We start from the raw sequence: 67,933 nt of genomic DNA, 5'->3' as shown, positions 1-67,933 counted from the left end.
TTTGTGTGCCGCCAAATTTTAAAAGTGTGCCGCCAAATTTTGCAAATATTTCAAATTTTTGTCATAAACTATTTATGCAGTGTGTTGTAGTGAGTAAATAATTTTTATCTTCTTCTTTGTGTGCCGCCAAATTTTTAAATCGTAAAATATATGCCGCTACAAAAAAAAAAAAGTTGATTATCACTGCCATAGAGGTACAATTGTATTACAACGTGCTCGGGTAACATATAAAAATATACCAATCAAAACAAAAAAAAAACATAAAAATTAAAATATGTAGAAAATTTATAAAAAGTAAAGTAAATAATATAGCAAACACAGTTATTAGATAAAAAACAAGAGAACATTATTTTTTGTTCCTGTCTTGGTGTACGGACAAGCAATACTTTTGAATGGGACCGTTCAGACACTGGGACAAGGTGTTGAGGATTCATTCTTTGAATTCCGAATGTGAGCCCAGAAATTTGTTAATCTATACCGTTAGCGCAGGCGGTGTTACCATTCCATTATCATCCATTAAAAAACCATCACTTAGTATATATACATACCCATCCATTTCCAAAATATGAATTCAATGTTTATTATGCGTAAAAAGTTATTCACATAATTTCATATAAAATATTCAAATAAAGTAGTTTTTTTTTATGTCCACGATACTCTTCATGTGTACCAATTTCCATCAGGTTGGCCGTCAGCTTGTTTGTGACTGTAAATTGGTTAAATAAAAATATATATAGCTAATAGAATAAAATCGAGCTCATACAACACGGTAGCGGGTTACTTTCAAATGCCAAGTGGAATCACATGATCGGCCTCACAACACGACTGCTTATTACCTAACGCTGGCTGGTTGCAGCAATAATTTTGTGTTCTTTGAATTGCAAATTACAACACATCAGTCTAAGCTCGCCGTTCGTTCATTACATTTTATAATTTATATTAGATATAGATAGAGCGTCGAGTCTCAAGAACGGGTCAAATTTTCGTCATCTAATTTAACAATTAGGTCCCCTCTATAGACTGCTATAAGGAACAGTCATGAGCCACCTTCATCCGCTGGCTTCATAACATTAATTTAGATAAATATTACACCCTTACATTATGTAGATAGAGCATCGAGTCTCAAAAACGTGTCAACTTTTTGTCAGCCAATTGTCAAATTAGCTGACTCGTTTTTTTATCAGTATTTTATATACTTACGCACACAATGTATCTTGACGTATCTATGTTTAATTATTTAATAAATAAAATGAGCTTTTATACATTACAAAAATGCAAAAATTATAAAATAAATATAAAAATTATAAAGAAAACACTCATAGCTATTAATCATGCAAAATTGTATGAAAAACTTGACCCGCTTTTTTCGAATTTTTTCACAAAAGTGACTTAAATTTTAATGAAAACGACGCTTAACGCTCTTCTAACTGACTTACTGAGAGAGGAATTTAAAGAAGCAAATATCCTCACCGTAGCTTCACAATACATATACGCTGTTTCTGTTGTATGTGTGCTGTTATGTATGTGTATGTTATGTATATATTTAATTGTATATATATTATATATGTATGTGTATATATGTATGTATGTATATATGTATGTATGTATATATGTTTGAATATTATAATATTTATATAATAGTGCGCCACCTACTCTTTGTCTTTTTCTCAATGTCCCAAAGGTTGTCTAGAAGAGATTGCTTAGCGATAACGTCGCCTTTTGTATCACTTCTCATTAATATTTACTGTATTTGTTATTTTTCTTTTTACTTGGTGCAATAAAGTGTAAATAAATAAATTAAATAAATAAATACGCAAACATTCTGTATATACGCAGGAATCTTCAACAGTTTCCTAAAAACAGCGACCTGAATAATCTTAATACTAGACACAAATACAAGCTTGCTGTACCGAAGTATCGTTTAGAAAAAGTTAATAGGTCGTTTATGGGAACGAGCATTCATATGTTATAATAAGATACCGAAGGATATTTTGGATCTGCCTTTTAATAAGTTTAAAACTGTTATTAAAAAACACTTATTGAACAAAGCCTATTAAATTATAAAGGCGTGTTGCCGGATTGTTTTAAACCTATATGTGTTTGTTTTGGCCTTAGTATCAGCTTTGGCCGAAACCGAAACCGAAACTTACTGAAACATATTTAAAATTTCTCTTCTATACTGAAATCTAGTGTATTTTTTACACAATTATTTACATAAACACACAGATAGTTAAAGGATAATAATAAACGCTAATTAAAGTATGTAACAAATATGTCATATATATTTATATGTAAAAACATGTTAAAATTAGGACTTACTCTTGGAAGTAAATTTGAAAAGAAAAACAACTTTCAATTAGACACACACACACACACAATACAAACACACACACAAAGTTTCGGCGCGGCCGAAAGTTTTTTTTTTATACAATTTAGAATTGCAAACAAGCTGACGGCCCACCTGATGGAAAGTGGTAACCGTCGCCTATAGACATGAGCAGTACCATAGATATAACAGAGTATACTGTTTCGCCCGTGATACCCCGCATGCGTTGCCATTCCTGAGGACTCAGGTGTTATTCCTCTGTACCCTGTAAATTCACGCCATATCCCACCCTTCAAACCGAAACATAGCCATGCAAACACAACTGCTTCACGGTTGAAATATGAATGGGACAGAGGTACCCAAGCAATCGACTTTTGTATAAAGTCTCCCTCTGATAAATGGTAATTTCGGCTAATTTTTGGCCGAAACCGAAACTAAGGCCGAAAGCAGAATTTCTGGCCGAAACTAGCCGAAACCGAAACCGAAAGTTCGGTCGGACACTAGTAAAAACATATATGTAATGTACGTATGTCTAATAAAATGGCTAACATTAATTGTAATTTGCTATTTTACAAATTAATACTTTGGATTTTTCAAGTCATCTAAATACTTCGTAGTAAAGTGCTTAACGAGAATATCTAAGAACAAGGAAGGACAACTGTGAAAAGATTTATTAATGCACTTTCCTGGTTTAGCAGGTTTTTTAAATATGGGTAAGTTTTTTTTTTTTGATAGGTGAAAATGGTACGGTAACCCCGCTCGCGGTAACGGGATACGCTGGCGGAGCACCAGTGAAGGGTGATAGATGAGAATGAAAACAGGCCAGTTAGCCCATCATGATGAATTCATCAGGAATTCACCATGATAGTTTCCAGGGAGAAAGGAGTCGCGAGGAGGTCGACCTGGTTGGGTATATTGCTAGCAATGGGATTCTCAGTCTCCATTACTAACAATCCCTTTCCTCCCTGGGTAAGTATTTGAAGTGCTAATAAAACTGACGGTCCACATGATGGAAAGTGGTAACCGTTAGAAATGGACATGAGTAAAGTGGATACGAGCAGAATTAATTTTGTTGCGCATAGCACCTATCATACGTTGGGGCTTATGGGTGATAATGGAGTGGTAGCCCCGCCTGCGGTATTGGTATACGTTAGCGGGGCACCAGCGAGGGATGATAGGTGAGGATGAAGTTAGGTTAGTTGGCCTATAGTGAAGAATTCATAAAGAATAAACCAAGATGATTTCCAGGGGGAACCATGTGGAGGTCGACCTGATAGGATGTATCGATAGCTGCGGCTGTTTGATCTACAATACTAACAATTTCTTTCCCCTACGTTGAAATTTACGGGATTGTTAGTAAAGAAAAATAATGGTCCAATTGCTAACAATGGTAACTCCGTCTGTGCTATCGGTATACACTTCCGGGGCACCAGTGAGGGTTGAGAGGTAAGGACGAAGTCAGGTCGGTTGACCTATAGTGACGTATTCAACAAGAATTAATCACGATGGCTTCCAGGAGGAACCGTGTGGAGGTCGACTTGATATTGCTAGGGCATATTGCTAGCAATGGATCTGCTAGATTTCCCCCCAACAGTGGACAGTTAACGGCTGATATAATGATGATAATATGGCAATTCAATTGTTGGAAACAGAGGCACAGTATAGTCATCAGGTAATGTATGAGGAGTACGTACCACCTAAATGTGGCAGTAAATCTAATTGAACTGTCAAATCTTAAAATCATTAGACTAAATCTCTAACGCAAGTAGTATATTCATTTATTTTAACATTTATTATATAAGTAGGTAGGTATTATATGTATTTATAGTGTATGTATTTATGTAATATTTTATTATATATTTTAATATTTTATTTAACTGTATATTTATTTATGTATTAATAGTCGTAGCACTTCAGCTGCCCGCTAACGAAATGCTTTCTCACTGTACTGGGTTGACTGGAAGAGATCTCTGTCAGAGATAAGTCCACCCTTGCTCACAATATTTATAAATACATTATTTTATATGTAACTTACAAGTGTTTCAAATATATATATATATATATATATATATATATATATATATAATAAACAAATATATATTTTTATTTCAGAAATTAATTCCTTAAATTGAGATTTTCTTAAACTCTACATTCTGTGATATCTTTGATACTGTGCATTGTCTATAGATGATATTTATCAATTTCCATTTAGGGTGGAAATCGGTTTTCACATGTTAAGGCATTAAAACTAAAGAAGTTACTACTTGATCCTCTAAATTAATTTAACAGAAGGAGACTTTGTACAAAAATCGTTTACTTGTTCACCTCTGTCCCATTCGTGTTTCTACCGTGAAGCAGTTGTGTTTTCATGGCTGTGTTTCGGTTTGAAGGGTGGGATATGGCAATGAATTTACAGGGTACAGAGAAGTAACACCTTAGTCCTCAGGAATGGAAAAGCATGGGAGGTATCATGGGCGAAACAGTATACTCTGTTATATCCATGGTACTGCTCATGTCTATAGGCGACGGTTACCACTTTCCATCAGGTGGGCCGTCAGCTTGTTTGCCATTCTAAGTTGTATAAAAAAAAAACTTGATCCTCTAAATTAATTTACCAGAAGGAGACTTTGTACAAAAATCGTTTACTTGTGCACCTCTGTCCTATTCGTGTTTCTACCGTGAATCAGTTGTGTTTTCATGGCTGTGTTTCGGTTTGAAGATTGGGATATGACAGTGAATTTACAGGGTACAGAGAAGTAACACCTTAGTCCTCAGGATGGCAACGCATGGGGGGTATCATGGGCGAAACAGTATACTCTGTTATGTACATGGTACTGCTCATGTCTATAGGCGACGGTTACACTTTCCGCCAGGTGGGCCGTCAGCTTGTTTGCCGTTCTAAGGTGCTTAAAAAAATGTATGGTAAAATATGGAGCCGTAATTATAACTAATATGTAGCATCTGTAATATTCACATTTGAGTAAATAAACTATTATTATTTTATACATATGTATTATTTCTCAGCTTATAGCTGGTTTTGTAGAGACAAGGACGGGATTGTTACCAAGTCACTTGTTCTCATATTTTATTTTATTCAGTAGGAATGTTAGGAATTGGACTATTTAAAAATTTTCTAACTATGGAGCATGTATCTAATACTGTAGATTTCTGGAGTTCAATGAAGAATGTCTTATTAAGGTGCAGTTTATTTAATGAGTTGTGTAGAGATTTTTGGATTATTATTATTATTATTATTATAAAAAAATCACATTTGTTTATATAGATTTGTTTTTTTTTCTTTTGTTACTAAAAAACCTTTCCGGTCGTTCAACTCAACGAAGCCTGAATTTTTTTTTATTTACAATTATACTTAGTTCAATATAATATATATATTATCTTCAATTTTCATACACAACTTTCGTCTGAGAACCTGCTTTTGGGGTTCCGTGGTTAATTAATAAAAACGCGACAGTCCATTGCAGATTGGATAAAGTCATTTTTTAATCGGTGACGATTTTTTTTTTATACAACTTAGAATGGCAAACAAGCTGACGGCCCACCTGATGGAAAGTGGTAACCGTCGCTTATAGACATGAACAGTACCATAGACTTAACAGAGTATACTATTTCGCCCATGACACCCCCCATGCGTTGCCATTCCTGAGGACTCAGATGTTATTCTTCTGTACCCTGTAAATTCACGCCATATCCCACCCTTCAAATCTAAACACAGCCATGCAAACACAACTGCTTCATGGTAGAAACACGATTGGGACAGAGGTACCCAAGCAATCGACTTTTGTACAAAGTTTCCCTCTGATAAAATGACGATGGAGTGATAGCTCCATCCAGTATACGGTGGTGAAATGATAAATGAGAATGAAGTCAGGCCAGTTAGTCTATTGTGAAGTATTAACCAGGAATAAGTAATAATAATGGGGAAGAAAGATTCTTCAGTGGCGACCACGTACGGGTAAACGCAGTGCAGGACGACCCCCCCCCCCCCCGCCCCGCACTAGATGGAGTGGCGACCTGAAATGCATTGCAGGGAGTCAGCGATGCAGGTGGCTCAGGACCGTTCTTTATGGTAATCTATGGGGGAGGCTTATGTCCAGCAGTGGACGGATAATGGCTGGAATGATGATGATGATAATAGTAAAAGAGTATCGTGCCTCCAGTCAAATTGTTTATAATTACTCCTCTCTATCCAAAGGTTGCCTGGACGAGATCGTTTTTAGCGATAAGGCCATTGTTTTCGCAGAGTAATATTTTCTTGTAATTGTTTGCATTTATAATAAGTTTACTATTGTAATCTTATGGAGTCTATCTATATATCTAATAGTAACAAATCGAAATGTTCAATTAAATAGATTTTTAACTACTACTACTCGGGGGGGAAAGGGATTGCTAGTAATGGAGATTGAGAATCCCATTGCTAGCAATATACCCAACCAGGTTGACCTCCTCGCGGTTCCCCCTGGAAACTATCATGATTAATTCCTGATGAATTCATCATGATGGGCTAACTGGCCTGTTTTCATTCTCATCGATCACCCTTCACTGGTGCCCCGCCAGCGTATCCCGTTAGAGCAGGTGGGGTTACTATTCCATTTTCTACAAATAAAAAAAAAAACTACAACTCTACTGAACGTCAGAAAGCTGTCATAAAACTGACTATAAGGTCGAGTCAATAATTGGTTTAATTTACATTTTCATTACTATCTAAACAAACTATACCTATATATATATATATATATATATATATATATATATATATATATATATATATATATATAAACTCCTCTATACCTACCCCATAACATTATTAAAGACGAATCCACGGTTAGAAATCGTACGGAACACATTCCGCGAATTCAATTCACAATTGTCCCACATTCGACACCGGGCATTCAAGTTTTTGCTATGTTGCTACACGTCAGTGCGTCTCGAACCACCGCGCGAACGCATACAAAATAACTAAGTAAATTATTGCTTAATTTTAATATAATGTGTGTATTATATGTAAATATATATGTAAAATAATGTGTGATAACTGAAATGTGTTCTGTGATACATACATAATTAATATATGTTTAGTTTAATTATAATAAATTAAATAATTATCATCGAAATACGGGATTCGTGTTTCGCTCGTCAGCTGTTTAGTATTGGTTCGTATCGTGACGAGATTTAGACATTTGGTAAGTTATTTTGTTGGATATCTTATTAAGTTTATTTTTGTTTTTAAACAGACTTCGAAAAAAAATTATTGAGTATACTTTATTTGCATTATACAATATAGGAAAGGAACAATTATTCTTAATTCAACGCTCTCTTTCACGTGTATTCTTTATTAACTATGAACCAATTTTGATAGGTTTTTTTTTTTTATTAAAAAAGTTTACTCCCATGTTGATCATATGTCTAATAATTTCAAAATTTAAGTCTGTTAAAGGAAAACAAAAGAATTAATTTAAAAGTTCTTTTCGATTCAAGTACATTTTTGTGTACATTATTTGTGATATATTGGCCAATTCGGAATCGATTCACATGATTCTTTTTGTAGTTGATCGTTTTGGAGTTGTAGTTATCACCAGAGGGAGACTTTGTACAAAAGTCGTTCGCTTGGGTACCTCTGTCCTAATCGTGTTTCAACCGTAAAACAGTTGTGTTTGCATGGCTGTGTTTCGGTTTGAAGGGTAGGATATGGCGTGAATTTACAGGGTACAGAGGAATAACACCTGAGTCCTCAGGAATGACAACGCATGGGTGGTATCATGGGCAAAACATTATACTCTGTTATGTCCATGGTACTGCTCATGTCTATGGACGACGGTTACCACTTTCCATCAGGTGGGCCGTCAGCTTGTTTGCCATTCTAAGTTGTATAAAAAGAAAGAAGCGACTAAGGAAACTTACGGTGGAGGGATAGGTAACAGCGTCACTCTTAAAACACTTGTAAAAGCCTAACTGCGATTGCAAACCCGCTTGCCAAGCGTGGCAACTACTAACAAAACTCTCCTTGTGGGGAAGGCTTAAAAATTTACATAATAGTCTATTATTTGTGCAGTAAATTTCATTCGAACCCGTACAGTTGTTTAAACATGATTGAATATTAAGCGTGTTTACAAATTTTCTTACAAAATCTTACAAAATTAATGAATTTTAGAGTTCACGTTTTCTAAAAGATCTGCTTGTCTTTTTTGAAAAATAAATGATATTATCATAAAGGAAGAAAGGTAAATACAGAGTAGGAAGGTGATGATGATGATGATGATGATGATGATGATGATCATACCCTTGTCCCAATTATTATTTGTGGACGGCGTAATATGTTTTTATCCATATTACAAAAGGATTTGGCTTTTAATTTTACGACCGGCCGCCTGCCTGACATCAACTCTCTTTGGAAGGGGAAAAGAGATTGTTAGTAATGGAGACTGAGAATCCCATTGCTAGCAATATATCCAACCAGGTCGACCTCCTCGCGGTTCTCCCTGGAAACTATCATGGTTAATTTCTGATGAATTCATCATGATGGGCTAACTGGCCTGTTTTCATTCTCATCTATCACCCTTCACTGGTGCTGCGCCAGCGTATCCCGTTAGCGCAGGTGGGGTTACCGTACCATTTTCACCCATAAAAAAAAAACCTCTTTGGAATTAAAAAAATGCTATGATAACAATATATATATATATATATTTTTTTTATTAAATTACTTTACTGACCTAAAGAAAATATGGTACAAAAGACGGATTTAATGCTGGTAGCATTGTTTGCTAGTCAACCTTTTGGAGATATATCCATGGACCTTAGATTATATAGATAGAGCATAGAGCTACAAAAATGGGTCAACTTTTTGGCAGCTGATTGTCAAATTAGCTGACTCGTTTTTATGTCAGTTTTATTTACCTATAATTAATTATTTAACAAATAAAATGCGTTTTTACGCATCAAGATGCAGAATTTATAAAACAAATTAAATATAGAAGTTATAAAGGAATCACTCGTAACTATTTATCACGCAAAATTGTATGAAAAAGTTGATCCGCTGTTCTCGAAGCATTTGTATGGTGACACTCTATTTATATAATTTAAGACCTGAAGATGATCCTAATCGACACCACTACACTTTCACACAAGTAATAAACACTGGCCATTTATTTATTTATTTATTTATACTTTATTGTACACAAAGACTACATAGTTATAATTTGTTTTGAATGAAGACGTACCAACAGGCGAGCTTAACTTTTGAAGCTTGAAGTGTGCCAACGTCGCATATGTAAATTTTCAAAAACAATTGAAATTTTTTTAAAATTTTTGATTAATTATTTAAAAAATGCTCCGCTTTCGAACTAAAACGGTAATCACAGAATAAGTCGTACCTAAATCTGCAATTGCTACGTTGGCGTGTGGTCCCGACGTAGAATAGGCCACCCCTCCCTTTCCCGTAGGTGTCGTAAGAGACGATTAAGGTAGGTCGACAAATGGGCAGCAGCGTTCCTCTTGAAACATCTCTAAAGCTGTTGCCTATCTCTAAAGTTGTGCGTGGCAACTACTGGCGAAACCCCCCAAGGGGGAGGCTTCTGTTCAACAGTGGACACTTAAAGGCTGATATGACGATGAAATCTGCGACTAAAACAATAAAAAAGAGGAAAGAGTATTATTAGGGTTTTATAGCGAGGAGAAAGTGGCCGAGTTTTAACGTATTTGAATAACAAATACACAAACTTTCGCATATGTTACGGGTGCAAACCCCTTCCAAACCGTACTACAACATACCAATACATGTTGCACAATAGCTGTTCCCACACACAAATTCCCAGAAAGAATGAAGACATAATTTACAAAGGAAATTGATAAAAGGGATTACCACAGGGCAGTGAGAGGCCAGTATGTTTTAAGTCGCGAACGTACGGTGTAAATTTTAAGAATCAATCACGATTCTATCATCAAATGTTATATAATTACTAATTTTAAATAAAGACTCTGTGTTAAATTATATTGTTGTTAAATATTGTTTTTCTGTGTGTAATTATATAGTTGTGTTGGGTGGGATATGGCGTGAATTTACTGGGTACAGAGGAATAACACCTGAGTCCTCAAGAATGGCAACGCATGGGGGGTATCATGGGCGAAACAGTCTATGGTACTGCTCATGTCTATAGGCGACGGTTACCACTTTCCATCAGGTGGGCCGTCAGCTTGTTTGCCATTCTAAGTTGCATAAAAAAAAAAAAAAGGTATAAAAACCCCGGACGAGCGCTGTACTCATATTACAATGCCATTCGAAGCGGTCGTGGTCTGTTCCGGATATTCCTAGACTAATTAATTTGTAAGCGGACAAGAAGTTGCTATTTAATTTATTTACCCTTGACGGGCTTTACTTCCATTCGAGCAATTTTTTAATTGATGACAATGAGATGGTAACCATGCTTGCACTATCTGTATATACTAAGTTTCATTCCAATCATCTGGACGAGTGGCGGTCTTCCACCGTGCGTTTTCAAGGCACTTTCTTCCACGCACAACCATTCTTTGGAATCAACTTCCAGCAGCAGTATTTCCGAACCGATACGACAACATAACCTTCAAGAAAATAGTATATTCCTTTTTAAAAAGCCGGCAGCACACCTGCAATGCCGCTGGTGTTGTGGGTGATCATGGGCGGCGATAGTCACTTACCATCTGGTAAATGCCCTCATACTCGTTCGCCCCCTGTGTTGTAAAAAAAATACATAGCACAGAGGGGAGAAGGATTGTTAGTAATGGAGTTTGACAGCCCCATTGCTAGCAATATGCCCTATTAGGTCAATCACCACATGGTTCCCCCTGGAAACCATTGTAAACAATTCTTGTTGAATTCGTCTCGACCTACGGCTAACTGACCTGCTTCATCCTCACCTATCATCCTTCACTGGTGCCCCGCCAGTGTATACCGTTAGTGCAGGCGGGGTTACCATTCCATTATCATCCATTAAAAAAAAACTACCGCTCATTAATAGTAACAATCATGTAACCATTCTTGTTTTATTGCACATTGATCGCAAAATAGGTAATTGGGGGTCGGTGGACGACTTGGTCGTTGCTCGGGGCGGGATGACGGCGGCCGAATGCTGAATGGAATGCTAATGAGACACGAATTGCCCTAAATGAAGCCACCAAAGCGGCTGTTGAAAATCATTTTAAGTATATGGACTGTTTTTGCATTTCTTTTATTGGCGTGAGAGTCCTCTTTGGTATGAAGGAGAGAGGTCTTTAACCTCAAACTTGCGTGTATTAGAAAAAAATGTTTTGGAAATTGACCACATGTACATATAGACTCTAAACGTAGTCAACCGACTTCGATTTTTCTTTTTTATACAACTTAGAATGGCAATTAATACCCGCCCACTATGTACTATTTATTATAACACATTTGTGATTTGTCAATCCTTGTCGGGTGTCCACGATACAGGTTCGCCTAGTGTGGGGCCCATTGTATCTTATGTTACAAACACAAGATACAATGGGCCAAAGTTACAAACTTTGTGTTTTTGTTAAATAAAATAATAAATAAATAAATAAATTCCTTTCCTAGTCGTTTGATATCCTTTTATAAACGAGTATGTTCGATATGACACTGGAACTACGACCTCGCTATGTAAGTATATATCTACATAGGCATTGTATATACATAATGGGAGAGTCATGGTCTGGTTGTAATAGTCGTTATTAAGTATCGTTTAGTGGGTATATTGACCATATTGGCTCACCTGATGGTCGCGAGTTCAATCTCAGTACGATACAAACATTTGTTTTTTTTTATACCACTGAGGTGGCAAACAAGCATACGGCACACCTGATGGTAAGCGATTACCGTAGCCTATGAACGCCTGCAATACCAGAGGTATTACGCGCGTATTGCCGACCCTGAAGAAACCTCTAGTATAGAGGGAAGAAGGGATTGTTAGTAATGGGGATTAGTAGCCCCATTGCTAGCAATATACCCTGTCAGGTCGACCTTCTCGTGGTTCCCCCTGGAAACCATCGTGATTGATTTATTGTTAGATTCATCACGATGGGCTAACTGACCTGCTTTCATTGTCACCTATCATCCCTCACTGGTGCCCCGCCGGTGTATACCGATAGCACAGGCGTGGTTACCATTCCATAATCATCTATTAAAAATAAATTCTCTTGTATAAGTTAGAAATACATACACACATATTTATTACACCTGTCTTCCATTAAGGTAGACAAAAACAATGGAACGCCAAATGCATCGATTCAAACACGCCTCCTCTTTCGTTTTCTACACAGAAAATTTCATAAAAATCGGTCAAGCAGTTTTTATATGGTTTCATATAGTTCAAAGTTACTTTCTTTTGTTTCAGATGAATGCTTTAAGATAGAATTTTCTTAGTAATATATTGTACAAAGGGTGTACAATTAAATATGGATAAGTAGATAGCAATTTAAAAAATAAACTAATCACAATGACCGACGCCGTGTTATACAAAAAGCAACGGGTGCCACCGTTTATGAGACAGGTAAGACGTATTTTTTTTTAATATTTTTAAGGGCTTTTACCTTCTTCAGGTATATCAGCCCTATCATATCCTGAACTGATTTCTCGAATAAAGCTTTATCTACTTTCCCCTAGACGCGGAAAGAGAAGAATTAATGGGCATCAATAATTTAAAGAGATGTTCAAACATTTCTGGTTTAAGTTCAGCTAACATAGATTGAATAAGACCAACATTAAATTTATTTAAGTTAAAGTGGCGCATGAATCGTTCTCTTTCCTTCGTGTTAATACGACACTCTAATAGAATATGATGCACATCATCGATGGTATTACAAGTTTGACAATATGGTAACGAGGACTTTCCCATTATATGTGCAATTTTTTTGATGGATAATGACCAAATTAAAGTCGAAAAGCAAATTTAATATTATATCTATTGATTTTAATTCCACAAAACCAAAGAATATGTGGTTCAAGCTGTATAAGGTAAGAAATTAAATGTTAAAATGTCTATGGTATTTTTTTTAATGGGTGATAATGGAATGGTAACCCCACCTGCGCTATCGGTATACGCTGGCGAGGTACCAGTGAGGGATGATAGGTGAGAATGAAAAGGCAGGTCAGTTAGTCCATCGTGATAGATTCACTTCACAGACAAATTCAGCACGATGGTTTTCAGGAGGAACCACGTGGAGGTCGACCTGACAGGGTGTATTGCTAGCAATAGGGCTACTACTCCCCATTACTAACAATTCCATATTGCCATACCATATTGCTAGTAATAGGATTCTCAATCTTCATTACTAACAATCCCTTTCCCACAGTCAGATGGATGTTAGAAATGAAATAAAACACATCCAGATTTTTTTTAATTTTTTATTTTTCTCTTTGTCCGTTTGTACGGGCTAATCTCCGAAGCTGTTGTTATATATAATATTAAACAGGTAGAGTCACTGTCATTATGTACGTATTCCAAATATTCCATATACATAAAAAAATAAAAAAAAAGTTGCGTTCAGTATTTGTGTTCTTAAACCTCATCTCAGCACGACAAATATTTATTTATTTATTTAAATATTTATTACACCAGAAACATAAAAATAAACAATGACATTAAATTCAAGTGAAATACAGTAGCATAAAGTACAAATTAAAATATACACATAAAGGTACAAAAGGCGGTCTTATCGCTAGGGCAATCTCTTACAGACAACCTTTGATTAAAGGAGAACAGATAGAAGTGGGTAGGTGGCGCAAGAGTGAATTAATAATTTTTACGTATATAAAGTACAAAAACCTTGAATAAATAATTAGTATTTCTTCTACTACTATTACTAGTGTCGCCCTCTGGTGTTACGAGTTTCTTTGTATACGGAGCCAAACTAGTACAGCGAGATGAAGTGACGGAGAAATGGCTTTATCGGAACTTGCTAAATAAAAGCATAACATGGCCTCCAAAGCGTGAAGCGTGAACAACTATCATTTTTAAATGATCTTATTTGAATTTTCAACAGAAATTGTGTTGTTTCCAGCTGCTAGCAGTAAGTGGAGTGGTATTGTACATGATTGGAACAGGTGCTAACATCGCGTACCCTGGAGTACTGCTGGAGCAGTTACGACAGCCTGAATCCACACTGAAGATCACTTCGGAACATGAGTCGTGGATAGGTGAATTTCCTAAACTTTTTTTTAAATTAACATTTGAAGCTGGTTTCTCTCGTATGAATCATATTTCTCAATTAATGTCATACACATTAATCGAGAAACATGATCTTAACTTTTTATCATTATGAGTTTATAAGTATTTAGTCGCCTTAGTTCTTAGGAATGAGAACACATAGGAGGTAATATAGATATCAAAATATATTCTATGGTGTCCCTGATGTTGTTAATATCCATAGATGTACCATTTGTAATAGATAAACTCAACTCAGTTAATGTCACACACATTAATTGAGAAACATGGTCTAAAAACTTTTTAACATTATAAGTTGTATTTAGGCGCCTTAGTTCTTAAGAATGGGAACACACAAGCAGTATTATAGGTATCAAAGTTGATCCCTGATGTTGTTAGTATCATTTTTTTTTTTATATAACTTAGAATAGCAAACAAACTGACGGCCCACCTGATGGAAAGTGGTAACCGTCGACTATAGACATAAGAAATACTATGGACATAACAGAGTGTACTGTTTCGCCCATGATACCCCCCATGCGTTGCCATTCCTGAGGACTCAAATGTTATTCCTCTGTACCCTGTAAATTCACGCCATATCCCACCATTCAAACCGAAACACAGCCATGCAAACACCACTGCTTCACAGTAGAAACACGAACGGGACAGAGGTACCCAAGCAAACGACTTTTATATAAAGTCTCTCAGTGGTAAGATATACCATTAGAAATGGATAAACTCAAATTAACTCGATTATTATATTAAACATCTTGCCAAGTAACTATCCGACAATAGTCAACCCTTTATAAAAATTTAATTAATCCTCGAGACGGCAGTGATTACCTGTTCCTTACTTGTATGTTGGTCATCGATATGTCTGCCGAAATATGAGGAAATCTAAGCTACTTAAAACATGGACCCACATCGTGGGCCAACCTTGAAATAATGTTACGATAAGCTTTAAAACTAAATAAATATTAAATTCATGTAACTTCATGTATTTTTTTTTATATCAATGTTTTATTCATCCTCACCTATCATCCCTCACTGGTGCCCCGCCAGTGTATACCGATAGCGCTGGCGGGGTTACCGTTCCATCATCATCTATTAAAAAAACTTCACATCCCTAACTAGTACTCCACCAGCATATATCCATGGCTCAGATGGGATTACCATTCCATATTAATCCTATAAAAAAAAACTTTCAGCATCAATCCTGGGCCTGGCGTTGATTACTGGCATCGTAGTTGCTCCGTTCAGTTTGCAGCATCTTGGCAGACGTGTCACCAACCAGCTGAGCACCCTGCCCTCTATGGGAGGCTGGGCTCTGATGGTGACCGCTAAGGGGCCCACTGCGTTGCTGATTGGCAGAAGTTTACAGGTAATGATAAATTTTACTAGTCTTTCAATCATTTAGAATGGATAGTCGACAGGCGATTGAAAATATTATTTAAGAGAGACTAGTTGATACCGTGACTTCGTTTAAGTTATTGAGACATTAGATGGGATAAAAAGTGGTAGGATATATCTTTTTTATGCTAATTACTAGTCTTTCTGCCCTGGAACAGCTGTGTTTTAGTGTTAAGGGAAAAGCGGCAGTGAAATTACAAGGTACGAAGACCGCAGTCCTCAGAAATGGCAACGCATGAGGTGTATTACGGGCGACACAGTATATACTGTGTTGTCCATGATGCTGTTTATTAATTTACTTCTAGAAAGATTAACGACTTAATATAACATATTGTTAAACATATTACAATGATACAATGTCGATTAATAAATTCCACCCATAGGCTTATACACAATTTTGGAAACAATAGGGTTTTATTATCAAAAAAGGAAATTATGTAAGTACACTACACTTATATATTTATTAAACTTTAATACGATATAGTGACGACCTCAGCTGCATTGCAGGGAGTCAGTGGATGCAGGTGGCTCAGGACCGTTCTTTATGGCAGTCTATGGGGGAGGCTTATGTCCAGCAGTGGACGGACAATGGCTGGAATGATGATGATGATGAAACTTAAGTACACCTAGATACTGTGAATGGCAGATTTAACACCATATGGCGTTATGTACCAGTCGATCGTAAAATATATAATTACAACGATACAATGAGATTTTTTTTTTATACAACTTAGAATGGCAAACGGGCTGGTGGTCCACCTGATGGAAAGTGGTAATCGTCGCCTATAGACATAAGCAGTACCATGGACATAACAGAGTATACTGTTTCGCCCATGATACCCCCCATGCGTTGCCATTCCTGAGGACTCAGGTGTTATTCCTCTGCACCCAGTAAATTCACGCCATATCCCACCCTTCAAACCGAAACACAGCCATGCAAACACAACTGCTTCATGGTTGAAACACGAATAGAACAGAGGTACCCAAGCAATCGACTTTTGTACAAAGTCTCCCTCTGGTATGAGAAAATGAGAGGTATGAGAAAATAAATAAGAAACAAAAATACTACTATAATAAATCAGTAATTTAAAGAAAATACCAGCATCAAACAATGCAAAACGTCAAAAACATATTACGATTTTACGATAATACTCGTTGACTTACCACTTTTTACGTTCGAAACTCAACTTTCCAAATGGGAAAGTCGGGTAAACCCGTAGTAAATTCTAAATATGACTTGCCACCATTTAAAAACTAAAATGTAGAGCAAGCAAAGAGTTTTTAAAAGTTTTTAAAGTCTGCTCATTAAATTCACTCAAACAATATGGCTGCTTCAACTGTTACACCCATGAGACCCACTTTAAACTACATCTTTAGATTATTGTGACGTTACGTTCAATCAAGTACATTCGCATCATATGACTTGTTAATGATCAACGTACCCTATTCGCTCGCATCTTCGACGAGTAATTTAACCAATTGACAGCTACACATGTGTATATAAACACCACTTTATCTTAATTCTCCAATTTTACCATCTATGTATTGTTATTCTTCAGCAGCTATGACACGACACTACAAATTTAGCTTGAAAAAGGTGAAACAGCCACTTTTCTTTACATTGCGTATAAAATTTTGATCACATCTGATATTAATATTCTTTCCCTTTCACTCTCTTTTCATTTAAGAGTTGTTCTTGTCGGTGCAACTAATTTTTGTATTTTCTTCCAGACAACTCTATTCCAGGCTACATCTTTGACCTTACTTTTGTGTTTGCATGGCTGTGTTTCGGTTTGAAGGGTGGGATATAGCGTGAATTTACTGGGTACAGAGGAATAACATCTGAGTCCTCAGGAATGACAACGCATGGGGGGTATCATGGGCGAAACAGTATACTCTGTTATGTCCATGGTACTGCTCATGTCTATAGGCGACGGTTACCACTTTCCATCAGGTGGGCCGTCAGCTTGTTTGCCATTCTAAGTTGTATAAAAAAAAATACGACGTGACGCCTAGTGTTTCCTTCATCTGTCCCATGTAGTTATTCCTAATTATTATTATTCTAAATATTTATATTATAAAATTCATCCTCACACGCTTAAACCTAAATAGTCACGTACAGTGCGGTTTCAAAGGAATTATCTGCCGTGAGCGCTCAAGCTGTGCAATGAGCTCCCTGCTGAGGTTTTCCCTAGAGACTATAGTATCGCGATTTTTAAAAAGGGTATATTAAGGTTTCTTCGTTACAGTAACCGTTTACCATCAGACGGGATATATGCTTGTTGGCCACCTTTGTGATATAAAAAAGAAATGCGTTGCAGATTAAATTAACCCTTTTTAAAATTTTACAGGGCTTCGGAATGGGTGTACAGGCTGCGTCCGCCCCAGTCTCCATCGCCGAATACTCGGCTCCCAAACACAGAGGCGCTTTTCTTGCCACTATAGCGTTTTCCTTCGCAACGGGCATGCTTGTGGCGCATATCTTCGGTACTCTACTATACTGGCGAACCGCTGGAGTAGCCTGTGGAAGCTTCTACGCCGTCTCCTTAATTCTGATATCCCTTAGTCCAGAAACACCCCCGTATCTTGCGTCAAAAGGACTATACACTGAATGCAGGAAATCCTTCAGATGGTTTCGAGGGTACGACCACGTTTCGGAAAAAGAATTGAACATTCTTCTCAACAGTCAAAAGAGAGAGATTAGTGTAACTACTGGGCCTAGATGGAGACACTACATAGATATAGCAAAGAGGCAAGAATTTTATAAGCCAACTGTAATTATGATGTTTATGTTCATTCTCTTCCAGATATCTGGTATGACAGTTGTCCCATCATATACTGTTCCAATGATGAAAGAAGTAACCGGTGGGGCGATAGAATCTTACACTAGTATGCTCATGGTCGACGTCCTTAGATTCGCAACGGCTATCCTAGCTTGCATCGTGGTAAATAAACTAAACAGACGCACTGTCTTATTCCTAGGCGTTACCATAAGTGTAGCGTCTTTATTCCTGACTTCAATACTGTTGTATTTAAGAGACTTTGGTTACATACCAGACGAATACAAATGGGTTCCTATTATACCGACCATGTTTTATATTTTCGGGAAAACATTGGGTATTTTGCCGATACCTTGGGCGATTGCTGGCGAAATATTTCCTCTGGCTTACAGAAGTTTAGGTAGCGGTATCTCGGGGATGTTTCTGTCGATTATGTTCTTCGTTGTGGTCAAAACTGCTCCGGCTTCGTTTAGAGACATCGGCGTGAGCGGTACCTTCTGCGTGTACGCATTCTGTATATCACTATGTGGTATTTTTCTATATTTTTTACTGCCGGAAACTAAAGGGAAGACATTGTATGAAATCGAATGCCATTTCAAAAATACAAATGCAAATATAAAAGATTCGTCAGAAAATGATAGGATGTTGGAATTGGAAAAAATTGAGACAGGAAGAGACGAGGGAGAATGAACGGAACGATGAAGAATTTAGGGACGATCTTATGGGTACTTCGGGGGCCCAGGCTAAAGGAGCGATAAACGATATGAGATTAAAGTTATAATCAGTACTTAATATAAAGTTTTGTATTACAAATAATTGTATTTTCATATTCTAAATAAAACATACAGAAGATTTTAAATATTTTATTTTTTTATCTCAATTTAATATAACATTAGCAGTAAGACAAAATCCAGGCTAAATGGCGTGTAGTCTAATTATAAAAAAGTATTTTTGAACCTTTTTCACAAATATTAATATCCAATTTACGGGTATATTTATTCGTAAAAATCTTTTATACTTAACCGAGCACGTGAATGTCGAATTTGTATGAAAGCTTTATTTTTTTCTTAATTTGACTACGTTCCTTGCAAGCAAGTAGCTAGTTGAACTATTAGTTACAAATAACACTTGTTTGACAGTGCATTTTTATATTCTCTTTAAGGATCTCTTAGTATACTGATTTATTTTTAAATATCTCTATTTTGTCTATAAACCTTAAAATAATTAACACTAAGCAGATAACAAATTTTGTTACCTTTTATGTCTTGACTCTTGTAAAACGACAGACATTTGTTATTTTTAAACGTTCTAACCTCTATCCGTGGGTCTTTGTCTAGACTTTACACAAACATTGATAATATCATTTACATTTCAAAGACTACTTAAATATTATTTTATTCCAACATTAGATTCGATTTAATTAATAAATTATATGGGAACTACATCTGCGCATTCCATTTCTCCCATCTTTGTTTAGTGGCTCTGTGTATTTATGGTCGCTAGGCCCAATGCCCCGTAAACTATCTTCTATCTCTTGTAACGTCCTATCCTTCGTTTCCGGTAATGTGAAGTAAAGATATAGCAAACAAATAAACACCATAGCACCGTAAAAGTAATACGTCAATGGTAGACCTAGAGCATTTGTAAGAAGTGGAAAACATTTGACCGCCACGAAGAAATTTAGCGATAAGGATATAACACTTAATCCTCCAGCCACACCACGATACTCCAAGGGGAATATTTCCCCCGATATCGCAAATGGCACTGAGGAAAGACCAATAGTTATAGAGAACATGTAGACAGCTATCAACGTGATTGGAAGCCATTGATTCTCGAATGGCAGAAGGTTATGTTGTTTCGCATAAACGTAAGTCCCTTTGCTGATGTATGATAAGACACATATACTGCCGCTTGTAAACAATACGGTTCGTCTGTTGAAAGTCCTCATAACAAACACTGCTATCACATTGCAAGCCAATCTTTCTATATCTAGCGCTATCATTAGGAGCTTAACGTTGGCATCGGGACCCACCACTTCCTTTATAATGTCCATGGCGTAAGAACTAATCACATTTAGACCGGCCAATTGGAACATCGAGTACATGACCATCATTATAAATATGGGCTTGTAAAACTCAGGCTTTCTAAAACACCTTCTCAGATAAACGAAGTAATATTTAACTTTCGTCTTAAGAGGCAAGTTCTCCTCAGCATAACTGGCTTTCCTTGCCATTTTTTGAGCGATTATCATATTTTCTAGCTCGTACTCCTGCTGGTCTCCTCGACCGCGCATCCAGTAGAATACCTCGGTGGCTTCCGTGTAACGGCCTTTTGATATTAGCCAAGGTGGTGATTCAGGAGTATAAATAATCATAACCAAGCCAATGAATGTAATAAACGAACACATCACAGCGCACTGCTGCCAAGTATAAAAGGTGCCTAAGACATGGCAGAAAAGGACCCCTACTGATAAAGACAGGGACACACATGTTAAGAAACCGCCACGGTTTTTGGGGTCTGTCATTTCTGCTATAATAATAGAGCCTAGTGGCCCCAGGATGCCCATAGAAATACCCTGAAGAAGCCTAGCAAGGATCAGGCCATTCACGCTGCTGACAAGAACTATGAGAAACCAGCCCGCAAGTAGAGGAAATGTGCTCAGCAAATGTGATTTCTTTCTTCCAATTATTCCCGTTATTCCAGTTATAATGATGTTGCCAAATATGAGGGCGAAGCCAATCACGGAGGCTAAAATAAAAAAAGTTTTTGTTTATATCTTATAGGCAGATAGGACTCTTTACATCTAAGATTAACAAATGGGTGATTTCAAAAGAAAGATTTAGAATGAAAACAGTCTAACATCGACTAAAGTATCCCATCTTTGCCCCATTCGTGTTTCTGCCATCAAGAACCTGAGCTTATATAACATTGTACTTCGGCAGTATTTTGGTTTGCAGGGCAGGAGACCTTTGCCATATCAAACCGAAACACAGCCATGCAAACACAACTGCTTCTGTTTGTATTCAAGCAAACGACTTTTGCACAAAGCCTCCCTCATCATCATCATTCATTATCAGTTATCTACATTGTCCAAGTAACGTTTAAAGTTATCCAAGTTACATATAAAATAAATTATTACAAAAAGTTGATTAAACATTGTATTGTATTGTATTGTAAAATCTTTATTATATATAATTCAGATTTCTTTTTATACAACTTAGAATGGCAAACAGACGGCCCACCTGATGAAAAGTGGTAACCGTCGCCTATAGTCATGAGCAGTACCATGGACATAACAGAGTATACTGTTTCGCCTATGATACCCCCATGCGTTGCCATTCCTGAGGACTCAGGTGTTATTCCTATGTACCTTGTAAATTCACGCCATATCCCACCCTTCAAACCGAAACACAGTCATGCAAACACAACTGCTTCACGGTTGAAACATGAATGGCACAGAGATACCCAAGCAAACGACTTTTGTACAAAGTCTCCCTCTGATATAATTGATTATATAAGTGATTGAACACTGATAAATGATTTAATATACAATGGCGGACTTATCCCATAAAGGGATCTCTTACAGTCACCATAATATGGTTATAATTACAAACTCACCTATCCAAGACTCCTGTGATGGTGTGGCATGAATGTACGAGTCTGGTTTCCTTAGACTAGGTATTAAAATAGCAGAAAAACCAATGACGCAACCGTGACCCATTATGTTGATACAAACGCTGGCCGTTAAGAAGCACTGGAAGAAACAAAGAAACAAATATTCAAGATGATCTGATGATGAAAAGTGGTAACTGTCACATAAAGATCACAATGGACAATATGAAATTATGTTTTAACAACATTCTTGGCCTTTGTCACATTAGTCCAAGCTAGGGCTGCCATCCGTCCGGAATTCCCCGGATTTGTCGTAGTTTGAAGAGCGTCCAGGGCCGTCCAGTAGGGGAAATTTATTTTTTTATAGGTAGGCGATCAGTTGAAATAAATCTTAGTTACAAATTTATCCACAATAATCCGTATTCGAGAAGGATCAGCAAAATAGTGTCCGGGGAAAAACATATTTTTTTTTTTTTTTTTTTTTTTTTTTTTTTTTTTTTTTTTTTTTTTTTTTTTTTTTGTGGGTAGCTGTGTAGCACTAACTATCAAAAATTGTTGCTCTGGACTATTATTTTATTTAAATTCAAAATAATACTTATTATTGTTATATTTTATGTTTAAAGTATAAATTTAGTAGTTGTCTACCTGCAGTGGTGATATCTCCGTCTATTTTTAATCCTAAGATACCAATATTTTTATTTTAAATGGAGTCTGTACAACAGTCCTTGGAACAAATGATGGTGAACTTTAACACTAGGATGGCAGCATTTCAAGACAAATTAGATAAGGCCAGTGCTGCTCCCGTCACTATAGGTTCATTATCTACGGATTTTGCACAATTTAAGTCTCTTATGGCAGAGTCATTGAACAATCTTCAACAGCAGGTACATATCATCGCACAACAACAGGATCGTTTGGAGATGCATAGTCGTCGCAAAATCCTATTGCTGCATGGGGTTCGTGAGAATAGTGAATGTGGCTTATCCATGCTAGTCTCCAGCCTTCTCACTAAGAAACTTAAGATGCCAATTTCGCCAGAAGATATAAGCAGGATCCATCGTATTAGTCGTTTGTCACAAGGGAAACTCCGGCCTATTTTAGTCAAATTTCGTTGTGCTGATGTGAGAGACAAGATTTGGTCTGCAAAAACCGAACTTAAAAATAGCGGAATTACATTGTCCGAGTTTCTTACAAAAGCAAGACACGACGCTTTTATGAAGGCACGGAAACACTTTGGTATCACGAAATGCTGGACACGAAATGGCATCGTGGTTATCATTGGTTCGGATGGTAAGAGGCATCGTGTTAGTTCCATTGCTGAAGTTGACCAACTTATTAACCTGTCGCCAATTGCTGTTGAAGACGTTGTATCCGTGTCAGCGGACTCCTTGGCCGTCTCGAAGACCATGGATTTGGCTGGTACGGGTTCCTCGCGTTCCAAGCGTGTCATGAAGAAGTGAGCTGTTGTGCAGATTATTGTGATGGTTTTGGTGGCAATATTCTTGTTGTGGGTATATTATAATTTCTTTTTTTTTTTTTTTTACAAACTTATATAAGGTAAACTGTTCATCAATTATTGTAATCTTTACGGGGTATGTTAAAAAATTTTATAAAAACTCTCATTATATTATGACATTTATAACTTTCAAAATTATGTTTTGGTTTGTTTTCTTTGACAACTCATTCAGAATAACAGATATGATAGATTAGATTGACAGTTCCTCAACATAGATAGAATACATGTATTTTTATTTATTTATTTTTTTTTTAATTAGATGGGTAACAATATAATCATACTACTGTTGGGGGCTCGAATGTAGCAAGTTTATATCTATTCAGCTATCTAAATAAGTTTGGCTGTCCTTACGCTGTATTCTTCTGTATCTACACGTATTATTATATTTGCTAATTTAATGTTGCCGCCAATGCCAAAACAAAAACAATTTACTGTTTTACTTTTTTTATATTAATACTGTTTTTTTTTTTATTGTGGATTTTATCCAAATATTTTTTTTTTCCCTTTTTTTAGTCAATTTCGTAGTCCACTACTGGCAGGTAGATGAATTGAAGTTTTTCTATTTGTATAAAGAATTTTTTTTTTGTGTTTATATATTTATATATATATATTAGTATTGTCTTATACACATACATGGTTTCAGAATCCGATTCTGATGATACATTTCTATCCGTTTCTTCTTCTAGCAATGTAAGTTTTCATAGTTTGCCTACTCCTTTAGAAGAAATCTTAAAAACTAATTTTTCTTCTCATCCTAAAAACTTTAACACCGTTCACATAAATGCCCAAAGTATTCCTGCACATTATTCGGACTTGCTATCTACATTTAATGTAAATAACCTCCATGGCATATTTATCTCGGAGTCATGGTTGAAGCCCTGCCTTCCATCTACTTCCTATTCCTTACCCGGTTTTAATTTAATTCGTTGTGATCGCACCGGAAGGGTTGGTGGTGGTGTTGCTGTATACCTTCGTTCTGATATCCCTTACGCTATTATTAACTCTTCTTTAACGACAAATTCTTCCTGCAATTTTGAACACCTTTTCCTTGAAATAACTCTCTGTCATACCAAGGTTCTACTAGGAGTTTTCTATAGTCCATCTTCCACTACTGATTATTTTTCCTCTTTTGAAAGCCTCTTAGAGAACCTAATCCCGTCCTATAATCACACTATTATTATGGGGGACTTTAATACTTGCCTTCTTAAAAATGACCTGCGTGCGAATCGTCTTAAGTCTCTGGCCCATGCTTGCAATCTAGAGATCCTGCCCCTCCAAGCCACCCATTTCTTTCCTAACTGTAATCCTTCCTTACTTGATTTGATTTTAGTCTCCTCTCCTGACCATGTTGCGAAACATGGCCAATATCCTGCAGATGCATTTTCCTTCCATAACCTCATTTATCTGTCTTATAAAATACGTCCTCCCAAAGTTAAACGGAAAATCCTTATGCAGCGCAATTTTGGTGCTATTGATATTGACCGTTTACGTCACGATGCTGCGGATTGTGATTGGTCGAGTATCGGTACAGCAGCAAATATTAATGATCAGGTAGAATTATTTAATAAATTAATTTTAGATCTGTACGATAAACATGCTCCCATCCGCCCGGTCAGGGTTAAGCATTTACCTGCACCTTGGCTTACAGACAAGATCAAGTCCATAATCCACAAAAAAAATATTGCTAAAACTAAATATAAGTCGGATCCGGACAGACATCGTAATGAGTACATCAATACTAGAAATCTCTGCAACAGGGTGTGTAGGGAGGCTCAACGACGCCACATTCATAAATCCGTAGAAAATGGTGATGCAGCAAAAGTTTGGAAATTTCTTAAGTCATTAGGGGTTGGTAAGAGTCATAACGATAATCCTGGTAATCTTGATGTTGAGTGTCTTAATAATCATTTTTGTACTTCTACTGTCATGGACAGCAATGTAAAATCTAAGACATTGCACTATCTTTCATCCACTATCGCCCCTAATTGTACTCCTTTTATTTTTGATCAGTTGACCGATTGTGATGTTGAAAAGAGTTTACGGTCTATATCGTCAAACGCCATTGGCACCGATAGCATTAGTCGTAATATGATTTTACCTATCCTTGATATCCTTTTACCCACCATTACCTTACTTTTCAACAATTCCCTGTCCTCCGGTTTCTTTCCTTCAGCTTGGAAAGCAGCTTTCATAATCCCTCTACCAAAAAAGAAACTTCCTTCCTCGTTCTCAGATTACCGTCCAATTTCTATACTCCCTTTTCTATCCAAAGCCTTAGAACGCCTTGTCCAACAAAAACTTAACTTTTACCTATCAAGAAACAATCTCTTAAATCCTCTTCAATCTGGATTCCGTCCTGGTCATAGTACGACTACTGCTCTTATTAAAATTTCTGACGATATCCGTTTTGGCATGGAGAATTCTCAATTAACGGTCTTAACATTATTGGACTTTAGCAATGCCTTTAATACTGTTGATTTTGATATTTTGTTAGGATTGCTAACCTCTCTCAACATATCTCCAACGGCAATTGACTGGTTTCGTAGTTACCTGTTTGGACGTCGGCAACGTATTCGCATTGATGACGTTTTATCTTCTTGGTGCCATACGTCAGCTGGCGTGCCGCAGGGTGGCGTCTTATCTCCTCTTCTATTTGCCTTATTTATTAGCACTATCACTTCGAAACTTCAATCTTCCTACCACCTTTATGCAGATGATTTACAGATTTACTCTTTAGCCCCTCTGGTTGATATCTCTTTAGCAATATCTACTGTTAACGCCGATCTGGAATGTATATCTGCCTGGAGTAAATCTCATGGTCTTGTTATAAACCCCTTGAAGACACAAGCAATTATTATTGGGAGTCCCATACTTATTTCCAAAATTTCCTCGACCAGTCTTCCGCCTGTGGTTTTTGATGGGGTTATGATAGATTACCAGAAAAAAGTAAAAAATCTTGGCATTATTTTTGATAACACTTTGTCATGGTCTCCACAAATCTCGGAGGTCAGTAAAAAAATGTTTGCTGCAACTTTTGCCTTAAATAGACTACGTAATTTCCTCCCAGTTAACACCAAAATTGCGCTCGCACACACCTTACTCCTACCCATTCTTGATTATGCCGACTCATGTTATTTAGACCTCACCGAAGAGCAATTAAACAAGCTTGAGCGTCTCCAAAATTTATGTATCCGCTTCATATTTGGTCTTCGCAAATATGATCACATTTCTCAATTTCGTACTCAACTCAAGTGGCTCTCTATCCGTTTTCGTCGTAATCTGCATATCCTGTCTCTTCTTTACACAATCCTTTTTAATCCTGCTGCTCCTGATTATCTAAAAGACCGATTCTTGTTTCTCAGTGAGGCTAATGATCATACTTTACGCAGTGTCAATAACCTCCGACTTAAATTTCCCACTCATTCTTCTTCCTTTTATTCTAGATCCTTTACTGTTCAGGCAGTTCGTCTATGGAACTCACTACCTACCTCTATTCGGTGCGCTCAAACTCTTACTAGCTTCAAAACCTCTGTTAAATCTTACTACCTCTCACTTTAGTACTATTTTCCTGTGTTCTCTCTTCGTTTTCCTTCATCATTTTTTTCTGTTGTATGTATGCTGTTAAGTATGTGTATGTTATGTATATATTTAATTGTGTATATATTATATATGTATGTGTATGTATGTATGTATGTTATGTATATATTTAATTGTGTATATATTATATATGTATGTGTATATATGTATGTATGTATTTATATATGTTTGTATATGATAATATTTATATAATAGTGCGCCACCTACTCTTTGTCTTTTTCTCAATGTCCTCTACCCAAAGGTTGTCTGGAAGAGATTGCTTAGCGATAAGGCCGCCTTTTGTATCACTTCTCATTAATATTTACTGTATTTGTTATTTCTCTTTTTACTTGGTGCAATAAAGTGTAAATAAATAAATAAATAAATATTTCGCCCAAATGTCCGGGATTTTTGCCGTGTTTATCCAGTGTTGGCAATTTAGGTGATGGCCGTCCTAGTCCAAACGATTTTTTAAATGATGATCGGTGATCGGTGAAGATGAAATCAGTTGGCTTTTTTTACGGCTAAATTTGGGAGCGTTTGACCACAGATCATACTCATCTGATGTGAAGTGACGACGTAGTCTATGGTGGAGGTCGTAAATCCAATTTTTTTTATACCACAGGTGGCAAACAAGCATACGGCTCACCTGATGGTAAGTGGTTACCGTAGCCTATGAACGCCTGCAATACCAGAGGTATTACGCGCGCGTTGCCGACCCTGAAGAAACCTCTTTACCCCCCTTTTGAAGAACCCCATGCTGTAGTCTCTTGGGAAAACCAGGGAGCTCATTACACAACCTGAGTGTTAAATTAATGTCTATTCAGTAATGCCTATTTGTTTCCAAGGCGAATCGCCTGTATATCAACCTGACAGAGTATGTTAATAGCAATGGGGACACTAGTCCCCGTTATTAAAAATCCATTTTTTCCCCCATCAATAGGAAATAATCCCGTCATCACTAGAGAGAAGGGATTGTTAATAATGCGGACTATCAGTACCATAACTAGCAATATACCCTGTCAGAACGACACGTACGTGGTCTCTCCAGGAAGCCATCGTGCTGAACTCCAGGTGTATTCATCACAATAGGCTAACTGACCTGCCTTTTCATTCTCCCTTGTCGTCCCTCACTGGTGCCCCGCCAGCGTATACCGATAGCACAAGCGAGGTTACCATTCCTTTATCAGCCATTAAAAAAAAAAGGGGGTTTCATAATTCGTCTAGGACACGGTCTAATTACATTTTTTATACGTAAAGTAAACTACAATAAAATGCGAACATTCATTGATTTAATTTGATTTGGACAAATTTATCAATTGATCGTAGTTTGATATGATAAAGAAATCCATTACAGAAACCAATAATTTGATGGCGAAGATAGTAAATAGTGCGGAAGTGTACGTAATATGTATTTATCTAAAAAACTTTAGCAAAAGAAAAACATATTTTTGCGAACACAGATATATTTATTTATAAGGAAAACTGTGTATTATTACGCAGAGCATTGCGAAGTTGGCGAAGCCATGTTTTTTTTCATGGCTGTAAATGAAATGGTAACCTCACTTTTGCTATCGGTATATACCGGCGGGGCACCAGTGAAGAATGATAGGTGAGGATGAAGTAGGTCAGTTAGCCCATCGTGACGAATTCAACAAGAATTATTCACGATGGTTTCCAGGGGGAACCACGCGGAGGTCGACCTAATAAGGTATATTGCTAGCAATGGGGCTGTCAAACTCCATTGCTAACAATCCTTTTCCCTCTTCCTGTCTCTATTGCTTCATGCAATGCACGCACGTATTCAGCATGACGGAGCAAATGTGGAACAAGCAAAGAGACCGAAAAAGTAGTCTTTAGTAAAAGCAGAGTTACCAGTACTAACAAATTTCGGTTTTTCATGTAAATTTTTTTATGATTTTGTGGTGAAAAATCGAAAAATATTAGATGCTGCACGAGAACAAAATAAATATAAATTTACAAATTAATTAATGATACCCTATTCTCTCTAAGGTCCTTGAATCAGTAGTTCATCATCAATTACATCAGTATCTCACTGCCAATCACCTGTTATGCCCTTTCCAATCAGGTTTCCGTCCATCCCATAGCACTACTGGAGCACTACTTAATATTACTGAGGACATTCGGCGTGCCATGGATGACACTAATCTCACAGCTATTGTTCTTCTTGACTTTACTAACGCTTTTAACTCAGTAGATTTTGACATTTTGCTTGCCATGCTCCGTGTAGTAAACGTATCCTCTCCTGCTATTGAATGGTTTTCTTCCTATCTTTTCGGTCGTCAGCAGTGTGTCAGAGCCAATGATGCTTCATCGGATTGGTCTCCACTCACTGCCGGTGTACCTCAAGGTGGCGTGCTGTCTCCTTTACTCTTTTCAATTTTTATAAACAATATTTCTCGGATCATTAATTCTCCCTACCATCTGTATGCGGATGATCTACAACTTTACAGACACTTTGCACTGTCCGAAGTGTCTGATGCCATTGCTGTCTTAAATACGGATTTATCTGCAATACAATCGTGGGCTAACACATTTGGTCTTCTCGTAAATCCTGCTAAATCACAAGCTATCATTATTGGCAGCAGCAGGATGCGATGCAGGTTGAATTGGACCGGGATACCGCCACTTTACTACGATGGAGTTCCAGTGGCATATAGCGAGAAGGTTAAGAACCTTGGTCTCATAATGGACGGCACTCTATCTTGGACATGTCATATAAATGAGCTCAGTAGACGCATGCACTTTACATTTCACTCTCTCAAGCGACTTCAATACTTTCTCCCAGTAAATACTAAAATCATGCTCGCACAATCTCTACTACTCCCAATACTTGACTATGCCGACGTCTGTTTTTTGGATGTGACTGAGGAGCTTCTAAACAAGCTGGAACGATTACAAAATCTGGCCATTAGGTTCATCTTTGGTCTTCGTAAATATGATCACGTTTCTGCCTTTCGCAACCAGTTAAAGTGGCTTCCTATCCGACTTCGACGTGATATGCACATCCTTTCTTTCCTTTATAACATACTTAATAACCCCAATTCTCCTTCGTACCTCCGCTCTCGATTTAAATTATTACCACCACCAATCCGTCCTAAACGCTCCTGTCAAGTTCAGTCCAGGATTCTCGACCTACCTTTGTGTAGAACACATTTTATGGGCAACTCTTTCTCGTATCGAGCTGCTCAATTATGGAACAAACTCCCTTCCCACATACAAGAGAGCCCTTCAATTACCTCTTTCAAGAAAAGGTTGAAGTTACATTTTCTTTCCTTTGAGTCATAATTTATTTATTTTTATAATTGAACTGTCAAACTTTGAAATCATTGAACTAAATTTCTATTCTAGGTAGTATATTCATTTATTTTAACATCCACTGTATAAGTAAGTAGATATTATATTTATTTATAGTATATGTATTTATGTAATATTTTATTATGTATCTTAATATTTTATTTAACTGTATATTTGTTTATGTATACTAAATATTAATAGTTGTAGCACTTCAGCTGCCCGCTAGCAACATGTTTTCTAACTGCATTGGGTTGACTGGAAGAGATCTCTGTCAGAGATAAGTCCACCCTTGCTCACAATATTTATAAATGCATTAACATTGTAATTTACAAGTGCAATAAAGAATATATAATAATGATTTTCTTTTAATTCATTTTCAACTCGACAAAATTCTAAAACATAAAATTCTTTCGGTTTGATCCTTTAGAGTTGGCAACTCCAGTAAGTTCCTCCTAAAAACTATACGGATTAATCCTTGTAGAATACGTCACGATGGTCCAACTGACCTGGTAGTTTACCATGAAATGAAAATCCGAATTTTCGCGCTCAATTTCGTGCTTTTGTTCGTACCAAAATCGACCCAGTAAATGGAGCTTAACATTTCGTTCATCATAAATCCTATCCTAATAGTCCAGAGGAATGATATTTTAACATTTTTAATAATTTTAAACGGCATGTATTATGTAACTTTACAATAAATTTCTGTTTCGTTCGTGCCCGAAATTTCGGAAAATATTTCATGGTAGGCCCTCTGCTTTCATCCTCACCTACTCATTACCTACTCTGTCACTAATATCATAGAAAAAAAAAGGCTGCACAATACTGTAACGCGTCAAAGACAAGCTGTGAGAATCGAAAGTCGAAGATCTCATGCTCACAGGCGGTATCGAGCCCTTAAATCTAAAGCGAGACTACCTCCCTATGAGTTCTACCGCTTGTATAAGGCAACTGTGTTCTGAGGAACTGTTTGAAATAATGCCTACAGCCATCTTTTTTATTTTATTTTTTAATTATTTAAAAGTTCATTGGCATTAAACAGTCTTAAAATTATTACAAAAGCCACGTGTTACTATTTTGGCACGTGTTTAATTGCCTTAAAACGATGTAGGCAAGCAGACACCTTTTATAATAATATTGTAGAATGCATTAAATAAAATGAATTCAATTTTATCACCGCACCGCTCGCCATCGACAGGGAGTTCATCCTCAAACGCTTGAACCTAAATGGTCACGTACAGTGCGGTTTCGAAGGAATTATCTGCCGAGGTTTTTCCTAGAGACTACAGTATGGGGTTTTAGAAAAAAAGGTTTATTAAGGTTTTTTTTAATGGGTGATAATGTTGGGGGGAAAGGGATTGTTAGTAATGGAGACTGAGAATCCCATTGCTAGCAATATACCCAACCAGGTCGACCCCCTCACGGTTCTCCCTGGAAACTATTATGGTTAATTCCTGATGAATTCATCATAATGGGCTAACTAGCCTGTTTTCATTCTCATCTATCACCCTTCACTGGTGCTTCGCCAGCGTATCCCGTTAGCGCAGGAGGGGAGTCCGTTACCATACCATTTTCACCCATAAAAAAAAATGGATGATAATGTAATAGTAACTCCACCCGCGCTATCGGTATACACCGGCGGGGTATCAGTGAGGTATGATAGATGATCATGAAAGCAGGTCAGTTAGCCCATCATGACGAATTCTACTAGAATTAATCATGATGGTTTCCAGGGGGAACCACGTGGAGGTCAACATGATAGGGTGTATTGCTAGCAATGGATCAATTAGACTCCATTACTAACAATCCCTTTCCCCCCGTTTATTAAGGTTTCATCTGAGTCGACAACAAGCACGTGACACTCCTAGTGCTGCAGGCGTCCATAGGTTATTATAACCGTTTACCATCAGACGGGCTGTATGCTTGTTTACCACTTTCATGGTACAAAAAAAAACTTTTAAAAGTATAATTTAAAACAAAAAAAAAATTACCTGCCGCAAAAACGGTACCGACGATTCCTTATTCTTAGGTGAATCGCCTTCCATTTTCAAAAAATAAAAATGTAGACGAATCGATTATAATAAAAAAAAAACAACACCACCAAACTAATATAACGGAAATCTTAAATTTTTTTTTAATCCGTTCTAAAGAATATATTCTATCATTATTTTTTTTTCTTTTACTTTTTTTTCTTACACTTGCATGAATACACGCAGAACCTATTCTGTACTGACTAATAATACGAGTACATATTATTGATTGGACATGACTGTGTCCTTTGGATTGGTTACGTCTTCGAAATCAATGATTTTCTAAAGATAATACAATTAAGATTAGATTAACACAATCTATGCTGCAACAAACGTATTTGTTTTTTTATATGAATCATGGCTACTGATTATTTTAAGCACCACTTATACTCATAAATGTGAAAGTGTGTTTGTTTGTTTGTCAACTTATAGCGGTTTAACGTCTGAATTAATGATTACGAAATTTAGTATAGAAGGATATAAGATTTTTTTTTATCCTGGTCAGTAAACATGTCCCGGTCACGCGGACGAAGTCACGGGTGAAAGCTAGTGGACCGTCTTTAAAAAAAAAACGTTCACGCTCACTTTTGTACATTCATTCATTCATTCTGTCTTCATTCGTTCATTCTTCATTCGTTCGGTCATTCTTCATTCGTTCGTTCTTCATTCATTCATTCATTCGGTCATTCTTCATTCATTCGATCTTCATTCATTCTACATTCTTCATTCATTCTACTTTCTTCATTCATTCTACTTTCTTCATTCATTGATTCTTCATTAATTCTTCTTCATTCATTCATTCTTCATTCTATCATTCGGTCATTCATTCTTCATTCATTCATTCGGTAATTCTTCATTCATTCATTCTTCATTCTATCATTCGGTCATTCATTCTTCATTCATTCATTCGGTAATTCTTCATTCATTCATTCATTCTTCATACATTCAGTAGGTCATTCATTCTTCATTCATTCATTCGGTCATTCGTTCTTCATTCATTCATTCGGTCATTCTTCATTCATTTATTCACTCTTCATTCATTCTTCTTTCATTCTATAGTTCATTCATTCATTCAATTATTCATTAATACAAATTATACAAATTACTGTGTCGTCACATGACATTCTTCGTACGTTGCCATTCTTAAGGAGGGGATTATTCTGTTGTGCCTCTGTACTTTGTATTTTCACAAAAAAAACCAAAACTGCTGCTACTGCTCAAACAAAAACATGCCCAAACACAGCTGTTTCATGACAGAAACACGAGTGGGACAAACGTACCCAATTAGAAAGCCGTTGTACAGTCTTTCGGTAAAGCAATAATTTTAAATAAGAATACACTTGTATGAATATAAAAAATTTGTTATGATTGATGTGTCCTTCAATCAGAACTTTAAAATCGTCTGCTTTGGTACCTTTGTCCCATTCGTGTTTCAACCGTGAAACAGTTGTGTTTGTATAGCTGATTCGATTTAAAGGGTAGTAGAATATAGCAGTAAATTTACAGGGTAGGCAGAGGAATAACATCTGAGTCCTCAAAAATTGAAACGAAAGGGTATCATGGGCGATACAGGATACTCTGCTATGTCTATGGTACTGCTCATGTCTATAGGCGGTTACCACATTCCATCAGGTGGGCCGTCAGCTTGTTTACCGTGTTTCTGTGTTGAGTAAATAAAAAAAAAAACAACCAATTTTTTTATTTAATTAAATAGTATATGATTTAATCAAAGTCTATTACATAATTTTGAATAATTGTTGATATATTTTAATTTTTTTTTAATCTACCTTTAATTTGGGATTTTTGTTTTTTAACATGTCAATCCCATAAAATCTAAACAAGTTTTCTACTATTACAATTATGACTAAACAATACTATTTACTAATTCAATTAAGCACAAAGCAATTTTGGTAGTAGGAGCATGCATTATGCTCTGAACAATCCCCACATCAAATTTATTAATATTAAATGTTTTTATATTTTCATATAAAATCTAGTTATTGTAACTACCTATATACGTAGGTATATAGCTTTAGTACTTTACGTAGGTATATATAACTTTATCTTATGTGAGACTATCAAAATATCAAGATAACCAAGTATGATCTACCTCCACTTTAACACGATAAAGCATCGATAAGTTTTATTGTAAATCAAAGTTAAACAATATACACGTATGTAAAATATATATGCATACTGGCTGACTCGGCAAACGTTGTTTTACCATATACATTATTTCTAGAACTATACATGAAAATATATCGTACTACAATTATTATATTGGATTACCATCTTGCAATCCTATTGCGGCATATAAAAATCGCGATTAAAAAACAGGGGTTGATCGTAAAACGGTGAAAATTTAAAGTTTGTATTTTTCAATGCTAAATCATAATAAAATAAAAATGGAAAAATTTGTTAAAAAAATTAAAAAAAAATTTTTTGGGGAGGGTCACCCTTATCATTGAGGGGTATGAAAAATAAATGTTGGCCGATTCTCAGACCTACCCAATATGCACACGAAATTTCATAAAAATCGTTAAAGCCGTTTCGGAGGAGTTTGGTAACAAACACCGTGACACGAGAATTTTATATATAAGATATTGTGTAGTATCGAATTGGAAGGTACATGCAAGTTATCAGTGAAGTCTCGAGTGCAACGACATTGATAGGGTGCCTTGAACATCGCAATAGAAACAGTAAACACGTGTTTCTTTTTTTTATGAATGACAATGGAATGGAGCACACATGCAGATCAAGGAAGGAGTTGGTGTCGTGTCGTATCAAGAGGTGAAGAGACTCGCTGCAAATCGTAGTGAGTGGCAAGAGCTCCGCCGACAAGAACGCAGCTCTTAAATAGGATAGAGAATAGAATGGAATGGTAACCTCGCCTGCGCTATCGGTATACACTGGCGAGGCACCAGTGAGAGATGATAGGTGAGAATGAACAGGTCAATTAGCCCATCGTGATGAATTCACCTGAAATTCAGCACGATGGTTTCCAGGGGGGACCACGTGGAGGTTGACCTTTTTGGGCATATTGCTAACAATGAGACTGGTAGTGCGCATTATTAACAACCCCCCCCCCTCCCCCCAGTAAGCACATGTGAGTATTTTTTTTTATCCATGCACAATCATCGCCTTGTGGTCCCTGCATAGAATAGGCCATGCCTTCCTTACCCGTTGGTGTCGTAAGAGGGAACTAAGGATCTTTTTTTTAATGAATAATAATGGAATAGTTACCCCGCCTACGCTATCGGTATACGCTAACGGGGCACCAGTGAGAGATGATAAGAGACGATGGAGCAGGTCAGTTAGCCCATCTTAACAAATTCACTAATGAATCAATCACGATGGTTTCCAGGAGGAACCGCGAGGAGGTCGACCTGATAGAGTATATTGCTAGTAACAGGGTTGTTAATCCCCGTTACTAACAATCCCTTTCCCCCCAGGCGACTAAAGAAGGGAAAGGGAAAGGCAGCAGCATCCCTATTAAAACGTCTCCAAAGCCTAACTGCAGTTGCTAATCAGGCGGATTAGCGTGGCAAGTACTGGCAAAACCCCCCAAGGAGGAAGCTTATATCCAGCAGTGGACAGTTTAAGGCTGATAGGTCAATCTCCACGCGGTTTCCCCTGCAAACCATTGTGGTTAATTCTAGTCATCACGATGGGCGAACTGACTTGCTTTCGTCTTCACCTATAATCCCTTACTGGTGGGCACCAGCCTGCGTATACCGATAGCGCAGGCGGGTGGCTATTTAATCTTCACCCATTAAAAAAAAACTATTTACTTTTATTTGGTATAAATAACATATAAAGAAAATATTTAGAAACGTAACCTAATTAATTTCTTTTATTTTCCCACTTTTTTCATACCGATTTCTGTTGAAGTATAGAAATCGGTAAAATTAAATAATTCTAAATAAAACATTGGCCTATTTTTTAATTGGTTTATATCACCAAAAAATTTGTTAGTTCCTTCACTCGCCGCTAGGGATTAGCAAAGATGCTAATACACTGAGAGCACATACTGGTAATCATTTACATAAAATTAACGCTAGATGGCGCTATGATAATAATGCTATTTTTAGCCTTGAAAAATAGCTCAACAATTATTCCATACACCAAGCATACATTTATTCGAAATAACTGTGATGTATGTATTATTATACTATTTGTATGAATACCTAAATAGGTAGACATTACGTACTAGGTATACACATAATATCATAGTAAAGTATCTGCGACATAAACATCTTTGGACGTTTACTAAACTGATTTGAATGAAATACGACATAAAAAAGTTAATAGATTTTATATTTCTGTAATCATTAATGTCTAGTTATTATAGAAACTTTACCTAACTTGTTTAACTTTAATTTGTCACAGATAAAAGCTTGTAAAAAGAAATATTTTTATTTAAGTTAGACTTAAGCATTATATAAATTAGAAAATACAGCTAAGCTATCAACTGCCGTTTGAAATAATTGAACACAACTTATAGTCCAGTGATAGTCTGTGTAATACCACAGACAATATAATACTATACTAGGTAATACTGACTGGCTGTCCAATAGTAGATTAATTGAAAATAGAATAAATTTATATTACCAATGTAGTTAAAATGCTTAAAATTGGGTTGTATATTAATTTTAATAAATAAAACAAAGAAATAGAATTAATTCATTTATTTACTCTTATAATTACTTACATATAATTATTACTTATTTTTCACTTGTCCAGCAAGATGATCATCTACTGTGGCGTGAATAAATGAGATCAGTCTTAATATCAGATTTGAACAAAACAAATTAAGGTACACTAGGGACTAGGGGTTTGAGATTGTCCGTTTCACAGTTCAGTCCACCTCCTCCACGGTGGGGCCGTCGCTCCTCGGCTGGTACTGGTTGCCGCCGGGCATGCCGCCCGCCCCCGCCCCCGCCCCCGCCCCCGCGCCGTGCATCTTGCTCATGATGGGCGAGCACGCGCGCTGCACCTCCTTCAGCTTGTGCTCGTACTCCTCCTGCTCGGCCAGCGTGTTGTTGTCGAGCCAGCGCAGCGCCTCGTCGCACTGGCTGCGCGCGGTGCTCTTGTCCTGCTCGCTCAGCTTGTCGCCGGCCTCGTCCAGCGCCTGCTTCACGCTGAACACGTACGACTCGAGCTGGTTGCGCGCCGCCACGCGTCGCCGCTGCTTCTCGTCCTCCTCCTTGTACCGCTCCGCCTCCGCGAGCATGCGGTCGATCTCCGCCTGCGACAGACGTCCTTTGTCGTTCTTGATCACTATGTTCTTGCTGCGTCCGGTGCTGTTCTCCTTGGCGGATACGTTCAGGATGCCGTTGGCGTCCAGGTCGAATGTCACGTCAATCTTGGGCACACCTCGTGGCGCCGGCGGAATGCCCGTCAGGTCGAAGGTGCCCAGACGGTTGTTGTCCTTGGTCATCGCGCGCTCTCCCTCGAACACTTGGATCGTGACGGCGGGCTGATTGTCGGAATATGTGGTGAATGTCTGAGACTGTTTGCATGGGATTTTGCAGTTGCGCTCGATGATCTTCGTCATCACGCCGCCGGCGGTCTCGATGCCGAGCGATAGAGGAGCCACGTCCACTAGCAGCACGTCCTGGATCTTGGAGTCGGTCTCGCCGCTCAATATAGCAGCTTGAACGGCAGCACCGTACGCAACTGCCTCGTCTGGGTTGATGGAGAAGTTGAGCTGCTTGCCGCAGAAGAAGTTCTGCAGCAAATTTTGCACCTTGGGGATCCTAGTAGAGCCGCCGACGAGAACGACATCGTGGATCTGGCTTTTGTCGAGTTTAGCATCCTTCAGTGCTTTCTCCACGGGATCGAGGGTGCCGCGGAATAGGTCAGAGTTGAGCTCTTCGAAGCGGGCTCGAGACACGCGTGTGTAGAAGTCGATGCCCTCGTAGAGCGCGTCGATCTCGATGGTGGCCTCGGTGCTGGAGGACAGCGTGCGCTTGGCGCGCTCGGCGGCGGTGCGGAGGCGGCGCAGTGCGCGTGGGTTCATCCGCATATCCTTCTTGTACTTGCGTTTGAACTCGTCCGCGAGATGGTTCACTAGTCTGTTGTCGAAGTCTTCGCCGCCGAGATGTGTATCGCCCGCCGTCGACTTCACCTCGAACAGGGAGCCCTCGTCGATGGTGAGGATGGATACGTCGAACGTGCCGCCGCCCAGGTCGAATATGAGAACGTTCCGTTCGCCTTTCAGGTTCTTGTCGAGGCCGTACGCGAGTGCGGCGGCCGTGGGCTCGTTGATGATGCGAAGCACGTTCAGGCCAGCGATGGCTCCGGCGTCCTTGGTGGCTTGCCGCTGAGAGTCGTTAAAGTAGGCCGGCACTGTGATCACGGCGTCACGGACTGTGGTGCCCAGGTATGCTTCGGCCGTCTCCTTCATCTTAGTAAGCACCATGCTGCTGATCTCCTCCGGGGCGAACCTCTTCGTCTCGCCCTTGAACTCCACCTGGATCTTGGGCTTGCCGCTGTCACTGATCACTTTGAAGGGCCAGTGCTTCATGTCCTGTTGTATCTTGGGGTCGTCGAATTTGCGGCCGATCAATCTCTTAGCGTCGAACACGGTGTTGTTGGGGTTGAGAGCGACCTGGTTCTTGGCCGCGTCACCGATCAGCCGCTCCGTGTCCGTGAAGGCGACATAGGATGGTGTGGTACGGTTGCCCTGGTCGTTCGCGATGATCTCCACGTTGCCATGTTGCCACACACCGACGCACGAATATGTAGTACCAAGATCTATTCCAATAGCTGGCATTTTGTTTTGCGATTGTTTGACGTTTACTATAATCTCAAATAAATATCTCTTGTTTAATAATAAATCACTTCGGTCTGCACCGAACTCTTCTTCACTTCGTATAACTCGTTTCTTGTTTCAAATAATACTGAATTCCCGCGCCGTCGAACGCGTTTATATATTAAACGAATAAGGTTCCAGTAAATTCTAGCGTTGTCTCGAATCAACCAATGACGACAAAGTTGTAACGTATATTCTAGTATGTTCGAGAACCCTCGCGCATTACCCAATGAAAGCGTTGGATAGAGAGAGATGGTATAATATTTTCATCTTTTTTCTCATAAATTTTATCAAATAGGGTGACAATATTATAAAATTACCCATAGCTATGGGAGTAATTTCATTTATATTATAATGCATGCAGTTGATTTCGTACCATGTAATGAATGAATATTTTATTTAATAATGAAGTTATATTTAATTACATTATATATAAAAAATATTTATACTCATCAAGTCTCCCTATATAATAATAGATTTATTAACACATTCAATGACGTAGTTTCATCATAGGTGATTATCCCTTAATCAGGCCCCATGTGCACTGGCATTAAAACATATTTTTAAATAAGATGTGTTCTTAATTTTACCTGTACAAAGTATTCCTAAGATCTGTTTCTTAAAAAATATTAAAATTAAGACAAAAAAGTGGTCGTATTATGCACTATACCTGTTAATAATTTGTTTCCATTATTCCTATTTTTAATTAGGAACTGCATAGTATGAAATGCTTTAAAATGAAAACATAACACAAATTGATAGATGTTTGAAATGTGGTCCTGCAACGGAATTTTTTTATTGTCAATTGTTTTGTAAAAACTATGGCGGTCACATTGTTTTAATCAATGATTAGATTAGAATATTACTTTTGTTAAAAAAACGTAGAATGTTATTTTTGTTATAAGAAACCTAATAATTTACAATTGTATTTTTATTTCAAAATCATCTCTTGTATAATGCAGTGTCCACATCATACTACCGCCAGACGGGTATAGGGCATATAATGACCACTTTGTTGTTATAGGGCATATATTGGCCATGTTTTATAAATAAAACAAAAATATTTATATAAGCAACACATTCAATTAATGTCATATACAAAGTAGTTAAAAAAAAACAGCAAAATTGTTTACAATGCAAAATATAGCCAGAATACATAAAATGGGGAAATTTTATTTTTCTATTATAAACACTACAATGATAAAAAGAAAGAAATGTCGAGAAGCCGACCAATCCAGAAACCGCTATTCGCTTACGTCATCAACTGTTGAAAAGAGATAGAAATATATTACTATTTCATTATTTCTCTTGGCAAACTGCTTCGATACGACGTCTAAAATGTGAATTTAGAAAATGTAACGCTAGTGTTTTAGTTCTCGAACCTTCTCGTATCTTCCTAAGAATGATTTTATAACATCATCAATTATCTCAGCTGTTTGTGTCTCAAATTAATTGCAATGTTTTTCTGCTGATCGTGACGATTTGTGAATAAAAATGATTGTCGAAAAAGTGACATCTGTACCGGTTTAGTGACAAGCATATTGTTATTGTAATAGACAACTTTCTTTGCTACCTATTCTATTATTAGGGCTTACTTGACGAAATGTTTATTCCGTCATTCTTTATTCTTTATTGTACACAAAACATACTGTTAATTACAATTCATTATAAAGATAATGTACAAAGGCGAGCTTATCTCTAATAAGAGATTTCTTCCAGCAAAACCTTTCCATGTTAATTGTGTTATTTTAAAAATATAAATAGGCAGTCATACGAACCGCATATATTGTATAAACGCATAAGTTATGTATACACAAAGAATAATACAAACTACACATTATAAATTACATAAAATACCCTGTAAACATACACATATATTTACACAAACATACATATACACATACATATATATATACACATATAAACATATATAAATATACATACACATATACATAATACGTCAGCATAGTGATAAGTAATGCTCTCCTAGACGACGCTTAAACATGCCTATACTTGCCGATTCACTTATTTCGGATGGCAGACTATTCCATAGTCGAATGGATATAACTGTAAAGGAATTCCCAATTCATTGTCAATCCTTACTAAGTATTTAGTATTTAATATCTAAATGCTAAAGTGAGTTTTTTTCTCTTGGCGTTTTAACAGCTCAATCGGTTATTATGAAATTTGTTAGAAGACACGTACTAAGTATTTGGGATAACGAAGAGATAGGGGTTTTACTCTACCGGTCATGAGAGAAAAGAGAAGTCACGAATGAAACTTAATACCTAGTAATAAATAACTTTTATTGTTGATTCACATAAGTACCTAAATACATAAGTACATAGGAAATGTTTACGAAAAAGATAGAGACGTGATAGATGGTTAGGTATACTACTTTTTTATTTTTATTTAATGATTAAGACCGACAGCAAGCTTTTACCTATGTCAATAGTAATTTTTTTTTTAAATGGGTTATAATGGAATGGTAACCCCACCCGCGCTATCGGTATACTCTGGTGGGGCACCAGTGAGGGATGATAGGTGAGGATGAAGCAATTCAGTTAGCCCATCGTGACGAATTCAATAAGAATTGTTCACGATGGTTTCCAGGGGGAACCACGTGGAGGTCGATCTAATAGGGCAAATTGCTAACAATAGGGCTGTCAAACTCCACTGCTAACAATTCCTTTGAGTATTTATTCCTTTGTTTATTTATTTATTCGTTTGGGGCACCAGTAAGGTATGATAGATGAGGATGAAGCAGATCTTTTTAATAGATGATAATGGAATGGTAACTCCGTCTGCGCTATCGATATACACTGGCAGGGCACCAGTGAGGAATGACAAGTGAGAATGAAGCAGGTCAGTTAGCTCATCTTGTTGAATCTAACAATGGGTTACTAATGAAGTACCTTCTCCCCTGAATGAAGTAAGTCATTTAGTCCATCTTATCGAATTCAACAATAAACCAATCATGATGGTTTCCAGGGAGAACCGCGAGGAGGTCGACCTGATAGAGTTTATTGCTAACAAAGGCGTTGCTAGTCCTACATTACTAACAATCCTTCTTCCCCTAGTAATGGTATGTAGATATGTAAGTAGGTATCAACGATATGTATTGGGGGGAAAAGGATTGTTAGTAATGGAGACAGAGAATCCTATTGCTAGCAATATACCCAACCAGGTCGACCTCCTCGCGGTTCTCCCTGGAATCTATCATGGTTAATTCCTGATGAATTCATCATGATGGGCTAACTGGCCTGTTTTCATTCTCACCTATCACCCTTCACTGGTGCTCCGCCAGCATATCCCGTTAGCGCAGGCGGGGTTACCATACCATTTTGACCCAGCAAAAAAAAAACAAGGAATGAGCAGTGGGTATCTACTGTGGAGAAACTGTATGTCTAAATTGAGAGAATAGAACATTATACTATAAACAAATATATATTTCTATACTAATATTATAAGAAGGAAAAATTTGCTTTTTTTTGTTTGTAATAGGTTACCTTAACGGGGGAAAGGATTGTTAGTAATGCGGATTATCACCCCATTGCTAGTAATATACCCTATCAGATCGACCTGCACGTGGTTCGCCCTGGAAACCATCATGCTGAATTCTAGGTGTATTTTTTTTTTAATAGATGATAATGAAATGGTAACCTCGCCCGCGCTATCGGTATACACAGGCGGAGCGCCAGTGAGAGGTGATAAGTGACGATGAAAGTAGGTCAGTTAGCCCATCGTGGCAAACTCCACTAGAATTAATCACGATGGTTTCCAGGGGGAACCGCGTGGATGTCGACCTGATAGAGTGTATTGCAATGGGTCAGTTAGATCTCATTACTAACAATCCCTTTCCCCCCACTAGGTGTATTCATCACGGTGAGCTAACTGACCTGCCTTTTCATCCTCACCTATCATCCCTCACTGGTGTTCCGCCAGCGTATACCGTTAGCACAGGCGGGGTTACCATTTCATTATCATCCATTGAAAAAGAAAAATAGATTACCTTCAAAATTATTTAACCGATTTTAATTATGTTCTTACACCTTTATAAAACTACATTATCATTGAATAACATAAAGTACATAAAATATACAAATTTTTCTTATTCTATTAAAAATATCAAAATTTCGACAACTCTGTCTACCCGTCATAGTCGAGCTATATCATATTGTAAATATCGAACAAATTTAGAAAATTTGAGGGAGACTTTGTACAAAAGTCGATTGCTTGGGCACCTCTGTCCCATTAGTGTTTCTACCGTGAAACAGTTGTGTTTGCAAGGCTGTGTTTCGGTTTGAAGGGTGAGATATGGCGTGAATTTACAGAGTACAGAGGAATAACACCTGAGTCCTCAGGAATGGCAACGCATGGGGGGTTTCATGGGCGAAACAGTATACTCTGTTATGTCCATGGTACTGCTCATGTCTATAGGCGACGGTTACCACTTTACATCAGGTGGACCATCAGCTTGTTTGCCATTCTAAGTTGTATAAAAAAAAATTGAAAGTGACAGTTCTGCGATTGATTTTACATTATTGTGAAATATGTAGGTTTGTATCAGAACGTAATAAGTCTACGGCAGCCGTTCCCAAAGGGGGCGATAACGCCCCCTTGTAGGCACTGTAGGCCTAAAGCGACCTAGAAAAAAAGGGGGCGTTGTGTGGAGGCTTTTAGGATGATTTGTTGATCTTGAAGTAATAGTGGTTTTTAAATAGGTGAAAAAATGGGGGCGCTAAAAATAATTTATTCTCAAAGTGGGCAGTAGACAAAATAACTTTGGGAACCCCTGGTCTACAGTTTTTAGCAATTTACAGGGCCAGAAATAGAGCATAGAGATACATTTTCAAGCTCAACTGTACACTGGCGAGGCACCAGTGAAAGATGATGGGTGATGATGAAGCAGGTCAGTTAGCCCATCGTGATGAATTCAACAAGAATTGTTCACGATGGTTTCCAGGGGGAACCACGTGGAGGTCGACCTGATAGGGTATATTGCTAGCAATGGGGCTGGCAAATTCCATTGCTAACAATCCCTTTCCCTCCATTTTAGCTGTGGTTAGCATTAGGAGTGTAGTAAAAATGTAACACTGACGCAGGTATAATGTAAATAAATTATTGTGACATTACCCTATAAAAAATGATTGCTGATACCTGCCGCTTGGTACCTACCTGCTTACTTTACTTACTTACTGCTACCTGTTACCAACTTGGTACTATTTGGGTTCAAACTACCCTCCCAAAATAATTGTATGATTTTTTTTTTTTTTTTTTTGTTATAATACAATTTACAAATATGTGCATTTTGTGTTTATTTTATGATTATAATCAATAAGTTACATCATGTAATGTAAGTTTTTTATGTTGTGTAGATTTATAGATACTTGTATCTCTATTTTAAATGTTTGAAGGAGTGTATATTACTCGCCAAACGATTTATGGCTGATTGTAAATTCTAGGCTTACGTACACTGGAATTTATTATATTTGTAAACACTTATGATAAATAAAGAACTTTTGAAAACAAACAAAACCCTATAAAAAAAAAGATAGTTCTCGAATGGCATGGCGTATCATTACAAGGGGTGAGTATATATATAGCTATATCTATATATTTCAGTTACAAAATCCATATACTGTCCCAATCTATCTATACTTATAATAAATCTGTAGAGAGGTCAATTCCGTACATGAAATATATTTCCAAAATAACTATCAGCCGGTGATTAGTGATCGATACTGATGCCAAAAATGCAATCAGTAAAATTTTGTCTGTTTGTTTAGCTTGGTTTTTTTACAGTTTTCGTGAATCTGTTTAAGGCTGTATTATAAAAGACATTTAAACAGGTACTTCAATTATGAATAACTGTCTCCTACCCACACTCTCTCAATAATAAACAATAAACGCACGTGTCCGGGGGGAAAGGGATTGTTAGTAATATAGACTAATGGCCCCGTTGCTAGCAAGCCCTGTCAGGTCGACCTCCACGCGGTTCCCCCTGGAAATCATTTATTACTAATACTTTTTGCATTTGTCACGATAGGCTAACTGACCTGCTTTCATCCTCACCTGTCACATCTCACTGGTGCCCCGCCAGCGTATAGCGATAACACAAGCGGGGTTACCATTACGTTTTGATCCCATAAAAAAAAATTGACAATGCTTCTAGTTGCGCCATCTGGAGACTCCAGTGCATAAAATATAAATCCTGTTATGTAAACAGCAGCTTGAAATATTATGGAATGTTAATTTAAATAAAATATTATTTATTTATTTATTTAAATCTTTATTGCACCATAAATAAAAATATACAATGACAAGTGAATAATTCAAGTGAAATACAGTAACATAAATACAGATTGAAATATACACATGAAGGTACAAAAGGCGGTCTTATCGCTAGTGCAATCTCTTACAGACAACCTTTGGTTAAAGGAGAACAGATAGAAGTGGGTAGGTGGCGCAAGAGTGAATTAATAATTTTTCGTGCATAAAATACAAAAACCTGTAATGCACAAAAATATCAAATACATATAAATACTACTTACTATAACAATTCTATATTATCTTTATTCTATATATTTGGCCGGGTAATCCTGGCATAGAATAGGCCACCCCTTCCTTTCCCGTGGGTGTCGTAAGAACCGACTAAAGGAGGGTGAGGGATGGACAGCAGCGTTCCTCTTAAAACATCTACAAAGGCTGACTGCGGTTGCCAATCTGCCTGCCAAGCGTGGCAACTACTGCCAAAACTCTCAAGGAAGAGGTTTCTGTTCAGCAGTGAACAGGTAAAGGCTGATATGACGATGGTGATTATTCTATTAGCATTGTTCAACAAATAAGATAAAGGAAATCAAACTAACGAAAGGAGTCGCTGTTGAAGTTATATATTCGTACTGCATTTCTTTTATTTTTAGCTTAAATTGAATGTTAATATTTTTAAAAGAGAACAAAAAACTTGATACAAAATAAAAACAAAGTATGAATTTCCTAATAGTTCCTACACTTGCCGCTAGGGAACAGTCTCACCGTCTGTAACGCCTACTTTTTTTTTTCTTAATGGGCGATAATGGAATGGTAACCCCGCCTGCGCTATCGGGATACGCTGGCGGAGCACCAGTGAAGAATGATAGGTGAGGATGAAGCAGGTCAGTTGGCCCATTGTGAGGAATTCAACAAGAATTATTCACGATGGTTTCCAGGGGGAACCAAGTGGAGGTTGACCTAATAGGGCATATTGCTAGCAATGGGGTTGTCAAACTCTATTGCTAACAATCCCTTTCCCCCCTGTAACGCCTGCTATCGCCAAATATCGTCATCCAAAAAGCATTGTTCTTATAATCATTCATATCATTACTAGATGGCGCTACCTCAGCAATGCTATTTATATCTTCGAAAAATATTGTCTTTTAAATTCTTTATTTATTGAAAATGTCTGTGATGTGGTACAATTATGTGATAATAAACGTTGTTTATACCAACCTAAGATATAAATACACCTAGTTTTGCATCATAGCCCATTAATAGATCTTTAGATGTTTGCTAAACAGATTTAAATGAAACGGCATTGACGTGTGTATAAAATAACTACTATATTTCAATAGTTTGTATTGTATAACTAAACGGGATATGCAAGTTTAGATACTTTAAGTATCTTAATGTTTGCCTTGAGAGGGTTATGTGGACAAAAAAGTACCTAATATTGTCCTTCAAAAGGTTGTGATTAAGACATAAATTTCACAGAAAATAGAGATGTTTCAGTTCATAATAAATTAACCTGATATATAGAAAACTAATAATATTATATAATTAAGATACCATTATATTATACCATTAAGCCGTTGAATTTGGGATTATAGATTCTTAGAATGTTCATTACTTAATTAGTTTAGGAACTAACTGCTAACCTTGTCCACCTAATTATTTTTATAGATTTATACTGGTTGTAATGAATAAAACAAAAATATAATTAATTTATTATTTATTTATTTATTTTTAAAATTACTTATTACAATTATTTTAAAATTATTTTACTTATTTTTTACTTATCCAAGAAGATGATCATCTGCTGTAGTGTCAATAAATAGGAATCAGTCTTAATATTAATATCACATTTGAACAAAACAAATTAAGGTACACTAGGGACTAGGGGTTTGAGATTGTCCGTTTCACAGTTCAGTCCACCTCCTCCACGGTGGGGCCGTCGCTCCTCGGCTGGTACTGGTTGCCGCCGGGCATGCCGCCCGCCCCCGCCCCCGCCCCCGCCCCCGCGCCGTGCATCTTGCTCATGATGGGCGAGCACGCGCGCTGCACCTCCTTCAGCTTGTGCTCGTACTCCTCCTGCTCGGCCAGCGTGTTGTTGTCGAGCCAGCGCAGCGCCTCGTCGCACTGGCTGCGCGCGGTGCTCTTGTCCTGCTCGCTCAGCTTGTCGCCGGCCTCGTCCAGCGCCTGCTTCACGCTGAACACGTACGACTCGAGCTGGTTGCGCGCCGCCACGCGTCGCCGCTGCTTCTCGTCCTCCTCCTTGTACCGCTCCGCCTCCGCGAGCATGCGGTCGATCTCCGCCTGCGACAGACGTCCTTTGTCGTTCTTGATCACTATGTTCTTGCTGCGTCCGGTGCTGTTCTCCTTGGCGGATACGTTCAGGATGCCGTTGGCGTCCAGGTCGAATGTCACGTCAATCTTGGGCACACCTCGTGGCGCCGGCGGAATGCCCGTCAGGTCGAAGGTGCCCAGACGGTTGTTGTCCTTGGTCATCGCGCGCTCTCCCTCGAACACTTGGATCGTGACGGCGGGCTGATTGTCGGAATATGTGGTGAATGTCTGAGACTGTTTGCATGGGATTTTGCAGTTGCGCTCGATGATCTTCGTCATCACGCCGCCGGCGGTCTCGATGCCGAGCGATAGAGGAGCCACGTCCACTAGCAGCACGTCCTGGATCTTGGAGTCGGTCTCGCCGCTCAATATAGCAGCTTGAACGGCAGCACCGTACGCAACTGCCTCGTCTGGGTTGATGGAGAAGTTGAGCTGCTTGCCGCAGAAGAAGTTCTGCAGCAAATTCTGCACTTTGGGAATCCTGGTAGAGCCGCCGACGAGAACGACATCGTGGATCTGGCTTTTGTCGAGTTTAGCATCCTTCAGTGCTTTCTCCACGGGATCGAGGGTGCCGCGGAATAGGTCAGAGTTGAGCTCTTCGAAGCGGGCTCGAGACACGCGTGTGTAGAAGTCGATGCCCTCGTAGAGCGCGTCGATCTCGATGGTGGCCTCGGTGCTGGAGGACAGCGTGCGCTTGGCGCGCTCGGCGGCGGTGCGGAGGCGGCGCAGTGCGCGTGGGTTCATCCGCATATCCTTCTTGTACTTGCGTTTGAACTCGTCCGCGAGATGGTTCACTAGTCTGTTGTCGAAGTCTTCGCCGCCGAGATGTGTATCGCCCGCCGTCGACTTCACCTCGAACAGGGAGCCCTCGTCGATGGTGAGGATGGATACGTCGAACGTGCCGCCGCCCAGGTCGAATATGAGAACGTTCCGTTCGCCTTTCAGGTTCTTGTCGAGGCCGTACGCGAGTGCGGCGGCCGTGGGCTCGTTGATGATGCGAAGCACGTTCAGGCCGGCGATGGCTCCGGCGTCCTTGGTGGCTTGCCGCTGAGAGTCGTTAAAGTAGGCCGGCACTGTGATCACGGCGTCACGGACTGTGGTGCCCAGGTATGCCTCGGCCGTCTCCTTCATCTTAGTAAGCACCATGCTGCTGATCTCCTCCGGGGCGAACCTCTTCGTCTCGCCCTTGAACTCCACCTGGATCTTGGGCTTGCCGCTGTCACTGATCACTTTGAAGGGCCAGTGCTTCATATCCTGTTGTATCTTGGGGTCGTCGAATTTGCGGCCGATCAATCTCTTAGCGTCGAACACCGTGTTGTTAGGGTTGAGAGCGACCTGGTTCTTGGCCGCGTCACCGATCAGCCGCTCCGTGTCCGTGAAGGCGACGTAGGATGGTGTGGTACGGTTGCCCTGGTCGTTCGCGATGATCTCCACGTTGCCATGTTGCCACACACCGACGCAGGAATATGTAGTACCGAGATCTATTCCAATAGCTGGCATTTTGTTTTACGATTATTTAACGTTCACTATAATCTCAAATATCTCTTGTTTAATAATAAATCGCTTCGGTCTGCACCGAACTCTTCTTCACTTCGTATAACTAGTTGCTTGTTTCAAATAATACTGAGTTCCCGCGCCATTGACGACTCTTATATAGTAAACGAATAGGAATCTAGAAAAGTCCATAGCTCTCGCGAGACAGCCAATAGGAAACGAGAAACGTAACGAAAGTTCTCGAAGTGTCGAGTCGTCGGCCAATAAGCACAAAGCTCTAGAAATAACATTTTACGTCAGGGGTGACCAACGTGGAAAAACACCCGTTTTTAAGGGAATATAACTGAAAACATAAGAACCATATGACTGTTTGAAATTGTCTGTAGTCAGCTTTAAATTTCAATAATATATTAATTGCAGCAGGCTGCTGTTTCAAACGATTTTATTTTAAATTAAAAACAATGCATGTTACTTGCTTAGTTTTTCATTTATAACATTTGATCAAGTAGATTTGAGTTTATCATTATAAACAAAAAATCAAATCTATCCTTATTATAACATCAATTTACATTATATTTTATTATTAATAAATATTGCTCAAGTAAATAAATTATTATGACAGGAACCCGAATCATATTCGGGTATTAATTATAATTTTTCTTTTTAAGGTAATTATTTTTTGTGTGTATATCCTGATTATAGGAACAAAGTAATGGACATTTGAGAGCAGAGCCTTAAAAACCCTGATACGAATTAATCCAGAAAGTTCGTTTACTTAGTTAGCCTGACCGGGAATTGTTAGCAGGACCCAGGATACAATAAGGAAAATAAAAAAAAAAATTATAAATAAAGTTATAAGTATACTAGCTATTGCCCGCGACTTTGTCCGCGTTTCCGTTCGTTTTTTGTAAAATAAATAGCCTATGTCCTTCCTCAAGGTTCAGTACTTTTGATGTAACAGTTACATTTCCTTTCACTGCTCTGCTCCTATTGATCGTAGCGTGATGAAAAGTATACTATAACCTGCCCAGGAGTATGAAGAATAATTGTACCAAGTTTCGTTAAAATCCGTCGAGTAGTTTTTGTTTCTATAACAAACATACATACAGACAGACAAAAATTTTACTGATTGCATTTTTGGCATCAGTATCGATCACTAATCACCCGCTGATAGTTATTTTGGAAATATATTTCATGTACAGAATTGACCTCTCTACAGATTTATTATAAATATAGATAAAATTTATGGCTACAAAACTGTATGTTTTTTATTAAACTGACCTTTTTTTATATGCTAAAAACATTAAACATTTACATTTAGTAGACATTTATATTTTTTACATTATATTAATCGATATATTCTCAATTTTTTGGGGAAAAATCACTACCTTGTTGTAGTAATATGTGGGAGAAATATCTGGAAGTCATCGCATTGGCGCGTCACAATGGCGCGAGCGCGCAGCTGCGAAGCTAAAAAGAGATAGAGAATGTTTTGACCGTGTCACGGTCACGGCAGCTGTTTTGAATGAATGAATCAATAGCAGGTAGGTGGTAGGTAGGTACTAGAATTTTCTACCCTACCTTCCTGCCCATAATAGGTATTCCATATTCTTTGAACTACTATAGTTTTTTTATAATGGATGATGAAACCAGATTTAATGCTAAAAATAAATGTTTTTTTATTAATTGTAGCATAGATAAGTATCTATGCTACCTACGCTAGGTAGGTATTTACATCTTTTTGTAAATATGTACTTACCAATTATTATTATTGAAAGACAGGCTTTTTCAGGCAGAATAACCTGTGTAACTGAGGGGAAAGGGATTATTAGTAATAGGTTCTCAGGGCCCATTGCTAGCAATATGAGGTCGACGTCCACGCGGTTCCCCCTGGAAACCATTGTGGTTAATTCTAGTGGAATTGGTCATGATGGGCTAACTGACCTACTTTCATTGTCACCTATCATCCTTCACTGGTGTCCCACCAGCGTATACCGATAGCGCAGGCGGGTTTACCATTCTATTTTCACCTATTAAAAAAAAGTACCATGGACATAACACAGTATACTGTTTCGCTCATGATACCTACCCTTTAAACTGGGGGAACAGGGATTGTTTGCAATAGAGTTTGACAGCCTCATTGCTAGCAATATGCCCTATTAGGTCGACCTCCACGTGGTTTCCCCTGGAAACCATTGTGAACAATTCTTGTTGAATTCGTCGCGATGGGCTAACTGACCTGCCTTTCCATTCTCACCTATCATCCCTCACTAGTGCCTCGCCAGCGTATACCGTTAGTGCAGGAGGGTTTTTTTTTATACGTGAAAATGAAATGGTAACCCCTGCCTGATTGGATACGCTGGCGGGGCACCAGTGAAGGGTGAACGATGAGGATGAAAACAGGCTAGTTAGCCCATCATGATGAATTCATCAGGAATTAACTATGATAGTTTTCAGGGAGAACCGCGAGGAGGTCGACCTGGTTGGGTATATTGCTAGCAATGGGATTCTTAGTCTCCATTATTAACAATCCCTTTCCCCCCGCAGGAGGGGTTACCATTCCATTATCATCCATTAAAAAAATTCAGCTGTTTCAGGGTAGAAAAACGGAATGTATACCAAATTTTATAGTGGTTAGCCTAGAGGTAAACAAACTCACAAATATATATATATATATAATATTAGCTAGTAGTAAGAAATCTTGACGTGTGTGCGTCATACACGTAAGTAGGTATGTATTTAGGTGAATAATATATATTTAGGCGCGAAACGAGCTAGGTATTTTGAGACATTTCCATTGTAAACATTACAAATACATAGAATCGTATAACGTTACCCGAGGGAGACTTTCTACAAAAGTCCTTTTTGGCACTTCTATTCGTGTTTTACCGTGAAGCAGTTGTGTTTGCATGGCTCTGTTTTGGTTTGAAGGGTGAGATATGGCAGTGAATTTACAGGGTACACAGGAATAACATCTGAGTCCTCAGGAATGGCAACGTACGGGGGCTATCATGGGCGTAACAGTATACTCTGTCATGTCCATGGTACTGCTTATGTCTTGCTTAAATTTCTGATGATAAAATAAATGAATGATTTTTGTTGTAATGAGTTTACTTTTTTTGCAAAAAGCAACAGCTGTGTTTTTTTTTTATACAACTTATAACGGCAAACAAGCTGACGGCCCACCTGATGGAAAGTGGTAACCGTCGCCTATAGACATGAGCAGTACAATAGACATAACAGAGTATACTGTTTCGCCCATGATACTCCCCATACGTTGCCATTCCAGAGGACTCAGGTGTTATTTCTCTGTACTCTGTAAATTTACGCCATATCCCACCCTTCAAACCGAAACACAGCCATGCAAACAACTGCTTTACGGTAGAAAGACGAATGGGATAGAGGTACCCAAGCAAAAGATTTTTGTACAAAGTCTCCCTCTGGTTTTAAAAATACTAATAATGAAGATTACTTGAATAGACAATTTATTTATTTATTTATTTATTTACTAGACAACACAGTGAACATTCTATATAATCAACCTCTCTATATAAAAGAAATAAGTAAAAATATTTTCCAGCCAGTATGTATTTTTACACTCCTTTTTCTCCTATAAGCGACTTTTCCCAATAAGATTTTTTTTATATTGAAATTGGTTCAAATGAGTTGCTTATATAGAGCGTTCACTGTATTTTTATTTTAGTACCATAAACAATGTGATAAATATCAGAGCGCCTATTTACATTCATAAATGTTCCAGACATGAAAGTATAAATAGAATATTCTAGAAGGACTGGAAAGTTGCAGAGGCGGCGTCTGTGCTATTGATCGCTAGTATCGTAGACAGACAATGTAGGTCGTCGGTCGGAGTACACAGATGACGCCAGTGCAGCGCGAGCGGTGCGCGGGAAGCGGCAACGAAACTCGACGGAGAAAAAACTGGAAGCGTCGAGGCGAGCGTCGAATCTATTTTTATAAAGAATTTACTATCAACCGATTTCAAAATTAAATAGGTCCTTAATTAGTTTTTTATGTTTATTACCTCATAATTCAGTCAATTGTGAACCGATTTGGAAAATTGTTTTTCTATCTGAAAGATTATACTTACAGGTTGGTTTCATAGAAATTTTATCAAAATCGGTATAGTACTTTAGTTTTTTTGGATCAAAATAACTGGTTTTGCTACAATTAATATTGTTTTTTTAGAACATACTCTAAGTTGGAGTGACGACCTGAAATGCATTGCGGGGTGTCAGTGGATGCAGGTGGTTCAGGACCGTTCCTTATGGCGGTCTATGGGGAAGGCCTATATCCAGCAGTGGACGGATAATGGCTGAAACGATGATGATACTTTTAATTATTGAAATAACGAAAATAAAAATTGACTGTTTTTATATAAAGAATTTTTCAAATCGGTTTAAGAATAAGTGATAAAAAAAAATGTAACAACCAAACTAAAGACCTGCTTCTTTTTTAAGTTTGTTGAAAATCATAACCAAACTATACTTTGGTGAAAAATTGTCTTCCACAAAAAAAAAAACGGTTACAGTTGTATTTGCGTGGCTGTGTTTCGGTTTTAAGGGTGAGATATGGCGTAAATTTACTGGGTACAGAGGAATAACACTTGAGTCCTCAGGAATGGCAACGCATAGGGGATATCATGGGCGAAACGGTATACTCTGTTGTGTACATGCTACTGATCATGTCTATAGGCGACGGTTACCACTTTCCATCAGGTGGACCGTCAGCTTGTTTGCCATTCTAAGTTGTATAAAAAAAACCTTTTCAAATAAATAGCCACTCTATACGAATATGAGTAACTATTCAATAATGTGCTTTGATTATTAATTCAAGGTATATTATGATAAGATATAGTTATATAACACATTAAAAATGGAGTAGGTACGTTTAAACTATTTTTTATGCAACATAGAATGGCAAACAAGCTGACGGCCCATCTGATGGAAAGTGGTAATCGTCGCCTATAGACATGAACAGTACCATGGACATAACAGAGTATACTGTTTCGCCTATGATACCCCCCATGCGTTGCCATTCCTGAGGACTCAGGTGTTATTCCTCTGTACCCTGTCAATTCACTGCCATATCCCATAACTCTAGAGTATAGATCTAATGAAATCAGATATAAAAGTAATATTCATTTTAACTTTTCCCTAAATTATTGTAGTTATGCATTGTGCCTTCAATGATTGTGCCAAGTCCAAAATAAATGTTGCTTCACAATAAAACCCAACTTTTATCGTGGAATAACCATTTATTAAATTACTGAATCAATTTTAATAAAATCTCTACGAGACCAATCTGTATGTCCTTTCAGATAAAAAAAAAAGAATTTTACTAAATCTGTTTATAAACGTCAGTGTTCTAAGGTAATAAAAAATTATAAATTGAGAACTTTTTCTTAGGGCGGATTCGACCAAACGAGAATAAATTTTATTCTTAGATTAAAGTGCTGGTTATTCGAGAATAATTTTACGTTTTACTATTTACAATTCTAAGATTAACGATTTTATTCGGGAATAGCTACTATACCACTGTTTTGAGCGGTATAACAGAGATATTCCAAGAATAGTAAAATAAAATGGCGTCCCAGGACCATAATGATCTAAGATTCTAAACTGTCAAATGGTGGTGGTAGTCGTTTAAAAACAAAGATTAAATTATGACTGTCAGTATAAGTAGATTATACTCGATCTATGGCCACTATACATTCACATTACAGAAAGAATGTAAGCAATGAATGGTTTTTAAATAATATCCCTGTATGTAAATAGGAAATGATGATGGAAGGATGAAGGAAACCCATAGATAGCTCATAATTTAACGTATGACAAGACATATATTGTCCAGAAATGGACAAGAATAACTGAATGGTGGTCAACACAGGATCAATGTATTAACAATTATTGCATTTAAATTAAAATGACATTTTAGAATATGTATCAATGAAGGTCTAATTTTATAAAATTTATATATTAAAGAAATATGTCAATTAATTCCAAGTGAAAACATACCTAGTTAATTTATTTTATTTTTAATAAACTTTTAAAATTACTATTTGGATACAGTATTATATAAATTTTTCCTAAGCAATTAATCATTGTAATTAATTTTTAATTGAATAACGTCTACTTGCTCTATTTATTGTAATTTTAATAAATTTTTTAAATTATTTCTAAATTTACTATTTGAACACAGAATTATGTCCATTTTCCTACCTATCTACAAATTCAGTGCAGGGAAAATGAAAATACCAAAATAAATTATTTAACATTACCATTTATTTTCAATAATGGAATTTTTTGAACTAAATCAGTCTTTGGCTGTACACCAGTGCACAAAACTTCACATACACAACTTATCTATAGGCGGTAAAGAGATTTAATCAACTTCCTCCATGCGTGATGCATCATCAGCATCACCTTCCAGCGGGGGCACATCACCAGCGCTAGACTCCTCAACCTGGATGGGCTCGTCCTCATCAATTCCAAGACCAAGCTTGATCATGCGGTAGATGCGGGAAGCATGGACCTGAGGCTCATCAAGTGTGAAGCCAGAAGACAAGAGAGCAGTCTCGTATAATAGGATGACCAGATCTTTCACTGCCTTGTCATTCTTATCAGCCTCAGCTTTCTGTCGCAGAGTTTCTACAATGGAATGGTCAGGATTAATTTCGAGGTGCTTCTTGGCTGCCATGTAACCCATAGTGGAAGTATCCCTCAGAGCCTGAGCCTTCATGATACGTTCCATGTTGGCGGTCCAGCCGTACTGGGCCGTAACAATGCAGCAAGGAGACTCTACAAGGCGGTTGGAAACAACCACTTTCTCAACTTTGTTGTCCAAGATGTTCTTCATGACTTTGCAGAGGTTTTCAAACTTAACTTTGTCTTCCTCACGCTTCTTCTTCTCCTCTTCATCTTCAGGCAGCTCCAGACCCTCCTTTGTAACAGAAACAAGGGTCTTTCCATCATATTCCCTCATTTGTTGTACTACATATTCATCAATGGGCTCAGTCATGTAGACTACTTCATAGCCTCGTTTCTTAACCCTCTCCACGAATGATGAGTTGGCTACCTGGTCACGGTTCTCACCAGTGATGTAGTAAATGTGTTTCTGATTATCCTTCATGCGAGATACATACTCCTTTAGAGAGCATGCTTCATCACCAGATGCAGATGTGTGGTAACGGAGCAAGTCGGCCAGTTTTGACCTGTTCTGTGAATCTTCATGGATACCAAGTTTCAAGTTCTTGCTAAATTGTTCATAGAATTTCTTATAATTTTCTTTGTCCTCTGCCAACTCTTCGAACAGCTCTAGGCATTTCTTTACTAAATTCTTTCTTATAACTTTGAGGATTTTGTTTTGTTGCAGCATCTCACGGGAAATGTTCAGAGGCAAGTCCTCGCTGTCTACCACACCCCTGATGAAGTTGAGGTACTCGGGAATGAGTTCCTCGCAGTTGTCCATGATGAAGACACGGCGGACGTACAGCTTGATGTGGTTCTTCCGTTTCTTATTCTCGAAGAGGTCGAAGGGAGCCCTGCGTGGCACGAAGAGGAGAGCACGGAACTCGAGCTGACCCTCCACAGAGAAGTGTTTGACGGCCAGATGATCTTCCCAGTCATTGGTGAGGGACTTGTAGAAGTCACCATACTCTTCTTGGGTGATGTCATCAGCATTTCTTGTCCAGATAGGTTTAGTTTTGTTTAACTCCTCATCCTCGCTGTATTTTTCTTTAATAGTTTTCTTCTTTTTCTTGTCTTTCTTGTCCTCCTCATCGTCCTCACCTACATCCTCGATCTTAGGCTTGTCTTCTTCACCTTCTTCCTCTTTCTTCTCCTCTTCGGCTTCGTCATCAGAGAGCTCCTTTTCACGTTCCTTCTCAACGACAAGCTTGATTGGGTAACCAATGAACTGAGAGTGTTTCTTTACTATTTCCTTTATCTTGTGCTCTTCTAAGTATTCTGCCAAGTCTTCCTTGATGTGCAATACGATTTTTGTGCCACGCCCCAATGGCTCGTCGTGGTCAGGTCGAACGGTGAATGAACCACCCGCTGCAGACTCCCACATGTACTGTTCATCATCATTGTGCTTGGAGTGGACAGTGACACGATCGGCGACCAAGTAGCACGAGTAGAAACCAACACCGAACTGACCGATCATGCTGATGTCTGCACCAGCTTGCAGTGCCTCCATGAACGCCTTGGTGCCAGACTTCGCGATGGTACCCAAGTTGTTGACTAAATCGGCTTTAGTCATGCCAATACCTGTGTCAATGATGGTCAGCGTACCTTCGCTCTTGTTGGGGATGATCTTGATGTACAATTCCTTACCGCTGTCCAATTTTGATGGGTCTGTGAGTGATTCATAACGGATCTTATCCAATGCGTCAGATGAGTTGGAAATTATTTCACGAAGGAAAATCTCTTTGTTGGAGTAGAATGTGTTGATGATAAGTGACATGAGCTGGGCGATCTCCGCCTGGAAGGCGAAGGTCTCCACCTCGGCTTGGGTCTGCATCTCTTCAGGCATCTTGGTTATTTCACAATTAAATGTAATACTGGTTTAACGGAACTTTTATTATTCACTGGTTTAATGACTAGCGTGGGTTATTAGCACGTGTTTTTAATCGCAGCGATATAGCAGTTTATTCTATGACAATTTATTTGAACTGACGCCGGCACGTAAGGTTAGATTGCTTATATAGACGCCGAGACCGAGCGACATCTATGAATGGATAGAAGTTTCGCGATTTTGGCCGCTTATTTTCAGAGGTTGACTACTAGTGGATAAAATTATAATCATATAATATAAAGGAATTTATATTAATCACTTTTATATGGCATACATTAATATAATAATTTTAAAACTGTCTACTTAAAAAAAAATAAGTTAACATCTATTTCTAATGTTTAGTACTTTATCATGCTTTAATATTTCTATTACTAACCGACTTCGAAAACTAGGAGATTCTCATTCTACACAAAAAATGAATCTTCGGTTGCATTTTTTTATTTTTCTTACGTCATAATTCCCTACTAATATGAATTGATGAATTAAAATCAATTTGAATATTTTTTTTTGTCTTATAAATATAAATAAAAATAACTGGGGTTGTTACAATTGAAGTCGGATTTTTTTGGACACAATCTTAAATTATTTACTAATAGATCTGCGAGCGCCAAAAGCTCCACAGATAATTATAGAAAAGTCAGATTGTCTAGTCTGCTACAGAGGCACTTAAATATTATGTCCTTTTGTGAGATAATACAACTGCAAAACAAATAGTATTAATGTTGAATAGCACTAGTAAAAAGTCTATGAGTGGTTAGTAGGGCTATCTGTTATAATCCGCCATTTCACTATTGATAAAAATGAATAAATGCGTGTGTCAACATAAAGTATTCTGTTTCGATAATCGTGTAATAATAAGTGTATAATAATAAAAATAAATTCTTTATTGCACACAATAGAGATGTATACAAGGAGTATTTATACAGAATGTGCATATACAAAAGGCGGCCTTATCGCTAAAAGTAATCTCTTACAGACTACCTGGCATAAATAATGGATAAGTACAGAGAGAAAGATAAATGGCGCAAGTCAGACACAGTAAATACAAAAAAAGAATAAAAAAAAAATACCAAATTTTCTAAATATCATTTATATAAAAATAAGATTATAATATATAAATATTCATATATGTATAATATAAATAATAATACGTATACATAAATATACTAAATAGATCAAAATATATTACACATCAAATCAAATTAGGTAATGAGATTTTACCTGCCTCTTGAACGAGGCATATCTGTCTGGTCCTCGTCAAAATCCCCTAAAGTTCACCCGATACTCCAGTGTATAATATTTATCAACCTCCATTGGACCTCTCATCATCAGTCTGGTAAGCCACTCTATTTTATCTATATTGCAACAGCACGTCTGAGTTAATGAATATTGTCTTTTACTAACACAGTTTCATTTCAATCCTATTACTAACACATTAAAGATTTTTCATCAAAATAAAGTATTATAATTTTCTTTTTTTTTATAGCTTTATCTGTCTTTTTTTTTAATAAATATAGTCTTGCACCAAATAGTTTTATTCCTATTACTACTATATACAAGAATATGAAAAAAGGTGAAAAATAGGTTAACGAATTTGGATATTTTTTTAAAAATAGAATAGAATTATCTTTAAATGTACTAAATTTTATGTTGAATGTTTCGACCGTTGAGGCAATAAGAGGAAATAAAAACACATTTTTATATTTTATTACAAGTAAGTATTAAGCCGGACAGAAGTAGCCTATTTCTTTCTTCATAAAAAATAGTATGTGTATACCTAGCTTTTGGATTATTGATTTAACCATTAGGGCGCCAATATAACAAACAAACTTATTTCTATGTCTATAACGTCAGTAAGAATTATTATTACATAGTATTTATTTATATTAGGTATATTATATATTATGAATCCGTGTATTCTAAAATAGGTACCGGCTTAAAATTACTTTTATTATTACACCTATCAATTACAAATCACAATTAAGATACAACAAAAGATACAATAAGAAAAATTTGCTGAATACAAATTTTTCTCTTGCATATTATGTTATAAAAATATTATTCGGAAGAACAAGCATAAAAATGTTTACGAAACTGAACAACAGTAGCCTAATGTTTCTACTCGCTACCAGATGTCACTACTATCGTACACCATACGTTCGTAGAATATTCTGGAACATTCCAGAACCTTCCATTATTTTGTATCAAAAATGCCTTATTTGAATTAAAATTGCAATAAATGCTATTTTAAATCATTTGTAAATATCAAAAACATCCAAATAGTAACATAATTTTGTACGTTTTTTTCATAAAATAACACTTCTTTTAAAAATTTGCTATTCTACTAGAACTTTCTTCCCGTATCCGGTTTTTAGTTCTGCTACTCGCCACTTATGGCGCTAGTTATATCCGGGTATGCATTTTAGCGTTCTAGACAAATCCATGTATTTATTTTTCAAAAGTAATTTATTATTAATGGATATAATACAGTTGTCTATTACTGTACAAAAGTGTATAATTCTCATAACTTTTCGTATATTTTATCCACTAATCAGCTATTAATTAGACATATGATTATAGTCACAAAGCCAGACCATGATCAAAAATCTTTAAAACCTCATTTTTAAAGTTGGTTGAAATCATTTGAATTACGAGATAATTAATCGCAACCTTTTTATACAACTCAGAAGTCAAATGAAATAAGGGTTTATTTAATTCAATAATGATAATTCCCATTTTATACCTAGAAAGGTAACGGAAATGTAAGAAAAATTAATAACCATATCAACTAGGTACCTATTTAGATATTTACGTTTTTATGGGATCGTGGTAGCGGTTAATCCTTTAGAAATACCATCATGGTTTTTAGGGGGACCGTGTAGAGGTTAACCATGTAGAATTTATTATTTTTTTAGTAATGGGACAGTTAGTCCTCTTTAACAATCCTTCCCCCATACTGAAAATAATTAAACGGCCCCTATTAAATATTATTATAAAAAAAACCTATAATTTCTAGAACATTCTTTTTATTATGATCAGCTGGTATTTATTAGCAAATGTACTAGTATCTATATGTAAGTAGGTTCTGTCAAAGCTTTATTACTAGAAAAAAAAATTAAAAATTTACTAATTAATAAAAATTAAACAAAAAAAGAAGCCCGTGGAAATTCATCGAAATATGTAATGTCATAGTGAATGACTAATGTTGTTTTTCGTACTAATCATTTTGATAGCGCAAAAGTTATTTCTCTCTTTCTATCAACCTCGAACGGGGTAAGCAGAGACACCGTTTTTCTAGTACCAGTGCCTAATTTTATATTTATTTCTGCTGAATATTTAAAATATATGTATATAAAATAATGAAAAAGCGACCTCTAGTTTCATATTATTTGAATTTCTATTGCTTTGTTGCATTTCGGTCCATTGTTCTAATTTTAGTTTTTGCCTTTGTCATTAATAACAATAAAAGAACAAATTAAAATATTATTATGTATATTTTAAATATTAAACTGATTCAACTAGATATCTATTTTAATAGAATATTTATCTACGTAGTGTACACGTGTTTTATAGGTTATAAACTTTTAAGGTAGGTATTTCTTATGAATGGATGGATAAAAAAATGATTTTATTTTACAACTAACAAACATTGATGATTGGTAATCATGACGGATAAGAAGGATAAGGAATCATATTGATAATGTACGTCCATGCCAAGTAATTAGGCATAATTATTTTGAAATAAATATGTACTGAGCTAAATAAAGTATACCTATACATAATTAACTAAATAAATAGGTATCTATTATTGTTTTTGTACAGGGTTTTTAATATATTACTTAAATAAATCAAAAATGTCAAGGGATCTTTTCTAGAAAAGTCTACGCTACAATCCTTTCTCCAGAATCAGACAGCACGCTCAAAAGTTTCTCGAAACTTCTAGTAGTTTCTAGTCCATCCTCCTATTACTTATTCCTCTTTTCTGCCCATTTGGTAATAATGGCGCTAAGAATGATGGATGCGGATAGTTTATAAGCATTTTTTAATCAACTTAGAAAGGCAAACCTCAAGGGCAAAAAAACTGACGACCCACCTGATGGTAAGTGGTAACCGTCGGCTATAGACATGAGTAGTATCATGGGCACAACCTCACCTACATGGGGGGAAAGGGATTATTAGCAATGGAGTTTGACAGCCCTATTGCTAGCAATATGCCCTATTAGGTCGACCTCCACGTGGTTCCCCCTGGAAATCATCGTGAACAATTCTTGTTAAATCCGTCACGATGGGCTAACTGACCTGCTTCATCCTCACCTATCATTCTTCACTGGTGCCCCGCCCGCGTATCCCGTTAGCGCAGGTAGGGTTACCATTCCATTTTCACCCATGAAAAAAAAAGCACAATTGCTTGGGGGGAAAGGATAAATAACACAGTCATTGTTTCTGAATATCTAATTTTAATAAAACTATTGTTCTTTTTTTATTATGTACACTGCATTCGTTGTTCATACTTTGTAACAATGTTCCTGTTTTCAAAAGTTACATTGTCATTAGATAAAGTACGTAAGTAATAATGAGATCTTTAATAAAATATTGTTATAAATAATTCATTTTTTAAATATATCTAAAATTATTTTAATTATTTCTTATTATTAAATATTTTAAAATCAATAATAACCAAAGGATATTCCAGAAACGTTTAGAACTCTGTAGTGTTGTTATACGCTAATAGATGGCGCAGATTTATAGTTTCACGAAAGTTCTCGGCGTATCTCGTTCAACTTGCTTTTTAGATAAAAGCAATGCGCGGCGCCACTCGCAACTAGTATTTAAAATTGATACGTCGTGTTTGGTTGGTGCAAGTTTACTTGCGATCTTCGAGTGAATTAAAACCTAATACTACACAACTACGCAACAAAAAAATGGCGCTACTACCGTATTTGTTGGACGAATTTCGCCCGCGACGTCTACGGGATCAGCTTTTTGGGTTGGATTTGTCTCCCAACGACTTCTTGACGGACGTTTTAGATAGACCCACACTTCAGATCCGCGAGTACATTCGTCCGTGGAGAAATTTAGCTTTGGCGGCGAGGGACCTCGGTTCTACTATCAAGTCTGACAAGGACAAATTTCAGATCAACTTGGACGTTCAACATTTCTCTCCGGAAGAGATATCGGTGAAGACAGCTGATGGATTCGTCGTTATAGAAGGTAAACACGAAGAGAAGAAAGATGACCACGGTTTCGTGTCGAGACAGTTTAAACGCAGATACGCTTTGCCAGAAGGCTGTAACCCGGAGACCGTTGAGTCGAGGCTTTCTTCGGATGGTGTGTTAACAGTAATCGCACCATTAGCAACAAAAGGTGTGAAAGATGAAAGGGCAGTGCCAATAACACATACAGGACCAGTCAGAAGGAAAGCGGTTGATAACGAGACGAATGAAGCCAACGGCAATGCTACGGAAGAAGAAATAAAATCTCCACAGAAGAAAAAAAGGCGTTAAAATATGTAATTAGCTCAGAAATTAGTTAAGGCATTCCACATTGAGACTGATTTTTGTATTACTTAATTAATAATAAATAATTGATTATAAGTTTAATATTTTTGTTTTATTCCCGCCATTGTACTTAATTGATACATTAGTAAACAGACAGAGAAATAGAATTCCATACTAGGATCCTAATTAGCAGCTGTGTTTGCATGGCTGTATTTCGGTTTGAAGGGTGGGATACGGCATGAATTTACAGAGTACAGAGGAATAACACCTGAGTCCTCAGGAATGGCAACGCATGGGGGGTATCATGGGCGAAACAGTATACTCTGTTATATCCATGGTACTGCTCATGTTTATAGGCGACGATTACCACTTTCCATTCGGTGGGCCGTCAGCTTGTTTGCCATTCTAAGTTGTGTAAAAAAATATTGAATGCGAAGAGCCCTTGTTATTTATAAGCCCTCTGCATATAAACAAACTATAGACTGCACAACTGCACATACAAAATACAGAATTAATACAAATAAAACAAAATTGCATGTTTACTCTGAATTAATATTTCAAACAGCCGATCAAAAAGCACGCCCCAAGCATCACGGCTTTATCTCCAACATCCATGTTCACAGGAAAAGAGACTCCAAAGTCTTTAACGTTCAAAACCATCCGACATTTCATCACGACACCAGTTCCTTCATCCCCTGACAGTACGTCGTAGACGAAATGAAAGAGTCCTCTAGCTTTTATCTTCAGAACGATTTCCCCACACCTATTCCTGACACGAAAGTTTTTGCAACTCGTCTGTTTTACAGAACCAACGTAATTACCTAGCGGGGCCCACACTAAGACACTGTTTAGACAAAGTTTAAAAGGTTTTTTAATTTGAATCACTTCGTTACCATAATAATTAAAGATTTTCACGTCGAATCTTCTAAAATGTTTCTTTTTAACAGCTAAAAACACCTTTTCTCCAATACTATAATATTGTACTTTAATATTGTATAGCCAGTGTTCTCTTTGCCTATGATTTCGTGCAAGGTATCTACTTTTTCAGCCACAATCAATTCGTTTAATGAGCAAATATAGGATAATCCGGGATATTCTATATCTATGTTAGGACATGACATTCATGTTTCCGGTCCTTCTACGTTATTCTTTTGGATTTTCATTTTAGGTTAGTGTTACTTATAATTTATGTGTATAGAATCCATTTTCGGTTTCATTATTATTATTTTGACCTGTATATATAGTTTATTATTTTGATTTTTTTTACATTCTGTATGCTTCTTTGAGTGAAGTTTAATTCAAAAAATTTGTTGACTGATCTTTCCTTTCTATTATCAGTCTGAGTGACATCTTGACAGATGTCACTCAGACTGACGTTTACAAAAAAACTAAACTGACGTTTAGTTTTTTTTAAGTATTAAAAAAAAGTTGGATTTAAACCAAATAGTTCGTATACTTATAATAGATTTTTTTTTTTATTTAAATGGATGATAATGGAATGGTAATCCCACCCGCGCTATCGATATACACCGGCGGGGCACCAGTGAAGAATGATAGGTGTTTTAAGAAAAGCCTAAAATAGTGATTTTAATATCAACATATAGATGCGGCTAAATAATTAAGAATGATAGGTGAGGATGGAGTAGGTCAGTTAGCCCATCGTGACGAATTTAACAAGAATTGTTCACGATGGTTTCCAGGGGGAACCACGTGGAGGTCGACCTAATAAGGTATATTGCTAGCAATAGGGCTGTTAAAATCCATTGCTAACAATCCTTTTCGCCCCATTTACTCCCGATTACTAAAAAAAGAGACCAATAGTTTTCAGATTTTGTAACATTTTAAGCGTAATGTAGGAACGTTGGATTATTTTTTTACTAGTCGAGCTACCAATTATGTTATAATAATTATTCATCTAAGCTTTCATCATACTACTACATACATACATTGCTATAAAACAAAACTTTATTATTTTTTTTGTTTTTAGGGCTTATAAACTTACCCATGTATTTTTTACGCCATCTGTTATCAAGTAGGTTTTATAAAAAAAAGGAGTGTAATTTTTTTATAATAATATATGAAAATGTAGAGTTTATATTTAGTTTTGTAAGTTTATATTTATTCCTAAATTATTAATAATAATTAAATTTATTTTGTGGTCTATTGGATTACAACACAGACTAGACTATGAAATCAGAATCCTCTTTTTTACTTCGCGTAGTCGAATAAAATAAGTGTTTAACTTTACAAAAGGAACGTTGCGCACCATCTAGTGGATTTTCACTGTCGTACTATAAGCACTATTTTCATCATCATCCGGGTCTTCTTACCCGCCTTAATAGTGTAGGCGGGTGAGGTGGGGGTCTCGGGGTAAACCCCTTTACCCCGGCTGCATCTCCGGAGGCCACTACCTCCGGGTCACTGGGTTTTGAGCCGGCATACACTGGTGGTCTGTGTATGCCGGCGTGGTGTCTTCTTGTTGTGGCCTCTTCTTCTTTCTTGTAGTGTATATATATATATAATTTTTTTTTTTTTTTTTTTTTTTTTTTTTTTTTTTTTTTTTTTTTTTTTTTTTTTTTTTTTATAATATATAATATTTTTAATATTGTAATTCTCCCCTCTCGCCCGTTCCCAGATATATATAATAGATGTTAATAATAGATAAGTGTTAGTAAGGGTCGACACAAGAAGTGTGTCGGCCCTCCCCCCGCTTGGACGCGGGGGATATAATTACACACTTGGAACGGGCGAGAGGAGGGAATGAGAAAGAAGAAGGGAAATGGGGAAAAAGGGTAGGTAAGTCGTCATACTGGTAGACGAGGCAATCACGATCACTATTCGCCTGTGCACAGGAGGTCCCTAGGCGTGGGACGGCCGTCCGGTGGACGCGCATGCAGCGGCGCGAGGCCCCTCAAGTGTTGATGGTGTCCGCTGTCGGCACGGGCGAACATTTTGCTCGCCATGTCGACAACGAACTCCTCCACCGTTGGGACCCCTAAGCCGCGGGCGATAACGTCGTTACGGACGTATCTGCCCGCTCCCGTGCACAAGCGGAGAGCGATGTTTTGCTGGGCCTGCAGCCGGCGCCTAAGCGTCGGAGAGCACAGTGCATACCAAGCGGGTGCGGCATATGTTAACCGTGAACGGACGTAGGTCTTGTAGATAGAGACCCGCGTCCGTAACGGCAACCTCGAAGTTAGCACCGGTCGGAGAAAGGCGCGCGCCGCGCGAGCCTGCGCTATGGCACGCGACACCTGCGGCACCATTCTCAACGACCGGTCGATGTCGACCCCTAGGTATCGCACGGTGCTCTCCCACGCGATTTCCTTATTAAGGAGCCTTAAGGGCGGCGGCGGTGCTGTACGACTGCGGCGGACAAGTAGCGCGACCGTTTTGTCAACATTGACGGCCATGCGCCACCTGTCCAACCACACCGGCAGCAGGTCCAGTTGCCGCTGCATTTGAGCGGCGGCTCTCGTCTTCCAGTACGACGACGTGAAAAATCCCGTGTCGTCGGCAAACAGAGCGAGCATGACATCCCGTTCCAGGGCCAGTGTAAAGGGCTGGCTGTCCAGGACAGGGATGTCATTCGTGTACAGCGCGTAGAGCGCCGGGGAAATGCAGCTACCTTGTGGAACTCCGGCGGCCACTGGGCGGGTGTCGGAGCGCGCGTCCTCCACCGAAACGAAGAAGCTACGGCCCCTGAGAAACGACGCCACCAGTCGCACATACGCGGGCGGCGTGCTAGTATATTGTAATAGTTTATATACTAGGCCGTCGTGCCAAACACGGTCAAATGCTTTTTCGATGTCTAAGAAGACACCGACCACCACTCGACCGTGGTTGTGCTCGGCGGCCAGGTGGTGCAGCACGCGCGCCAGCTGCAGAGTGGTCGAGTGCCCCGACCGAAAGCCGAACTGTTCGCTCCTAGGAGTGAAATGTTCGGCCATCCGTCGGAGCAGCAACCTCTCAAACAGTTTGGCTATGTGCGCCAGTAGCGTGATGGGGCGGTAGCTTCCTGGCAAACGGCGATCCTTGCCCGGTTTGGGGAGGACGATCACTCTACCCAGTTTCCAGGACTCTGGAAAATGGCCTGTGCGGAGGATTCCATTGAAGAGCCTGGTGAGCGCCACCAGGCACCTTCGCGGCAGCTGCATTAACTCGGCGTTGGAAAT

The 67,933-nt window shown here is 37.7% G+C and overlaps 6 protein-coding genes and 1 pseudogene across 6 annotated transcripts; 2 read left to right on the top strand and 5 right to left on the bottom strand.

The window, feature by feature from the left end:
* Window positions 1–7,252: 7,252 nt before the first annotated feature.
* On the top strand, window positions 7,253–19,556 carry LOC113514695 (facilitated trehalose transporter Tret1-like). The gene is made up of 5 exons (XM_052897183.1): window positions 7,253–7,527; window positions 12,706–12,861; window positions 14,372–14,507; window positions 15,723–15,895; window positions 18,276–19,556. Exons 2-5 carry the CDS (start codon window positions 12,808–12,810, stop codon window positions 19,392–19,394), a joined length of 1,482 nt encoding a protein of 493 aa, XP_052753143.1. The 5' UTR covers window positions 7,253–7,527; window positions 12,706–12,807; the 3' UTR covers window positions 19,395–19,556.
* Window positions 19,554–33,010, bottom strand: LOC113521112 (facilitated trehalose transporter Tret1-like). Its single transcript, XM_052897182.1, has 3 exons — window positions 32,715–33,010; window positions 22,323–22,458; window positions 19,554–21,452 (listed from the first exon to the last, which is right to left on the bottom strand). The coding sequence occupies exons 1-3, from the start codon at window positions 32,766–32,768 to the stop codon at window positions 20,125–20,127; spliced, it is 1,518 nt and encodes a 505-aa protein (XP_052753142.1). The 5' UTR covers window positions 32,769–33,010; the 3' UTR covers window positions 19,554–20,124.
* A 4,487-nt stretch (window positions 33,011–37,497) lies between these two features.
* LOC113510568 (heat shock protein 68-like) lies at window positions 37,498–39,665 on the bottom strand. The gene has a single exon (XM_052897181.1). The coding sequence runs from the start codon at window positions 39,529–39,531 to the stop codon at window positions 37,612–37,614; it is 1,920 nt and encodes a 639-aa protein (XP_052753141.1). The 5' UTR covers window positions 39,532–39,665; the 3' UTR covers window positions 37,498–37,611.
* Window positions 39,666–47,542: 7,877 nt separating this feature from the next.
* On the bottom strand, window positions 47,543–49,809 carry LOC128201155 (heat shock protein 68-like). The gene has a single exon (XM_052897180.1). It carries the CDS (start codon window positions 49,669–49,671, stop codon window positions 47,752–47,754), a length of 1,920 nt encoding a protein of 639 aa, XP_052753140.1. The 5' UTR covers window positions 49,672–49,809; the 3' UTR covers window positions 47,543–47,751.
* A 6,136-nt stretch (window positions 49,810–55,945) lies between these two features.
* LOC113520872 (heat shock protein 83) lies at window positions 55,946–58,381 on the bottom strand. Its single transcript, XM_026906288.3, has one exon. It carries the CDS (start codon window positions 58,216–58,218, stop codon window positions 56,068–56,070), a length of 2,151 nt encoding a protein of 716 aa, XP_026762089.2. The 5' UTR covers window positions 58,219–58,381; the 3' UTR covers window positions 55,946–56,067.
* Window positions 58,382–63,073: 4,692 nt separating this feature from the next.
* LOC113515861 (protein lethal(2)essential for life-like) lies at window positions 63,074–63,860 on the top strand. Its single transcript, XM_026900151.3, has one exon. The coding sequence runs from the start codon at window positions 63,183–63,185 to the stop codon at window positions 63,762–63,764; it is 582 nt and encodes a 193-aa protein (XP_026755952.1). The 5' UTR covers window positions 63,074–63,182; the 3' UTR covers window positions 63,765–63,860.
* Window positions 63,861–64,107: 247 nt separating this feature from the next.
* LOC128201156 (phospholipid scramblase 2-like) lies at window positions 64,108–64,879 on the bottom strand (annotated as a pseudogene).
* Between the last annotated feature and the right edge of the window lie 3,054 nt (window positions 64,880–67,933).

Source organism: Galleria mellonella, unplaced genomic scaffold (assembly GCF_026898425.1).
Source record: "Galleria mellonella isolate WM207_F2 unplaced genomic scaffold, CSIRO_AGI_GalMel_v1 utg352, whole genome shotgun sequence".
In the NCBI taxonomy this organism is placed as follows: domain Eukaryota; kingdom Metazoa; phylum Arthropoda; class Insecta; order Lepidoptera; family Pyralidae; genus Galleria; species Galleria mellonella.
The sequence above is the reverse complement of the archived record's forward strand: the minus strand, read 5'-3'. Positions and strand labels throughout refer to the sequence as shown.

Coding starts and splice junctions, on each gene's coding strand:
- LOC113510568 (XM_052897181.1), bottom strand. CDS start 39,531: ATGCCAGCTATTGGAATAGATCTTGGTACTACATATTCGTGCGTCGGT.
- LOC113515861 (XM_026900151.3), top strand. CDS start 63,183: ATGGCGCTACTACCGTATTTGTTGGACGAATTTCGCCCGCGACGTCTA.
- LOC113521112 (XM_052897182.1), bottom strand. CDS start 32,768: ATGGAAGGCGATTCACCTAAGAATAAGGAATCGTCGGTACCGTTTTTG. Junction 22,459..32,714: donor CGGTACCGTTTTTGCGGCAG/GTAATTTTTTTT, acceptor TGTTTCTTCCAG/TGCTTCTTAACGGCCAGCGT. Junction 21,453..22,322: donor ATCACAGGAGTCTTGGATAG/GTGAGTTTGTAA, acceptor TTTTTATTTTAG/CCTCCGTGATTGGCTTCGCC.
- LOC113520872 (XM_026906288.3), bottom strand. CDS start 58,218: ATGCCTGAAGAGATGCAGACCCAAGCCGAGGTGGAGACCTTCGCCTTC.
- LOC128201155 (XM_052897180.1), bottom strand. CDS start 49,671: ATGCCAGCTATTGGAATAGATCTCGGTACTACATATTCCTGCGTCGGT.
- LOC113514695 (XM_052897183.1), top strand. CDS start 12,808: ATGACCGACGCCGTGTTATACAAAAAGCAACGGGTGCCACCGTTTATG. Junction 14,508..15,722: donor GGAACATGAGTCGTGGATAG/GTGAATTTCCTA, acceptor AAAAACTTTCAG/CATCAATCCTGGGCCTGGCG. Junction 15,896..18,275: donor TGATTGGCAGAAGTTTACAG/GTAATGATAAAT, acceptor AAAATTTTACAG/GGCTTCGGAATGGGTGTACA.